The 64093-nt window shown below is 40.7% G+C and overlaps 1 protein-coding gene across 1 annotated transcript; it reads left to right on the top strand.

Moving 5' to 3' along the window:
• Positions 1-23443: 23443 nt before the first annotated feature.
• LOC308419431 (calcium-activated chloride channel regulator 1) lies at positions 23444-50736 on the top strand (the record flags this gene model as incomplete). The annotated part of the gene is made up of 14 exons (XM_080915157.1): positions 23444-23605; positions 27114-27254; positions 27480-27627; positions 29327-29432; positions 35914-36094; positions 38358-38576; positions 39335-39562; positions 41192-41366; positions 43515-43621; positions 45581-45796; positions 46294-46555; positions 47547-47717; positions 49350-49580; positions 50348-50736. The coding sequence occupies 14 exons, from the start codon at positions 23444-23446 to the stop codon at positions 50734-50736; spliced, it is 2736 nt and encodes a 911-aa protein (XP_080771283.1).
• Between the last annotated feature and the right edge of the window lie 13357 nt (positions 50737-64093).

Raw genomic sequence — 64093 nt, 5'->3', positions numbered from 1 at the left:
ACTATCCCTGACCTCAAGCTATATTACAAGGCAATTGTGCTGAAAACTGCATGGTACTGGTACAGAAATAGGCATGTGGATCAATGGAATAGAATAGAAGATCCAGAAATGAGCCCTCATGTATATGGTCACCTGATTTTTGACAAAGGAGCAGTAAACATTCAATGGAAAAAGGACAGCCTATTCAACAAATGGTGCTGGTCCAACTGGCACTCAGTATGCAAAAGAATGAAAATAGACCCTTTCTTATCTCCTTGTACAAAGCTCAAGTGTAAGTGGATCAAAGATCTCCACATTAAACCAGATACACTGAAACTATTAGATGAGAAAGTAGGGAAAACCTTAGAACACATAGGCACAGGAGAAAATTTCCTGAACAAAACACCAATGGCTCAAGCTCTAAGGTCAAAGATTAACAAATGGGACTTAATGAGATTGCAAAGTTTCTGTAAGGCTAAGGACATCGTCAAGAAAACAAAACGGCAACCAACAGAATGGGAAAAGATCTTTACCAACACCACATCAGATAGAGGCCTAATATCTAAGGTGTACAAGGAACTCAAAAAGCTAGACACCAGAGAATCAAATAACCCTATTAAAAAATGGGGTACAGAGCTAAACAAATCATTTTCAGTTGAGGAACACCAAATGGCCGAGAAACATCTGAGGAAGTGCTAGACATCCTTAGCCATCAGGGAAATGCAAATCAAAACAACCCTGAGATTCCACCTCACACCAGTCAGATTGGCCAAGATCCAAAACTCAGATGACAGCAGATGCTGGCGAGGCTTCGGAGAAAGAGGAACACTTCTCCACTGTTGGTGGGGTTGCAAGCTAATACAACCACTCTGGAAATCTGTCTGGCGATACCTCAGAAAATTGGATATAGTACTACCTGAAGACCCAGCTATTCCACTTCAGGGTATATACCCCAGAGACACTTTAATACACAACAAAGATATATGCACCACAATGTTCATAGCGGCTCTATTTATAATAGCCAGAAGCTGGAAGGAACCCAGATGTCCTTCAGAAGATGAATGGATACAAAAATTGTGGTACATATACACAATGGAATACTACTCAGCCACCAGAAACAATGACTTAACCAAATTCTTAAGAAAATGGCTGCATCTAGAGAATATCATCCTGAGTGAGATAACCCAGTCACAAAAGAACAGACATAATATGCAGTCACTGATAGTGGGATGCTAACCCCAGAGGCTTGCACTCCCCCAGAAACAACTCACAGACTGTATGAAGTCCAAGAAATAAAGAAAACAAAACAATAATACAAAATTAAACAATAAACAAAAAAAATTTACAAAACAAGAAAACTTTAACTATTTCCATGTTACATTTTGTTTTACATGTACTTTAGCTCATTGTAACTATTAAGTTTTCAAGGCATACAATCAAACCTTGAAAAAAATCAAGTACTGACTAAAAAATAAATTCATATAGTTTTATGTAAAAATTATGTTAAAATCTGAAAAAAATGTACTGACAAAAGATGTATAATTTTAAGCAAAAATGTTTAAAATCTGTACATTTATCTTTGTTTTGTAAAATAAAGTTGTTTAAAAAAAATTGGGACAGGGAGAATGAGGAAACAGGCGCTGTCACTCACCTGTCATGTACCACATGAATGATGATGTCATCACAGTGTTGACATGAGATGATAAGACGAGGGAGATATGAGCTAGACACTCAGTTATCTGGCAGAGGCAGGAAGGGCTGGGAAATGAAACTAACACAGGCAAACAGGCTAGCTTTAAATGCCAGAATTGATACTTGTACAGTAAGTGGGAGTGTGATCTAGACAGCAAAGCCCTCCCATGTCTTTCCCAGTTTTTAGTGCTAGCAAAGAAAGATAAAATTTCACTGAAAGACAGACAAAAGTAGTAGGTGATGTCCTTTTATATACCAGAGACAGAGCATATGCTGAACAGCCGAGAGGGCCAGTACTGAGCAGGCACTGTGGTACCTGCGTGTTAATACCAGAAAAACCCACCCCCACCGAGATTCATAGGCTTTTACTTGTCTGCTATGAAAATGTACCTATTCTAAGAGGTATGGAACCTGTATCATTTATTCAAAATTTAGATCCAGTAGTGAATAATAATAAGTGAAGCTGTTCCTCTTGAAATATATATATATATATATATATATATATATATATATATATATATATATATTTATTTATTTATTTGCTGGCAACAATTAAGCTGTAGACCAGCTATAAAAAGGATTCGTGAAGACACAGGACCCTAGAATAAGCAGATGGAAAGCTGAGAATCTGAGCCATGTCTATGGGGAGGTCACTGAAGCGAGACTGGACTTTCACCACCTCTGCTTCCCGGAAGACTGTCCCTGTGCATTTGGAACATCAGGTAGTGCTTAAGCAGAAAGCAACATGTCTATGGGGTGAGTGAGCAGCACTCAGAAGACAAACACAAAACTGAAAAGTCAAAGTTGTAAAAGCTGGTGTCACAGGGGCACATTCACAAAGCTACACTCTTTCTGCGTTTGGACAAGTCTTGTGTTACAAAGGAAGTTTTTTTCAGACAAAAATAGGTGAAGGTTTAAAAAGAGTTGGATAAATACTTAGCTACTGCCTCACTCCCAGGAAAAGTGAATCTACTTGAGAAAGGTGGTAAGCTCGTTGGGTTTTCTCTGGCCACAGTAGAGACCATGGGACCTAATTAAATTACACTTCAGAACTCACAGCCACTCTGATTTCCCCTAGAGTCAAGATGCCAAGTAATCAAACGACTACTAGAGCAGAACTCAGAGGAAATAATATACACAGTCCTGTATTCAAGATAAATAAGTAAATAAATAAATAAGAAGATCAAAGTATACCATTGAGGAGTAAATGTTGGTGGGAGTAAAACTATTTCCAGACCTGGAAACAACCATTCTATAACGACACACTACAGAAGAAAAGAATTCTGAGAAAAAAATTAAACTTTTATAAAGAAAACAGTTGTGACCCTAAAAAAGATCATCAGGGAGTTCCTACAGCTGATAAACACTTTTGGCAAAGTAGCTGGATAAAATTAACTTAGAAAAATCAGTAGCCCCCTTATATACAAATGACAAATGGACTAAGAAAGAACTCATGGAAATGATACTTTTCACTATAGCCTCAAATGATATAAAACATCATAGGGGTAAATCTAACCAAGCCCATGAAAGACTTTATGATATAAACTTTTAAGTCTTTGAAAAAAGAAATTGGCCAGGTAAGGTGGCACACGCCTTCAATCCCAGCACTCTGGGAGGTGGATCTCTGAATTCTAGGCTAGCCTGGTCTACATAGAGAGTTCCAGATAAAGCTGTACAGCCACTGTGGAAATCAGTGTGGTAGTTCCTCAGAAAGGACAGCTAGGGGCTACTCAGAGAAACCTTATCTCAAAACAAAACAAAAGAAAAAGGCAAAGGAATAAAAGAAAAAGGAAGAAAAAAGATATCAGAAAATATAAAGATCTCCCATGTTCATGGACCCACAAGATGAACACAGTAAAAATGGTCATCTACCAAAAGAAGTCTATACTGTGAGTGCAATGCCTATCAAAATCCCAACTCATTTCTTCACAGATCTTAAAAAGGAGAGTTTTCAGCTTTACATGGAAACACACACACACACACACACACACACACACACACTCACACACACACACACACACACACACACAAACACTAAAAACAACAACAAAAGACAAAAGTCAGGATAGCTAAAATAATCCGGAATAATAAAAGAACGGTAGGGGGTCTCACCATTTCAGATTTCAAGTTGTCCTACAGAGATATGGTAATAAAAACAGACACATGGACCAGTGGGAAAAAAACTAAAGATACAAATCCACATAACTATGGGCATTTGATTTTACTAAAGAAGCCAGAAATGCACACTGGGAAAACACCTAGCATCTTCAATGCAGGGTGCTGGTCAAATTGGAAGTCTGCATGTATAAGAATACAAATAAAGGGGCTGGAGAGATGACCCAGTGGTTAGGAACACTGACTGCCTTTCCAGAGGTCCTGAATTCAATTCCCAGCAACAATATGGTGGCTCACAACCATCTGTAATAGATGCTCTCTTCTGAAGTGTCTGAAGACAACTACAGTGTACTCACATATAAACAAAATAAACAAATCATTCTTTTTAAAAATATATGCAAATAATTCTATACCCATCACCCTATACAAAACTCGTCCTAATGGATCAAAGACCTCATCATAAAACCAGATAAACTGAACCTGATAAAAAAGGAAGTGGAGGATTGCTTTGAACTCACAGTGTCAATAAATAGTGTCTTACAGGAGACAACGTTCTGAGCAGAAAACTGAGAGAACAAGGAACTGTGACCGACAATTAATAAATGGGACCTCATAGAACGGAAAACCTTCTGCAAGGCAAAGAATATCATTTGGAGAAAGCTGAAGCCTACAGAATGGAAAGAGAATTTTTATCAACTCCACATCCAAGAGTGAACTAAGAATGAAGAACTCAAAAAACTACACATCAAAAAGAAATCCAATTTTAAAGCAGAGTGCAGGTCAAAACAGAGAATTTTCAGTAGAGGAAATTCAAATGGCAGGGAAACAGTTAAAGAAATGTTCAACGTTCTCAGCCATCAGGGAAATTCAAATGAAAACTACCTTAAAATTCCATCTTAAACCTACCTATCAGAATGGCCAAGGTAAGTGGCAGGTCATGCTGGCAAGGATGTGGAATAAGGGGAACACTCATCTACTGCTGGTGGGCATGCAAAACTGGAAATTAGATAGATAGATAGATAGATAGATAGATAGATAGATAGATAGATTAATTGATTGATTGACAGAGTATAGGCATGTGGAGGAATACAATCATGGGAACATGCCCTGAGTCAGAGATGAGCTTGAATGATTTTAAATGTCCACAGTATAAACATGTGTATCTGAGTCTATGTGTATATTGTATATTGATGCCTCTGTAAATTAATGTGGATATTGTTGAAACTAAGGATGGCTTAAAATAAGTAATTAAAATCTCAAAAAAAAAGGAAAGTAAAGAGAGAGGAAGAAACAAAGAAAAAACTGAGAATTTTGAAGAAAGTAGAACTTATGAAAAATTAAAATGAAATAATGAATGGTATTACAGTTGAAATATGAGATGATTTGAGGACATGATTATTTATAAAAAGAGTCATAGTTCTGAAGGGAGAAACAGACCATAAAATAGCAATGGAAGGAAACTTCAACATCTCAGCTCCAACAATATACACACTGTTTAGATTAAAAAATCAATAAACATCAGATTTGAAGTATGGATAAATTCTCTTCCAAAATCAAGTAGTGAGGAAATAGGAAACCTGAAGAGACCAAAGTAAACAATGAAATTGAGTCAATAATTTTAATAAGTCCCATCAAAGAAAGGCACAAGACTTGATGTTTTTTTTCTTTTTTAATTCTACTCCAAAATGTGAAGACTCCATATTCCCTTTACCTTCAACTATTCCAAAATCATATTCCTCAATTCTACACAAATACATAAAGAATTCATGCTAATTTTTCTGTAGCTTTCCAAAAATTGAACAGAAGATATGCTTCCAAACACATTTATGAGGTGGGTACTTCTGAGACATACAAACCAGAAATCAGAAAGCAGAAAAGAAAACTACAAACCAAGACCTTTAATGAATATAGATATAAAGTTTCTCAATAAAATAATCGCAGCTGTCTGTTCCCAGCCGGCAGCCCTTGAGTACAGAACAGGCGATCAGACCATCCTGCACCAAGAACACATGGAGATCCAGGGTGACAGGCTAGGTACAAGGGAAAGGCAAGAACATATCACTGACAATAAGATGGCAAGAGGAAAGCCAAAGAACTTACCTCAGGGAAAACAAGACAACCTGGCAACACCAGCACCCAGCTCTCCCATCACAGCAAACAGCAGAATGCCAAACACTCCAGAAAAAGAAGACTCAGACCTGAAATCATACCTCAAGATGATGATAGAGATCCTTAAACAAGAACGGGAGGAAAAGCATAAAGAAATAGAAACTTTTAAAGAATAAAAAAGAAAAACACTCAAAGAACTCAAAGAAGTAGAGGAAAACAGAACCATAGAGATGAAGAAATGGAAGAAGGAATTTAAAATGAAAATGGAAAAAAGAAAGAAAACACTAAAGAGACAACCTTAGAGGTAGAAAACCTAAAAAAAGAAATCAGGAGTCACAGATGCAAGCATTTCCAACAGACTACAAGAGATGGAAGAGAGAATCTTGGGGGCCGAAGACAACATTGAAAACATAGACAAAACAGTCAGAGAATATGCAAAAACCAAAAATCTCCTAACTCAAAATGTCCAGGAGATTCAGAACACAATGAGAAGGCCAAACCTATGGATAATAGGAATAGAAGAGGGCAAAGAATATCAACTAAGAGGCACAGTAAATATTTTCAACAAAATCATAGAAAAAAAAACTTCCCTTCCCTTAAGAATGAGATGACCACGAGCATAAAACAAGCCTATAGAACTCCAAATAGGTTGGACCAGAAAAGAAATTCCTCCCAACACATAATAGTCAAAACACCAAGTGCCCAAAGCAAAGAAATAATACTAAAAGCAGAAAGGGAAAAAGGTCATGTAACATATAAAGGCAGACCAATCATAATCACACCCGATTTTTAAACAGAGACTATGAAAGCTAGAAGAGCCTGGACAGACATTATGCAGACCCTAAGAGAGCACAAGTGTCAGCCCAAGCTGCTATACCCAGCAAAACTCTCAATCACCATAGATGGAGAGATTAAGATATTCCAAGACAAAACTAAATTTACACAATATCTGACCACAAACACAGCACTACAATGAATTATAGGTGGAAAGCCCAATGCAATGAGGGGAACTACATTCTAGTAAAAACAAGAAAACTCCTAAGCAAGAAAACCAAAAGAAGAAAGACACACAGGCACACTTCACCCTAGAAAAGCAAAAATAGCAGGAAACAGCAACCACTATTCCTTAATATCTGTTAACATAAATGGACTCAATTCCCCAATAAAAAAGATATAGGCTATCAGACTGGATACATAAACAAAACCCAGCATTTTGCTGCATACAGGAAACTCATCTCAGAGACAAAGACAGACACTATCTCAGAGTAAAAGGTTGGAAAAAAAAAAACTTCCAAGCAAATAGCCCCAAGAATCAAGCTGGAATGGCCATTCTAATACCGAATAAAGTAGATTTTCAACCAAAAGTTATCAAAAAAGATAAGGAAGGACACTTTTTTTCTCATTACAGGGGAAATTTGTCAGGAGGAACTCTCAATCCTTAACATTTATGCTCCAAATACAAAAGCACCCATATTTATAAAAGAAACCCTACTAAAGCTCAAAAATTACATTGCACCCCACACAATAATAGTGGGAGACCTCAACACTCCACTCTCACCAACAGACAGATCATGGAAACAGAAACTGAACAAGGACACATTAAAATCAGCAGAGATTATGAACCAACCGGAATTAATAGATATCTACAGAACATATCATCCTAAAACAAAAGAATACACCTTCTTCTCAGAACCTCATGGTACCTTCTCAAAAACTGACCATATAATTGGTTACAAAATGAGCTTCAATAGATATAAGAAGATTGAAATACTCCTATGCATCCTTTCAGATCACCATTGTCTAAGACTGGTCTTTAATAACAACAAAGACAACAAAAAGCCCATATACACATGGAAACTAAACAATGCTCTATTAAACAATAGCTGGGTCAAAAAAGAAATAAAAAAAGAAATTAAGCATTTTCTAGAATTCAATGAAAACAAAAACACAACATACCCAAATCTAGGGGATTCAATAAAAGTACTACTGAGAGAAAAACTCTTAGCCCTGAGTGCTTCCAAAAGAAACTGGAGAGAGCATACACTAGCAACTTGACAGGACAGTTGAAAGCTCTAGAACAAAAGCAAGCAGATACACACAAGAGGAGTAGACTGCAAGAAATAATCAAACTTACGGCAGAAACAGACTAAATAGAAACAAAAAGAACCATTCAAAGAATCAACAAAACCAAGAGCTGGTTCTTTGAGAAAATTAAAAAGATTGATAAACCCTTAGCCAAACTACCTAGAAAGCAAAGAGATTGTATCCAAATTAAGAAAATTAGAAATGAAAGTGGAGACATAACAACTGAAACAGAAAATTCAAGAAATCATCAGATCCTACTACAAAAGCCTATACTCAATAAAGATGGAAAATCTAGAGGAAATGGATGAATTCCTAGACAGACACCAGAAATTAAAGTTAAATCAGGACCAGGTAAACCATATAAATAATCCCATAACAGCTAAAGAAATAGAAGCAGTCATCAAAAGCATCCCAGCCAAAAAGAGCCCAGGTCCAGACAGGTTCAGTGCTGAATTTTATCAGACATTTATTGATGACCTAATACTAAACTCTCCAACTGATTCCACAAAATAGAATCAGATGGAACACTACCTAACTCATTTTTTGAAGCTACAATAACCCTCGTTCCTAAACCACACAAAGACCCTACAAGGAACGAGAAATTCAGACCAATCTCATTTATGAATATTGATGCAAAAATACTCAAAAAATCCTTGCAAACCTGATCCAAGAATACATTAAACCATCATTAACCATGATCAAGTTGGCTTCATCCCTGGGATGAATCATGGGTAATATACAGAAATCCATCAATGTAATCCACTATACAAACAAACTCAAATAAAAAAAAAAAAACCACATAGTCATCTCACTAGATGCTGAGAAAGCAGTTGGCAAAATTCAACACCCCTTTATATTAAAAGTCTTGGAATAAACAGGAATCCAAGGCCCATACCTAAACATTATAAAAGCTATATACAGCAAACCAACAGCCAACATCAAACTTAACAGTGGGAAATTGAAGCAATCCCACTAAAATCAGGGACTCGACAAGGCTGCCCACGCTCCCCCTAAGTATTCAGCATAGTACTGGAAGTCCTGGCCAGAGCAATTAGATAGCAAAAGGAAATCAAAGGTATACCAATTGGAAAGGAAGAAGTAACAATATCACTGTTTGCAGATGACATGATAATGTGCATTAATGACCCCAAAAATTCCACCAGAGAACTTCTACAACTGAGAAAAAAGTTCAGCAAAGTGGCTGGATATAAAATTAACTCAAGCAAATCAGTAGCCTTCCTATACTCAAAGGACAAACATGTGGAGAAAGAAATTAGGGAAAAGATACCCTTCACAATAGCCACAAAAACTATGAAATACCTTGGTGTGACTCTAATTAAACAAGTGAAGGAACTGTATGACAAAAACTTTAAACCTCTAAAGAAGGAAATCAAGGAAGATCTGAGAAAATGGAAAGATCTCCCATGCTCATGGATTGGAAGGATCAACATTTTAAAAATGGCCATCTTACAAAAAGCAATCTACAGATTCAATGAAATCCCCACCAAAATTCCAACCCAATTCTTCATTGAGTTGGAAAGATCAATGAGCAATTTCATCTGGAAGAACAAAAGACCTAGAATAGCAAAATCCATTCTCAACAACAAAAAAACATCTGCGGGAATCACTATCCCTGACCTCAAGCTACATTACAAGGCAATTATGCTGAATATTGCATGGTACTGGTACAGAAATAGGCACATGGATCAATGTAATAGAATAGAAGATCCAGAAATGAGCCCTCATGTGTATGGTCACCTGATTTTTGACAATGGAGCTGTAAACATTCAATGGAAAAAGGACAGCCTATTCAACAAATGGTGTTGGTCCAACTGGCACTCAGCATGCAGAAGGATGAAAATAGACCCTTTCTTATCTCCTTATACAAAGCTCAAGTGTAAGTGGATCAAAGATCTCCACATTAAACCAGGTACACTGAAAGTATTAGAGGAGAAAGTAGGGAAAACCTTAGAACTCATAGGCACAGGAGAAAATTTCCTGAACAGAACACCAATGGCTCGAGCTCTAAGGTCAAAGGTTGACAAATGGGACTTAATGAGATTGCAAAGTTTCTGTAAGGCTAAAGACAGTGTCAAGAAAACAAAATGTCAGCCAACTGAGTGGGAAAAGATCTTTACCAACACCACATCAGATAGAGACCTAATATTCAAGGTATACCAAGAACTCAAAAAGCTAGACACCAGAGAATTAAACAACCCTGATAAAAATGGGGTACAGACTTAAACAAAAAGTTCTCAATCGAGGATTATCGAATGGCTTAGAAATATCTTAGGAAGTGCTCAACATCCTTAGCCATCAGGGAAATGCAAATCAAAACAACCCTGAGATTCCACCTCACACCAGTCAGATTGGCCAAGATCCAAAACTCAGATGACAACGATGCTGGCGAGGATGTGGAGAAAGAGGAACACTTCTCCACTGTTAGGGTTTTAAACTGATTCAACCACTCTGGAGATCAATCTGGCAGTTCCTCAGAAAAATGAACATAGTACTACCTGAAAACCAAGTTATTCCACTTCTGGGCATTTACTCCAGAGATCCACCAACACACAACAAAGATACATGCACTACAATGTTCATTGCAACTCCATTTATAATAGCCTGAAGCTGGAAAGAACCCAGATGTACTTCAGTAGATGAATGGATACAAAAGTTGTGGTACATTTACACAATGGAGTACTACTCAGCTATCAGAAACAATGACTTAACCAAATTCTTAAGAAAATGGTTGCATCTAGAGAATATTATGCTGAGTGAGATAACCCAGTCACAAAAGAACAGATATAATATGCAGTCACTGATAATGGGATACTAACCCCAGAAAGCTCGACCTATCCCAGAAACAACTCACAGACTGTGTGAAGTTCAAGAAAAAAAAAGTTATACTCAATCCTTACACACCAAGAACACTTTGACTAATTCTGGGTTACATTCTGTTTTACATGTGCTTTTTGCTCATTGTAACTAGTAAGTAGTAAGACCTTAATGCAAAATATCAAACTTAAAAAAAAAAAGCCAAGCACTGACAAAAATGTATTCGTGTAAATTTATCCAAAAATGCTTAAAATTTGTTCTTTTATTTTATTTTTTTTAATAAAGTTAAAGAAATTCAGATGACAGCAGATGCTGGCAAAGATGAGGAGAAAGAGGAACACTTTTCCACTGTTGGTGGGGTTGTAAACTGGTACAACCACTCTGGAAATCAGTCTGGCGATTTCTCAGAAAATTGGACATAGTGCTACGTAAAGACCCAGCTATTCCACTTTTGGGAATATACCCCAGAGAAGCTCCAACATACAACAAAGACACATGCACCACAATGTTCATAGCAGCTCTATTTATAATAGCCAGAAGCTGGAAAGAACCCAGATGTCCTTCAGTAGATGAATGGATACAAATACTGTGGCATATTTACACAATGGAGTACTACTCAGCTATCAGAAACAGTGACTTTATGAAATTTTTAAGAAGATGGATGCATCCAGAGAATATCATCCTGAGTGAGATAACCCAGTCACAAAAGAAGAGACATAATATGCAGTCACTGATAATTGGATACTAACCCCAGAAAGCTCTGAACACCCCAGAAAAACTCGAAGACTATAGGAAGTTCAAGAAAAAACAAAGGCCAAAAAAATAAAGAAAGAAAATTAACAACCATTATCCTTAATTTTAAACAAGAAAACTTTGACTAATTCCAGTTTACATCTTGTTTTACATGTACTTTATGCTTATTGTATTTAGTAAGATCTTAATGTACACTATCAATTGTGGAGAGCAGGTGTAGTGGCAGTCCCAAGATAATGCTTGGGACTCTGGCCTGGTCTTGTGACTAGCACCTGACTTCCCCCTGCCTGGAAGATTAGCCACTCCTACCATGTGAGCTGTGCAGGTGCACCCTTAACTGGAGATCAGGACAATGGGACTGCGCTTGGGGGCAGGGAATAGGAAATAGAGAAACCGAAAGGGAAACAAAATGGAGAAACAGAAAGGAAAACTAGGAGACAGAAAGAGAGACAGACAAGAGACAGAAAGATTTTCATGAGCATGCTGTAAGGTTCCTGAATAAACCGCTTTGAGAAGAAAGCTGTGTTGTTGCTCCTTATCTGCAGGTTGGAGACGGCGGCAACAAATGGTGGCCTGTACGGGGAAATTCCCCCTCATCGAAACTCCCCCTCAGCAAAACTCCCCCTCGGCATTCAGAACTCATCGAGGTCAGGGTGACTAGTAGGTAAGTTTTCAGGTAAGTTGGATGATAAAGCTCCCTGGTACAGGGGATGAGGAAGGCTCTCAGTTTGAGACGATAAAGTTCCCGGTACAGGGACAAGTTGCACCCAGCACTATGGGAAACACAATATCAGTTCAAACAGTTTGCCAAGCTCTGAAGGATTTGCTAAAAGTGAAAGGAATTGGGCTAAAACAGGAGACTGTAGAGAATTTTTTTAAAGCAGTGAAAGAGCAAGGGGTACTAGCTAAAAGAGTGCTGCCAGTATTGAAATTGGTAAAAAAAACTGTATAGAAGATGAGGAACAGTGTAGTGCGGAGCTGGAGAAGGGAAATGAGGCTCTGAATCAGGTTAGGGAGGAGCTCTCCCAGAATTCAGAGGCGGGGGAATTGTTTAATGAGGAAATAATGTTGGAAGACGATCTAGAGAGCATAGCTGACAGTTTAGAGAAAATGAAAGTACGGATTGAAGGTTGACTCCTCGGCCACCAACTCCGCCGCCGAAAGGGTGTAGTTTTCATCCTGAAACTTGGAGAGAGCTATGAGCCCAGTGCTTTCCTGTATTCAGGATGCGCAGAGTAATCGTTACTATAAGCCGCTAGACTAGAAAATTGTTCAGAGGCTAGCCAAGGGAGTGCGCACCTATGGAGTTAGTGCTGCGTACCTTTCCCCTCCCTGAACAGCAGAGGTTTCCTGCTCTTTAGATACACTGCAGAAACCCCTTTTGACTTTCCCACTTCTAAAAAGAAAAGGTGACAAAGATTCCTCTGTGGAGAGTGCTTTTGAAGAGGCTGCCATTGTGGCAGCTGGGGGAGAGGCAACCGCCACCGCCTTCGCTCAGAGACTAGTTCAGAGACTAGTGCAGGAGGCTGCTGCAGCTGCTGCCTGGGAGAGGCAGCACCATCTGCCTGCACTCGCTCAGAGACTAAAGCAGCACTAGTCCTGCCAGTCTGCCCTGGCTGGCCCTCACTTATCACCTTGACAAAAACAAAGCAAAAATCCCGTTAACTGTTTCTGAGATCTTCAAATGGTAACTTGAAGGTCAGGAGATGTCCTGGTTTTCTAGTTGTCACTGGAGAAATGTCTAGTTCTGATTCTGGGTCCCTTAGAATATCAGGGTCCCTTTGACACATGTAGTTCTCTTCTCTTGTGTGTTTGTCTCTTGACGCACCAAGTTGTCTGTCTGTCCACGTGTGTCAATTTATGTCCATGTTTTCTTTGTTTAAATGTTACTCGTGTTTCATGTTCAAAAGAAAATGTTAGGTGTTTGTCTCTTGATTCAGCTTTAACTCAAGTTTAAAAAAATAAAATCAAAGATTAAAAAAAACAAAAAAACAAAAACACAGGCATCTAGGGCATCACACCTAAAGTTAGTAGTTTAGCTCAGTTGAAGACCTGCTTGAAGGTGATTTTTAGGCTGCTCCTAGAAAAGGGTGCAGGCAGCTTATTCACTTGGAGCTGTTCCATTGCTTCTCCTAAAAAAAATCTGTTTGTGGAGCTCAACGGGTGACAAAGTTCCCATATCTTAAAATTACAGCTAAAGAAAACAAAAAAAAAAAAATGTATCTAGTTTAAATATATAAGATGTGTAGTTACTTCATGTCTGCTTTCGACTGGTTTTAAAAGGTATAAATATTCTCTGCATGTCTTTGTGGTAAATTATTTGCTTATAAGTAATTGGGTATGATTCAAAAATTGCAATATTAGTAACAAAAAATTATTTAAAACTAGTAACTTGGTTAAAGTCACTCTAAACAACAACGTGTGGCATAAACCAACCCAGGAAAACAGGTTTCTAAAATACCTCTAAATTAGATTATATTATATGTAATAAAATAAGATTTAAGACAGTATTGCTGCACTGCAGTGTGTTTGTGTGCAGGAAACTAGCAGCCAAACTTCGTAGCATGAAACTGATGTGCTCTGATGCACACTATGTGTTGATTTTAGAGAGACTAGATTGTTTAGGGGTTAAGTTTTGCTTCCTAAACTTTTTCAAGAGTTCGTTGATAGGCTAATTAAAATGTCTGAAAAAGTGTTCAGAGCTGCGAATGTTAAAATGCTTTTGGTAAAAATGGGGATGCAGGCTCTTCCTAATGGAAGAAAATTTGGCCTTTCAGATGCTTATATTGGGTGCAAGCTATAAAAGCTAAAAGATCTGAGTTAGCCTTATGGGAGTCCTTTTATATAGACTGAGTAACTAAGTCACACAACAAATGTTTAACTGTGGTTACCTGCCTAATCAAGGTCTGGAAAAACAAAATCAAGACTAAATTAGAGCTTGCTGCAGTTGCCCCTAGAAAAAGAAAAACTGATCTAAAATATTTTTAATTGGCTAGCCTGCACACCATTCAGATGAAATTATTTTAAAATGTGATGTCCCTATATGGGTCAATCAGCTTCAGAAAAAATTTTGGCCACTCAATAGCTAGTGCAGGAGCAATTGCAAGCTGGCTACATTAAGTAAAAATCAAACAGGTAAAAATTGCTTCGGCTTTGTAAAGGATTGAGGCTGTGGAATTTACAGCCTGGTTTATTGCTTCAGTTGCCATTCCAAAGACTTATCATAGATTTTTAAAGATCCTTTCCATACATTCCTTTGCATCTGGCTTGTCTGTTTGTGGTTTTAAAGAACCCCTTGAGACAATGGGTGTCTTTGGAAACCTTTGCCTCATAGAATGGCTAATGGTCTTTTATTATTTTACTGCTGCCTCAATGGCAGGAGGCTAAAACTTAAAACCCTCAATATTTACTTGCCAAATAATTGGGTTATCAGTCTTCCTAGTCAGATTGTGGCACAAAAAGTTCATAAAGATAATTTACTTTTCAAAAATCATCAGATAACTATAAATTCGGTGACTCCCCAAAAAATCCAAACTCATACTGATAAGTTAAAAACGCTAAATGATTTTCAAAAATTATTACGAGATATTCAATGGGTTTGACCCTATTTATCTCTAACCAATAGACAGCTGCAACCACCCTATGATATTCTGCCAGGTGATTCTGCTCTTGATTCTCCCAGACAACTCAATGGTGCTGCCTGAGCTGCGTTACAACTGGTAGAGCAGGGCATCCAGACTGCAGCCTTAAAACGCCAGGACGAGTCACAACCTATTTTGCTGTGTATTCTGCCCACAGAGGCACAGCCTACAGGAGTTCTATGGCAAGGAGCTCCTTTGATTTAGATACATCCCAAGATTTCCCCAGTCAAGACCCTTGTGCATTATCCCACTTCAGCGGCACAATTGGCTTTGCTAGGCATTCAACAATGCATACAATATTTTGGCATCCCACCTAAGGATCTTACAACTAAAAGTATTGTCATCTACTATAGATGACTGGGCCATTCTGAGATGCAGTTTTCAAGGTAACTTTGATAATCATTTCCCTAAGGATCCTATCCTACAGCTAATTATCACTCATCCTGTAGTTTTCCCTCGCATCACTTCAAAGGATCCTTTGCCAGACACCCCACTTACCTTTACAGATGGTTCCAAGACAAGACAAAGAGCATATGTGGTGGCAGGTTCCTCTCCGGTTACCATACAATTTGCCCCTGCATCACCCCAAGTTATTGAATTGCAAATTGTAATTGAGGCATTTGAGTTGTTTCCAGGTCCTTTTAATTTGATTTCTGATAGTCAGTATGTTAACATGTTGCTCTGCTTAAAAATAGTGGGTAAAATCAATTCAAAATCTACTATTAGACATCTTGTTGTCACCTTGAGTGACTTGATTTAAAAAAAAAACTTCACTCTTTTTTGTACAGCATATCCATGCCCATACTAACTTACCTGGTCCACTAGTGGAGAGAAATGATATTACAGATAAAGCCACCAGGGCTTGCTTGATTTTTTTTGATACATCACCTATTTCATTGGCTAAAGAATTTCATTCACAGTTCCACGTTAATTCCAAGACCCTGTCCTCACACTTTAAGATCATGCGCAATGAGTCACGAGATATTGTAAAAGGGTGTCAAAAATGTGCCCCTATGCTACCTCAGATTGGGTTTGGGGTTAACCCATGTGGGTTGCGCCCTCTACACCTCTGGCAAATGGATGTCACTCATATCCTTAAATTTAAAAAATTAAAGTATCTCCATGTTTCTATTGATACAGCCTCTGAGATCATTTTTGCATCTCTATATACAGGAGAAAAGGCATGCCATGTAATTACGCATTGTTTTAAAACATAGAGTGCCTGGGGGCAGCCCAAAAAATTAAAAACAAATAATGGGCCTGCCTATACTTCTGCTTCTTTTTTGTCCTTCTGCAAAATTATGGGCATTCAAGTAACTCACAGATTGCCCTATAATCCTCAAGGACAAGGAATCATTGAGTGTGCTCACCGCACCCTCAAGGAGTGTCTAGTTAAACAAAAGGGGGGAATTGCCTCCGAAGGTTCTTCCCCTAGGGAGAGACTGGCTATTGCTCTCTTTACCTTAAATTTTTTAAATGAAGACAACCATGGGCGGGTTGCTGCTGAACGTCCTAATGTTTCTCCCAAAGGCCTGGTTATGTGGAAAGATATCCTGACTGGCAAATGGCAGGGTACCAGTCTGGTGTTGGTTTGGGCGAGAGGGTCTGTTTGTGTGTTTCCTCAGGAACATCGACAGCCACTGTGGGTCCCAGAGATGTTGACCAGAGTGGTCCCGGATGAGCAGAGCAACGACTCTGTGGATGAGCCTGATGCTGCTGATGCTCCCATTGGTGGTGAAGACTGAAGATCTGCGATGGGGGCTCCTATCAGTGTTTCCAAGATTGTTACATTTTCAGATGATTATCATTTTCAGGATATAATTGGACATACCAAAGTTCTGCTCAGGCAATTACCAGCAATCCCTTTAATGTATGTTTGCCGCGTGGTGTTAATGGTAGTTGCACAGATTTATCTGCTTTAAGTATGCTATTTGAGAGGGGGTTGGGGTTATGCAGGCTTTCATTAAAATGGGTCTGTGAAATTTGAGACTTCTGTTTCTCAGTTTGTTCCCTGGCCTATACAGGCCCCCTCAGCTATGACCTTATTCAGGCCTAATAGGGATTTTTGGATCATCACTGCTGCCTCAAGGCTGAAAGTATGGGCTAGACTAGCTAGATTAGCCCTTTGTTTGGTCCTCATAAGCGTCCTGGCATTCTGGTGCATGTGCCGTATACAATTTTAACAGCACAGAACTCAAGCCTTAATGATACAGGCTTTTGCAGAGGTGGAGACTGGGCAGTCTCCTCAAGTGTGGCTTGACATGCTAGAGAAGTAGTCAGTGACGGGTAGGACTCCCTGGGCGTGTCACCAACCTAAGCTAGGGATCGAACCAATGCAGTTTGTTCTCCCAATGATGGGTAAGGGACACTGCCACAGGGGCAACCTAAGGCAGACATTCTCTCGGCCAAAATTATAAAGAAGGGGGAGATGTGGAGAGCGGGTGTGGCAGTCCCAAGATAATGCTTGGGACTCTGGCCTGGTCTTGTGACTAGCACCTGACATCCCCCTGCTCCCAAGATTAGCCACTCCTACCATGTGAGCTGTGCAGGTGCACCCATGACTCGAGATCAGGACAATGGGACTGCGCTTGGGGGTGAGGAATAGGAAATAGAGAAACTGAAAGGGAAACAAAACAGAGAAACAGAAAGGAAAACTAGGAGAGAGACAGAAAGAGAGACAGACAAGAGACAGAAGATTTTCATGAGCACGCTGTAAGGTTCCTGAATAAACTGCTTTGAGAAGAAAGCTGTGTTGTCACTCCTTATCTGCAGGTTGGAGATGACAGCAACAATCAACCCTTTAAAAAAGCCAAGTACTGACAAAAATGTATTCCTATATGTTCATGCAAAAATGCTTTTAAAATCTGTACATTTATCCTTGTTTTTTAAAATAAAGTTGTTCAATTAAAAAAAAAAACAAAAAATGGTAAGGAGATGAGTATAATCTCTATTTTGTAACTTAAATATTTTGGTCTTTCCAACTTGATGTGTTTTCTCTCATCAGCCTGAATCATATATGGGGAATGCTAGTGGTATCAGAGCCACAGACAGACCTAGAGGCACTGTCTGCTTTTAAAGTCCTTGGCATTCCCAAGATGGTAAAACTGAGCAAACATGTTGTACCACGTCATTGAAGCCTCCCTGGGTCAGAGAGAAGCACAAGTACTATAGGAGTAAGTATCACAGATTGTAAGGCTCACACAAGCCCAGCAGGTTAATTACCATGGGGAAAACATGCATGGGTGCGGGAAATGCCAAGTAGTAAACCATTTCTTAATATCTATTCCTGATGTTTCCCGTGTTTCAATATCTAAAGTTCCTTAGTCTAGGAAATCAAGGGCTGGCTGACTGTGCAAGCTGGAGGAAACCAGTCAGCTGTGCTAGCCTAATTACCTTTTTCTCAAGTATATGTTTAATAACACCCGAGATAACCTTTGTGCTTACCTTGCTCCTGTTTGGTGGAGTCGGTGCTTAGCAGGAGGGAGCCTCCATCCAAAGCAGCAGGCAATACATGGGTCAGCCTTGCAAGTGAGTGTGGCCTCCACCCACTGTGGTGGGAGCTTCATGGGGTCAGCCTTCTCAGGTGACAGGGCCAAAGCTAACTCAAGTCCAAATACATTCCTTATCCTGTCTACAAAACAATAGGGGACATACCTCCTTAGGTTCCTGTAAGGGCACCAGATGTCAATGACTGTCACTGGTATCCATAAGGTGGGTAAACTGAGAAAGGCAGCCCTTGGGGATCAGTGCCTGACCCAGGGTGGGTCCAGATATTTACAGGGGCTGCTGCCCAAAGCAGATGGAGATTAGAGATTCTGAGGGAACAGAGCCTAATTTACTGGGGCTGGCACTCTCTGTGTGTGCCTATGAACTATGAACTCTTTTAACTACTTGGGGCCAGTGAGAAAGAAAAGAAAAGAAAATTCACACACACACACACACACACACACACATGCACAGAGAGAAAGAGAGAGAGAGAGAGAGAGAGAGAGAGAGAGAGAGAGAAGAAGGGAGAGAGGAAGGGAGGGAGAGAGAGTGAGAGAGAGAATGGATAAAACAAAAGGCAAAGTTCAATAACTTCATACACACAAATATACATACAGATATTTATATATATACATATACACATGTATGTATACACACATACACATCCATACATGCTTACATACCTACAGAAAGACATACACATATTCACACATAAACTAGTCAGAGAAAAGCCCCAGAAAGCAGGCTCCAAGTATTCCACACATACACACATAAATATACACAACTGGTAGATGGAAGGAACAATTTTCAAACCCCCACTTACAGAAACTTTACACATACACACATAGTTGATGGTGGGAGAGACAATGTTTCGGCCACACCATAGTCACTTAGATATTCCAGCAAAATCTCTTAAGCAGTGTACAATTGAAATGTGATGATGGTTTAGTTTTCTTCTAGTGAATGGTTATAAAAAACAGTGTGTGTTCCAATACCTGTACAAGACATAACATTATATACTACAGGTAAAGAAACACATTATTCTTACAAACCCAAGTACATCCATAACCAAACAACTTGCAGATTAACAAATGTAAGTAAGCAAGGGGGTTTTCTCAGCTAGTTTCTCTTACTGGTGGGCAGCAACTTGTGCTTACAAGGAATTATTTTACTACTTATCTTTGAAAGCAATCTTGTAAGAATCTTAAAAGAATCACAAATCTAAACTTTTATATCAAAATTAGTCGTATCTATATTAAATCCTCAGATGCACATCTACTCATCAGCAATTCTTAATAAATCAGACCAGGAAGCTGAGTATGAACTAGGAATAAGAAACCAATCATCACCCCAGTAAAGGTCATGTCGGCCAGTGCTGCCATTGTTCTTGTTCCCCGACCATGAAGGTCACTCGCTTAACTAACAAGCTGAACTACATATTGTTCCCTAGGCTTTTTTTTTTTTTTTTTTTTTTTTTACATCCAAGTCAGTAGTAAAAACATCTCACTATAGCTTCACTAACAATTTTATTTTTCCAAATGTTTTCTAAGGGCAGTGGTCATTGCTGACAATCTACATCTCTAGTTCTTCCCTAGGATGGTGATAGAAACATAATCTGCTGCAGCAGCAATACCTGGAAGAAATCAAGCATTATTATTGTGAATGCCAGTGATACTGCCCAGTGAGGGACTGGAAGCCCCCTTAAAGATTCCATATAACTCTTAGATTAAGAGGGATGTGGGGCCAGCAAACAACCCAGAACTCCATAAAAACATAAGGTCTTCAACACATGTAGTCCTCAGGGCCAAGCTACACCCATGTGGCTTTCTTGAGCTGTGGGCCACATCCCATGAGTTCTAAAGCCATTGTTGTTTTCCTGCATTGCAGATCCTAAGGGCCCTCATCTCAGAAGCCCCTACTGTTTGACAAGACTCAGTTTAATTGCTGTCTGTCTGTACATACAAACATACATACATACATACATACATACATACATACATACACTCACATATATACATATACACATACATCTATACACATAAATACATACATATACTATATACCCACTTACATACTTACATACATACATACACATTCACCTACCTACATACATATAGACACATACACACACACACACACACACACACACATATACATATATCTGTCCATCTATTTCCATATGTTTGTGCACATAAACCTGGTCCTGTGACTCACTTTGGTTGTCTTGTGATTCACTGCTTCAGTGTTTACAGTTCTTTACTGGGGTTTGTTAGCATCCTGTTTAAGGATCTTCAATGACCATAGCACCTCTCCAAGTCAGCCTTGAGTGATTGTTTTGTTCTCTGTGTGGCCTCTGTAAACCTTTGGTGGGCATTCTGAAATATATAGCTAGAGGTATATATAACTATTAGAAATTCGGCATGTGATCTCAGGACTAAAGTTAGTAATTACGGTTGACATTACAGAATTTGTGATTGTTAACAGCCATTGTCTCAAGAAAAATCAGGGCAACTTGATAAACTGCATCTGGTAGAACTGTATAGCCTGTCAATCTAATTCTAGTGAGTAACTTGACATTTCAGACTGACACAGATGTATCTGTCTATAGTTTTAATTTCCTACTTTACATGTTTTAGGCAATTGTGATTAGTCATCAGCTTGAGATTCTATGAAAGACTGAACTTGCCCTTGTTCTCAGCTAGTACACACACACACACACACACACACACACACACACACACACACAGAGAGAGAGAGAGAGAGAGAGAGAGAGAGAGAGAGAGAGAGAGAGAGAGAGAGAGAGAGGCAACCTCTTTAGTTATAGCATAGGAAGAAAATATGCTGAAAGTGAATCTGAGCAGTTTAAAAAAGGCTCCTCCTAGAGAACATAGCAGACCTCTTAGTGAATCTTCAGGTTTTCTGGGTTCCATCTGTCTACTGGACCCTTGCTCACGTGCTCACCTCAGTCATTATCCATTACATTATGGACCTGAATGTCCCCACCACTGCAGGGCAATCTGACACCCTTTGCAATCACTTCTTAAACACCAGGAAGGCTTTTGAAAGGCTTGGAGTTCTCTTCATACAACTGCTGGAGGCATTGCATGACACCAGCAGGCCCAGGGCAAGGCTGCATGTTAGAGATGAGCAGGAACCAAACACTTACCCTTCCTCCAATGAGTGGTTCATCGCAGGGATGTTTTCTTAGCCCCTTATAGGACGTATCCCTGAGGCAGGACAGGGACTGCTGCAGGCTGGCTTGGCTGGTCTCCCACTGGATGGCAGTGGCTAATTCAGTAGCTTCTTCCATTGCTTCCATTTCTCTATGACTGTTGCCCTTCACCCACTTATGTGTGATGAACTCTCAGAAAGACCCTAAACTTACCTATAGGCCTGATTTCTGGGGGAAACTGGCAAACTTATAGTTTGCAGACAAATTTTAGAATCTCTGTAGGGAGTTGTACATATAATTGACTATATGTGTATATGTATGTATGGTGGGGGGATGCACACATGCTTGCACACATGCTTACACACATTTATAATTCAGAAGACAACATCTAGGGGTCCATTTTGGTCTGTCACCATGAGCATTCCAAGGATCAAATGCAGATTACAGGCTTGACAGCAAGTGTCTTTATGCACACTGTCATCTCTCTGGCCCCAAATCTCAACTTTGCATTTGTATGTATGATAAATGTATTCATCTTTTCATATGAGCATGGACTTTGAATTGTGTGGACAAGGACTTTAAACCTCTTCTTTAATTCTTCATCTTCAATTGTTTCTTATGGAAAATACTAACTTAGTTGTTATGAGTCAAAGAGAAGGGACAGACAAGAAAAGGCAGAGGCCTTTGTCTATCTGAAGATGAAACGGACAAAAACTCATTCTAAGTAATTTAAAGTCAGGGGCAATGGAAGCCACTTTGTGCTTTCCTCTGAACTTTGGTAAGCTTCAAAGAATCTTTAGGGTAGCAGAGCCTCCATAATTTATGTGACATCATTTCACCAAAACAACTTCATGTTGTTGGTTTAAACTTTACTGACTGGATAGAGAAGCGAAAGGGGTCTAGGGGGATAGAAGGAAGTTTGTTTTGTAAAATCAAATAATTAAGTTTTACCTTTTATCTCCACTGTGAAATACTTAGTAACATTCAATTACTCCCTGATCCTTTCAGAGGCTTTGGGTGTGTATGGAATGGAAGGAGTTTAGCAGGGATGCTGAGGCTGCTTCAGTGTCCCTGAGGAGAAACATGGAGTTCACCAAGAGAGAGAACGGCAAGGTTCATTACAGGAAAAAAAAAAAAAAAAAAAAAAGCGTATGTAAAGGTATCAATGTCAAGCTGGAAAGGTGGGGTTCAGGGGTGGAGGTGGGTGTGTCAGTGTCTCTGACTAGACAAATATTTGTAAGTAAACAGATACTCCAATGGACAACCTGCTTTTCCTGGATGAGTCTTTCTGGGGAATCAGATTAGGATCTCCCACCCTTGCTCAAGCACCTGGCAGAACCAGAGGCAAGCCAAACATTCCTTTTAATTAGAAACACATAAAAGTGCACAGTTTGGTTAAAGAACACTTCCTCCTATATTGTAGGCAAATTGGTAAAGGACCATTTAGGGTCAAGAGGTTAAAGGCCTATAATAAATCACCTCCAGTAAGTTGAGAAACCACATCTACCTTGTGAGTATATAAGTACAGGAGTAAAGACACTTCTAGAACAAACCCTTTCCAGAGGGAAAGTGCAGGATGGGACCTTTGAAGAGTCCTGTCTTCCTCTTGATCCTCTACCTTCTGGAAGGGGTTCTGAGTAATTCCCTCATCCAGCTGAACAACAATGGCTATGAAGGCATCATCATCGCCATAGATCACGGCGTGCCAGAAGATGAAGCCCTCATTCAACACATAAAGGTACCTTCTAGGGGCAATTACTTGTGCTCTGCCAAGTCCTAATCAGCTAATACTAATCGAATCCTCATCAGGCATAATATTGCAATAAAGGGAACATGATTCGTCTTGCTCTAGTTGCTTCTCTGGCAAGGGATTTTTATGTCTGAATCTCAGATTCCTTATCTAGAAAAGGAAAACAATAACTCTTCACTCACTAGGATTTTTTATGAGAAACAAGGTGAGTACAGTGCACATAACTCTGAGTTGGATGTGCTGTTGGCACTTAACAAATGACAGGTGTATTTACTGACTGAAGGTTGTCGCTGAAATCTACTTTGCTCCATAGAAAGGCAAATTCAGCTGTTGTCGGCAGATATTGGTATCTGCGCAGGAGGTAATGTCTTTGTAGGGTGTTACCACCAGCACACATTGGACCCTGTTTTCTTCTACTTATAACTGACTTGTGATGTTAAATAGGAACTCGAGATTTCTAACTTAAGGCTCTAGCTTAAAGATGAGCCTTCCCAGGGGCAGGGACTCTGCATCTTTCCAACCTGGGAGCTCAGGGCTGCTGTAAGTTAGGTGGGAGGTGGGAACAGGGGTAGGTGACAGGTTTACCTCGTTTCTCTTCTTGTCTGTGGAGAGCTGGAAGAGTCATTCAAAAGGTGACCAGGTAGAGGGGTGAAAGGAGGTTTTCCAGAACAGTAAAGAGCTAAAGATAGGACAGGAAAACTTCCTAACACACAACCCGGAGTCCCCAGTCTACCCACACAAATCCAGGGTCAGCACTGTGGAATGTCCCCCTCTGTAAAATGGGTTGATAACAAGTAGCTCTTCTACAGAGCTTTGTGAGCAGCATAGGAAAAGGCGCAGCAGCACCCAGGACTCAGTCAGAGCCAACCGACTGTATCTACTGTCCCTGAGTCTGTTGCTTCTGTTTATGTTTCTCACCACAGTTAGTAAATTCGCTTCTTAGATGAGCAACGCCTGACCTGTATGAGCTAAGGTAGATTCCTACTTCCTTCTGAGCAACAATGATACTGTTTACGGTATCCTGAGGGCCCTGCTCCTCCTGTTTGATGCCCCAAGTCTGAGAGTTCAGAGACTCCCACCTTCACTACAGCTGCCATTCTCTTCAATCTCTGCCTCAGTAACCATCCCTGTGAGGGAGATTCTCTGCCTCCAGCCCTTGCCGGGACAGAGCTCCTAAGTCAGCAAGACAGTGTTCAAGGGTCTCCCACCTGTGTATGGGGGTAGGGTAGGCACTATAGTGGCTCCGTCAGCCACTCTTGGCCCTTGTCACACTGCCACTGATCCATGCTGAAGCTTGGGAGGACATCTCACAGATGAAGTTCAGGATGAAATTCTCTCTATCCCTCCCTCCCTCCCTCTCCCCCTCTCTCTCTGTCTCTTTATTTATGTCTCTTTATTTATCTCTGTGTCTCTGTCTCTCTCTCTCTCTGTGTGTGTCTATTTCTCTGTCTTTCTCTATTTCTCTGTCTCTGTCTGTCTCTGTGTCTCTCTGTCTTTATCTCCTTCTGTTTCTGTCTGTCCATGTCTTTATATATTTCTCTGTCTCTCTTATTTCTCCTTCTCTGTCCCTTTCTCTGTCTGTCTCTCCTCTGTCTCTATCTGCCTCCCTCCTTTCCTCCTGTGTGTCCAGAGCACAACCAACAGTGGGAGTCCTCAGTGTTGTCTGTACAGTGCACAGAGCCCAGGTTTAGCTGGCTTGGTGCTAGTTGACCACTTTTACACATCAATAACTTGCTCAGTCAATTTGCCTTTCATTGATTTATGCAACAAATATTTGCAAAGGAACTACATTGTGTCAGGTGCAGGGATCCAGGGGCCATCAATGTTCTGTCCTGGTCCTTAGAGTACACTGGACCCATCCAGTAACCAACAATGCCACATACACACCCCGATCTCAGCCAGAATCTACATGTCTGTGTAGGCAGGCTGCCATACTCTCAGCATGCAGAACAGACAGCACATGTCTCTATTAAACCATGGCGACAAGAGCATTCACTTCCTGCTACTTGTACTTTGTCTTGGGAAGCATCAGACAGTCCCTTTGTGGCTGGAATTGTAGTCAGGTGTTCAAACACAGACAGGTTTATACCCGACCGTCAGACATTAGCTGGTTTTAATTAAAAAGAATTTCAGCAGATGATAATGTGTTAAGTACTCCCAGTGACTGTTATGTTATCCTTTCCTTTAGTAGCAGCAACGTAATGGAATATTTCCTGTTCAAACACACACACCTCCTGCCTATGTCCCCATTCCACTCCAACTTAAATAAGCATCTCTTCTTTTCTTTTATTGGATAGTTTCCTTATTTTCAAATGTTATCCCCTTTCCTGGGTTCCCCTCCAGAAACTCCCTATCCCACCTCCTCCCCTGCTTCTATGAGGGTGCTCCCCACCCGCCCATTCCAACCGCCTCCCCGCCCTGGCATTCCCCTACACTGGGGCATCAAGCCCTAACAGGACCAAAGGCCTCTCCTTCCACTGATGCCCAACAAAGCTATCCTCTGCTACACGTGCGGCTGGAGCCATGGGTCGCCCTATGTGCACTCTTTGGTTACCTGCCATCTGTGGTCACTATCTCCGATTTCTGACCCCTCCCTATCCTTTCCAGCACTGCAGTCTCTCTTCTGCAGATATGTCACACCGCGGTATTGCTCATGGTGAGGGATACTTCCTGGTATTACTCTATCACTTCTGTTGCCTCTCTTCGTACAGAGGTTCATCCTTGGCCATCTCGAAGCACCAGGGTTCTCTTCTCTCCTGACTGATGTTCAGCCTCAGTTTAGCTGGCACAATGCCTTCTTTCTACAGCATCTTCTGTACTTCTGGTCACAGTGCACCCCAGGGAACCTGCAGGGGCACTTGCTGCCGCTGCTCCTTCATTTCTGAGAGACAAAGCTATGCACAATTTGCAAATACCAGGTGATGCTGCTTCCTTAAATCTACCTTTTAATACTATACTAAAATGAACATTACTTGAACTGCAACATTAGATTTAGCTTAACTGTTATGAGATTCAGGCATAAGTTCTCATGTTCTTTGCACCATTGAATGCTGAGACCTGGAGTATGATACCCCAGTTCTCAGTTTCTCTCTCTAAGTTTTATTCATGGTCAAGGGATCAAATGCAATGAAGGCACCAGATGACAGTAAGAATGAGTGCTAAAGAAAGCATTCTTCTTCTTAGTGTGACAAGTGTGATGTCCTTTTTGAGGAAGTTATGACATTTCCCAGGTTGTAAGTGGTGAAACCTGAACTTATAATTGGAAAGTATCTAATTCCTTCAAGAAGTGGTTAATCCAGAATTAGCATCTGCCTCCAGAATCTGTGTTATTCACCATTGCTCTGTGGTTTAGTCAACACTCAAGACTGTTTACTGTCATTAAGGAAGCCACGTCTTCTGCCCCCTTAAGCTTTTGAACAGAAAATACAGACACAGCTTGAAATAACTCATAACTCAATCTGCTCTCAAGGATGTTAAGTGTGCTCTCTTCTCCCAGGACATGGTGACTCGGGCCTCTCCATACCTGTTTGAAGCTACAGGAAAAAGATTTTACTTCAAAAACGTTGCCATTTTGATTCCTGAGAACTGGAAGGCAAAACCTGAATATAAGAGTCCCAAACTTGAAACCTTAAAAAATGTAAGAACAAGTTCTTTTTCTCATCTATTTTCCTCTGTGATTTACTATTGGTTTGTTTAGTTGGTTGTTTGATTGTTTTGTTGGTCAGTTGGTTGGTTGGTCATTTAGTTGGTTGGTAGTTTCATTGGAAATAGTGAAGATGAAATTGGGGAAAAAAATCTCTCAACTGTGGGTAAGGCCAATTTATTTGCTGAAATGGTATGATCATCTTCTATTGTATTTCAGGCTGATGTACTTGTGTCAACAGCTAGCCCTCTAGGTAACGATGAGCCCTTCACGGAGCATGTAGGAGCATGTGGAGAAAGGGGAATCAGGATTCATCTGACTCCTGACTTCTTAGCAGGAAAGAAGCTGACTGAGTACGGACCACAAGGTATGGGTTTCGCTAAATCATTCCAGCGAATGACTCATAACACACCAATTGTATGTTGAATACTGTATTCTTTCTAAGTAAGCCTGCAGATGACAAACTGGAAATAAAGCTAATAAGACATGGTTTTTCTCATAAAACAAGGAGTCAGATACATGTATTTCTGAACTATAAATTAACATTGGTTTAAGTGCCTGCATAGATGTGGCATTTTGGCTTTATTGTCAGGCGATTTTAGTAAAGTGGTTTGGCCCGAAGCATTACAGATCTATGGATCTATGGGCTTCACCTGGCTAAATTAAATCGCTTTTCTGCAGTTCCTAAGAGAGCCACAAGATGGTGACAGTGTACTGGGGCTCACCCGATTTGAGTTTGATTCAGCAGGGTTTGATTCATGCTTTCATAAAATTCAGTAGAGACTCACCTTCTTCATGTTTAACAAGTTTCCATGTAGTATTATCAGCAATTAGAATGGTCTGAACTTGTTGTAGTTCTAGAATACTGCATTTTGATTTCATAACTAGAACTGAAGATTCCTGACCTCAGTAAGTATAAGTTGAGTTAGTAGATCTTACAGTGCTATTCCAGTCCTGAGCTCACTCTAGCCACCACAGCTGGGTATCATACCATTCCCTAAAAGGATTCCTTTATATACCACAACCCTAGTCCTTTGACAGCCATTGCCTTTCCAGCACTTGAAGGAAAATTCAGTGCAAACACTAAGAGTAGAGCAGAAGATTGAAGTTGATCCTCAGCGTGGCCCTTTTACCTAGGTCTCCAAACTCAGCCCACCTTGAATTCTAATTCAGAATCACTAAGACACACATAAGTCACTAAAGGGAATCAAAATAAAATGTACTTAATAGGTGCCTAATAATCTCAAGATGTGATGTGCCTCAATATGATAGGAGAGAACCATCTTGCCTGTCTCCACGGCGATAAGCTTTGAAGGGAACATAATGTGACAAAATGGAACTGCAAAGGAGGAACACCTAGTCTGACCTGAGCATATCAGGATGTCACTTGGGTGGATTAAGGCTTGATTTTTTTTTTCTAATAGTATGGAGACAGGATCTCAAGAAGAATTACCAAGTCTAACCTTGAACTAATGATCCTTTTTCTTTAGCTTCTTGAATATCTGGAAATATAGACCCTGACCATCAGCCCTAGATGGAAGCTTGCTTTTTAAGAGAAGAACAGTAATTACCACTGTAGAGACAGTGAGAGAGGCCAGCTAGAGCAAGCCTGTGGAATGAGAGCCAGAGGTGAACAAAGTTTGACTGGCCGACAGAAAATTGTGAGAAATTTGTGCCGACAGAGCCCAAGGTGAAGATCAGGGAAAAGGCTGGAGTGCTCAGGCACCCCGTGTGGTCCTAAGGAGTTGGACTTAACCCTTGTGCTGAAAGGCAGTTCTCTGGTCCTGCATGTTCCACAAGACCAAGCAGTGTGTGGTGGGGCAGCTGCCTGACCAGTGTGTATTAGTAACTCCCTGACTCTAACCATGCCAGGGACTCAAATCAATATGTGTATTGTACAGAACTGCATACTGGTCATGTTAGGTCATGCTCAGGAAATCAAGCTTCCAAATTTATTATTTAGAAATCTATGATGGAGCAAGGTGATATCAGCATTTAGAGGAACGTTCTTTCCTGTGCAGGGCTATTTCCCATTTATCATATTCAGCTCTGACTTTTCTCCCCAGACAGGGCATTTGTCCATGAGTGGGCTCACTTCCGATGGGGGGTGTTTGACGAATACAACAACGATGAGAAGTTCTACTTATCCAAAGGAAAACCCCAAGCTGTGAGGTATGGGTCTGACTGTACATCACCAAGACAGTTTTAAAATGCAACCACCCTTTCCTTGAATTACTGTTAAAATAGCAGATTCCTGTCTTACTTTCAATCTCTAAGACACTAGTTTTTCCTACAAGTGATTCTCTTAACGGAGTTTCCTACTTTGTAAATCACTGCTAGGCACAGTCAGCCAGGTATCTCTGTGTGTGGTCTCTGGCCCACACAGACTACATCCCAGCGTCCCTTTGCTGACATGACTATATGTTGTTTTGACTTTTCAAATCTCAGCCAGTGGGTACCATTCCAAACCCCTGTTGTCTGTATTTCCCACTTGTCTTTTTCTGAGCTTCCCCACCATTAGATACCGGATCCTTGCTTAAGAGCAAGACCGTTTAGTATTTAGTGCTTTTTAAAATGATATATTTAATGTATTTGAATACACTGAAGCTGTCTTGAGACACCAGTACAGGTCATCAGATCTCATGACAGATGATTTTGAGTCACCATGTGGTTGCTGGGATTTGAACTCAGGACCTCTAGGAAGGGCAGTCAGTGCTCTTAACCACTGAGCCATCTCTCCAACCCACTCAGTTTCAAGATCTGGAAATATCAGCTTGTCCTCTCTTCCACAGCTGTGGAGCATGTTAGACAACATGACTGCCATGCCTCCTTAAAGGGAAAATTCATCAAAACATTTACAATATCCATAGTCCCTTGTCTTCTAACAATCTTTAAGTCTTTGTAAGCCCAGAGGATACTCTTGTCATCCCTTACATAAGGTCTATGCAACCCAACATTCCAAACCCATACTGAACAGAAATACTGCGACAGTCTAATAGGGATAGCGTCAACAAGAGTGTGATCACAGCCGTCTGTTTATTCGGGAAATTATATCCGATTCAGTCACACAGAATTGTGAGGAAGACAGGGCAAAACCGGACACCCGAAGGGAAGAAACAATGTGACACTTACACAGATGAAAATTCCACCCCCCCAAAAAAAAAACCTATCCTAAAGGGAAGACAACACTGTCAGGGGAATCAGAAAAGGGTACGAGGCAAGGAGATATTACAGGTGCTTTCCCACAGATTAGCAATAACTCATTCAAACCACTAGAGGGAAATTCTAAACAAGGGAGCAACTCCATGGAAAACATAGTAATGTAGAAGATGAATTATAAAAAAAACTACAACGTAATGTAGAAGATTATAAAAAAAAAAAAACTACAACATAATTCAAGAAGGTTTAAAAGGACAGGCTGGATTTCAATACTTACAATGGATAAATTCATGTAAAGCTGATTTACAAGTTTTATGAAATTCAGTAAAACTACACATTTGTGTCTCATTCAAAGATCTTCACATTCACTAAGTGAGGTTTCTGAGAAAGGAGCATAGGAAAATGGACTTCACTTGTCAATATTTAAATATATTTCAAGACCAAGTTAAATAAAATAATGTTGTTATATACACAATAATTTAATACCATCTGAATAATAAATCTATGAGGAGAGGTAAGGTTGAAGAAAAATTTTAACTATGGATAAAATTAACAATCTCTCTCAACGTGGATGAACTTGGTCAAAACTTTAAAAAGCACTGTATTAGTTTAGGTTCCCTAGAGTCACAGCCCTCATGGAATGTCTCTATATTGAGGGAATTTAGTGTGACAATTTACAGTCTAGTCAACAACTGTCAGCTGTGAACTCCAGCCTAGTGGTCTTGCTTGGTCCCACAAGGCAGGTTGTTTCAGCTGGTCTGCTGTGAAAGTAGCTTCCAACAGATGTGCTGGCAAGTAAGTGTAAGCAGGTGAAGAGTGAGTCTTCTTTCTTCCAGGGTCCTTATGTAGGACCCCGGCAGAAGGTGTGGCCCAGATTAAAGGTGTGCACCACCACACCTGGATCTGGAACTGCTTTGTCACAGGCCGGCCTTGCCCCAGATCTGCTGGCCTCTATCTACCGTGCACTATATGGTTTGAGCCTAAGTTTTTCATGGCCACTATGCCTCACTAGGTCCATGCCAAGATCCAGGTCAGAAACTTGTGTCTTCTAGAATGTAAAATCCACAGGAAGGCTCACCTGTGATCCCAGTACATCTGTTGAAATCCACTCCAACAGGAGACTATTTGAAACAAGAGCTTTGTACGACTGAGCACTGACTAGATCTTTGGATTTCCATTCACAGCTGACCATTGTTGGGGAGTTTTAGACTACAGACTGTAATTCATCACAACAAATCCCCATAACATAGAGAGACTACCCCTAAGTTCTGTGACTCTAGAGAACTGTAATACAGAAGGTGGTACCAGGATTGACTCTAGAGAACTGTAATACAGAAGGTGGTACCAGGATTGGCTCTACAGGAGCAGAAGTGTAAGAATGAATTCTTTAAGAATCTGAAACAAACTTAATAATTTGCCAGCACCTTCAACCACTGAAGCCTCACCAGATATTCTCACCGGGGGCTCAGAGAATATTGAAGGCCTGTAGTGAAAAGTATTCCAAACTTAGAGACACTAATGCCTTTATCTTGATCCATCAGTTGTAACTGTCAATGAATTAGGTGACCCAGTATACAGAATTTTCTACAATTTTGGGGGATAAATGGAAAATAGTTTTGCTGGCTTGTTACTTTTATTATCTCTGGACAAACTGATTAGAAAAAGACTGAGCTGTCTGTTTGCATCTGGAGCTATTCAGTTTTATCAAACAATGGAAAAGTTACTAAGTGTGCCCCTGAAGAGACTCTTCTCTCCAGTGGCCAGAGAGCTCAAGTGGCAGAAAAATCAAACTGAAACCCTCATTGTAAGGTTGGCTGAATTCTATGGAAAATGCAAGTCTCAGCCTCAGAGCATGTCAGCAGTTAAAGTAAGGGCATTAATTAGCAAAGAATGGGAGCCTCTAACTTGGAATGGGCATATATGGGAGAACCCTACTGAAGGTGAGAATTTGAATCAGATTCTCAAGGGTTTACCTCACTGGTTTACTCTCAGTCCCAGACCTTGAAATAATGCCTCTTTCACAAGAGGAAATTAATCCCGCAGAGTCTGATAAGCAACCAGTGACTTTCTCTAAAGAAAATACCTTATAGCTGGGTCTCATGGAAGCATTTCCTCAAGGGAAGCTTCTTTCCCTGTGATAAGTTGACACACAAAACCAGCCAGTACAACTGACCCCTTGTCAACTTGACACACAAACACATTACTATTAAGCCCCAACCCTATTCTTTATTCATCCAAGATCTAAGTAATGTAAAAATTCTGCATTCTTTACAAATTCTTACATATTAAAACTACATATTTAAATCCCTTTCAAAATACCCAATCTCTTTTATAATTCAAAGTCTTTTTACAATTCAGGGTCGCTTAACTGTGGGCTCCACTAAAATCTTTTCTTCCAGAGGGAAAATATCAGGGCACAGTCAAGATCAAAAGCAAAATCTAACTATCAACTCACAATCTGCTGGACTCTTTCAAGGGCTTGGATCCCTTCTCCAACTCTGCCTTGTACCTCACACTTTGTCTTCTAGGCTCAAGATGCCTGTACCCCCCTGCTGCTTCTGTTCTTGGTGGCCATCTCTGGGTACTGGAATCTCCAAAACTCTGCTTTCTTCTGCTTCCACCAGGCTTCATCAATAGCTTCTCTTCATGGTGCCAAGCCTCAACTTCTTTGCAGGACCCCTTCAGTCCTGAGCCTTCCTCTGCCACTGAAGCTGCACCTTCACCAATAGCCATTCCTGGCCTCTCATAGTGCCAAGCATCAGCTGCTCCCCCTTCATGTTTCAAAACCAGTACCACCTCGGTGACTCATACATTATCAAGTCTGGCTGCCAACAAAATGTACAATCGTGGCTGCCTCTGGAACACAGCTTCTCTGTGCTCTCAGGAAACACTTCCCAGAAGGTATCACCTTAGTGACACCAGGCTCTTCTTAATTACTGCTTAATGTTTGGCTCCAGCTAACCACCATCAATAGTCCCTGTAATACAATGGTTTCACTTTAGTAGTTCTGAGATCTTTGTTAACCACAGCTGATTCTCCAGCCCCAGCTAACCAAAACCACTAAATATTCACAATCAAAATAGCAACAGCCTTGATATGAGTCTTTAATCTTCCCTCTGAATTTTCCCAAGCCAGGCCCCTGTCTTCTGCACTGTTCACAACATAATCTTCTGAGATCCTATAGAACATCCCACAGAACTCTTAACATCCCACTGGCTCTGCAGCTCAAATCTCCCACGTCCTTCCACAGTCTTCACAAAAGCATGGTCAGACTGACACAGGAATACTACTCCCAGTACCACACTGTCTTAGTCAGGGTTTTTATTCTTGCACCAAATATCATGACCAAGAAATAAGATTGGGGAGGAAAGGTTTTATTCAGCTTACTCTGTCACATTGCTGTTCATTGTCAAATGAAGTGAGGAACTCAATGGAACTCACACAGTGCAGAAACTTGGAAGCAGGAGCTGATGCAGAGGCCGTGGAAGGAATCTGCTTACCAGGTTGCTCACCTGGCTTGCTGTCCTGGCTTGCTCAGCTTGCTTTTTTACAGAACACAGAACTACCAGCCCAGAGTTATTGCCACCCACCACAGGCTCTCCAACCAATCCTTGATCACTAATTGAGAAAATGTCTTACAGCTGGATCTCATAGAGACATTTCCTCAAGAGAGGCTCCTTTCTATGTGATACCAGCTTGTGTCAAGTTGACGTACAAAACCAGCCAGTACACACATACACATACACATATACACACACAAAAAACCCCACAAATTATACATATCTGTGTACTAAAGTCTATGCATTTGAATTATTGACATTAATATGTATCAAATTAAGAAATATTAAGCTCAACTCTACACATAGTGTAAAATCTTTCCATGTTTTCAGATCTCTGTGTAGTGATAGGTTTTTTTTATGTGTATTTAACATTTAGATTGCAGGGACACATGCCTCTAATTTCAACACTGAAAGGCTGAAGCAAGAGTATTTGAACTCAAGGCTAGCCTGTTGATAGAAATGTGAGTGTCCATAAATCAGGGTTCTGGTTTTACATCAACTCAGTAGGGTGAAAAGGAAACAGAAAAAAAAAAAAAAGCTTACAAAAACAAAACAATTAAACAAAGCAATTCATGCCCTTAGGATGATAGTGCTCACAGTGGTACCCTGAGAACATTGGAAGCCAGCTGTAGTGGCAGATGTTTGTAATCACAGCATGCTGGTGGTGGAAGCCAGGTGGTAAGGGTTCAAAGCCATTGTCAGCTACAGAGGCAATCCTAGGACGTAAGAAAAGGGGAAAAAAACAAAAAGCAAGGAGAAAAAAAGTTAAAAATATGTGAAATTCTAATAGAAAAGTATGGGGAGAGAAGACTATATAATTCCGTGAGGAAGAAATGAAAAATAAAGAGTAAACAGAGGAAATGGTAGTATTTACTAGAAATATAGAGTCAGACTAGACAAGGGTGAGGTTATCTCCCTTCGAAGGTTATGTCATGCTGCTGACAGGGCCCAGAGATGGAGTTTAGAGTTATCCATCAAAAAAGACTCTCTATACAGACAATCTGTCTATCCTTCCATTTTCTCCCGTTTCTTGAGCAACCGATTTTATGTTTAAAATTTCATTTTAAGCAAATGATACACAAGCCCTATCAGCAGATCTTTAAAATATGGTCAAATTTCATGTGGAATTTGATTTGCTGGGCATGTGTTTTCTATGTTAGGTAGCAAAAAAAAAAAAAAAAAAAAAAAAAGAAGAAGAAGAAGAAAGAAAAGAAAAGAAAGGTAAACGTAATAAGTTAGGATGGATTTATGTAACATCAAAGAATAAAAAATTATTAAAACCACATTGTACAATAGTGTGCGGCATGTCTATATGTTAATATTTCAAATATGCTACCTCAGTAATTTTTCTAATCAGAAATCAAAGCACTTTTCTGTCAAGACAGGAAATCTCTCAACAAGCCAGAAGTTGTTTATTTCTGACAGTGAAAAATGTTTTTTTCCTTCTATTTGTAGTTTTTATGAGTTTTTCACGTATTCTTTTATGTTTTTATTGTTTATGTACTCAATTCTGTAGATTAAAAGAGAAACACAGGTAAAGCATTCCACTTACAATAAAACCCATAAGCTCATAATATAAAAAACATGAATGTGAGTGAACATACAATCACTGTTCTAAAACTTTTTGGAATAAAACAGTGAGGACAAACACACATGATGTCAGCAAGTCTTGTGGGAAAACTAAGAGGAATCCTAGTTTCCTCCAATGAGGAGCTTGGATTAGAGCAGCCTGTGGACTTTGGTAGAGTCACGATCTTCTGGTACCATTGCTGAATCTCCTCAGGTGCTTTCCTGCAACAGAAATGACTTTGATATGAACATAGTGCTTTTGGTCTATGAGGTTTAATGAAAAAGAATCATAGAGAAAGCCAACAGTCAGAAATTTCAGGTGGGTGGTCACATTGCCTACACATTTAACCTTCATGTATTTTCAGATGTTCAGCAGCCATTACTGGTAAAAATCAAGTTCGCAAGTGCCAGGGAGGCAGTTGTATACCTGGCGGAAAATGCATAATCGACAAATTAACAGGACTGTATAAGGAAAATTGTGTATTTTTACCAGATACACAACAGACGGAGAAAGCATCCATCATGTATAAACAAAATATCAACTCTGTAAGTGTCCTCCTCTTTCTCCATGCTTGTACAAATTTAATGAGGTCGGTTTGGTTTGTGGTTTTGGTTTTGCCCTGGTGTTCCAAGGGGAAAATGAGTTTTAGACATACTATCAGCTTCAGGGGGGAAATCGGCTGTTGTTTCTTGTTGGGATAAGGTAGGTTGCAGGTGTTGTAAGACTCTGAGGAGTCTTAGCTCAGGAACGCATGACCCACAGAGCACAATTGGAGGTCAGACCACTGTAATAACAAGAGGTTTATTTGAAGCCTGCTTGGCGGGGTTCCGTGGCTCACATGCAAGAGAGTCGAAGGAAGAACCCCAGGTAGAAAGAGGAGCACCCTTTCATAGCCATAAACCTCGAATTAGGGTGGGGGGTGGGGTTGGTGGGTACTTTGGGCAGTTAGCTTTGTTTATATAACAGCTCATGTCCTGGTCACTGCCCCCCTTAAGATTGTTTGGACAAGCTCGGGATACCTTAACCACCAACTGTCAGTCATTTGGCTCCCGACTTCTAACCAGTAATCGCCAGCCTTTTGGACCAGCAGTATCCTGGAGGGGGAAGTGTGAGGGGGGCGTCAGTGCTGGACCAAGTCTGAGATTGGCTTTGCTTCTTTGTTCTTCAAAATGTGTTGGTAGGAATAACTAAAGCAAAAATGAGTTCCTCACAGGAAACAAACATGTAGACCTCTTGCTGGGTGTCCCATTGGGCCAAATCTTGGGAAAGCAAAATTTAACGTGTCTGTCAGGTTTATGGTTCAAATGTACAGTTGGATGGCAAAGGAGTCTGTTGACATTCGTACATTGCATTCTGAGACTGTGGAGGGCTGGAGGGACCTTCTCTCAGAGAGGGCTACACAATGAGGAAAATATTTGGGAAGTGGATGAAGGCAGGTTTACAAAGCAGGTGATAGGGAAGGAACTCCCTGGTAACAGTCCTGAGGAAAGCGGGGAGAGAGCTGGCAAGTCTGAGAGCTAATAGGATAGAGCAGGAGAAACTAAAGACTACACAGACAGAAGTAAGGCAGGGAGAGGAGGGAATCCTGCAGTCTGCCACTGCTGATTTCTATGGAAGCTGCAAGGCTTACAGGGTGTGAATAATTACAACCCACACAAAGGGCTAAGGAGATAAGGCTCACAGGGTAAAGTGCCTGCTGACTGAGATCAGAGGACCTGACCTCAGTCCCCTGAACCTGTGCAATAAGGGAGGGGTGTCAGCACTGAGATAGATAGATAGATAGATAGATAGATAGATAGATAGATAGAGAGAGAGAGAGAGAGAGATGATGATGATGATGATGATGAGGAGGAGGAGGAGGAGGAGGAGTCATGACAGTCATTGCCAGCCAGTTTCATCTAAGAGATGGATTTCAGATTCACTGGAAAGTCCTGTCACCCCGGGCTCCACAAGAGCATACTTCCATGAGCATCCACACACATGTCTGCTCACACAACACACAGAGAACTTTTCATAGGTAGAAATATACAAAAGTCTTGTGTACTAAAGCAAACGTGAAGGGTTCTCAAACAGCTTCAGGGCAAACAAATTGGAGAAACAGCAGGTCATGTAAGTCACGTGCATCACGAAGTAAAGAACAGAAGGACTCCGGTGATGGAGACTTCACTGAAACTGGGGGATGGAGGGGATTACAAACTGTAGGTAGGAAGAAATGTCTAGATCTTGGTTGTTTTGTAAAGGGAGTAGCACAGAAATGTCCTAGTTTCTTGACCTGGGTGACCAGGGGTGTAATGCTGACATCAAATAGGAAATATGCACGGAAGCATCCGGGGAAAGCGATGGTGTCCTTATGGAGACATGGCGTCTGAGAAAACAGATCTGGAGATGAATTCTAGAGAGAGCTGGAATGATGTGTGTTCAAGGTTGAACGAAACACGTGGGCTAATGGGGTTCAGAAGGTAAAGGAGGGGATCTTGTCAGTGTGAGGCTCCAGAGACAAGACTGTACTGAAGAGTGTGGGTAAAGAAAGGTGACGTCTCAGGTAGAAAACCTGAGGAATAAAGGAAGTCACCATACAGCAGGCAGGCTCTCACTGCAGAACAGCACACAGTAAGGCTGGAGACAAGACTTGAGACAAGCTGAAGACCATGTTTTCCCCAGGCGTGCGGTGTACCACTGTGGGACTGAGCCATGGTTAGAAGCCAGCAGAGGAGCCTGGGAGTGGGGAGACTGGGGGATTGTTTTGCTAGATATTTTAAAGAATATATTGATTGCTGTAACATATATTATCATATTGGGCAATTTCAGGTGGTTGAATTCTGTACAGAAAAGAATCACAATAAAGAAGCCCCAAATGCCCAAAACCAACGGTGCAATCTCAGGAGCACTTGGGAAGTCATTGAGGAATCTGAGGACTTCAAGCAAACCACTCCCATGACGGCCCAGCCGCCTGCACCCACCTTCTCACTGCTGCAAACTGGACAAAGAATTGTGTGCTTAGTTCTTGATAAGTCTGGGAGCATGTTGGTAGGTTCCCCGAGCCTTCCTCTTTGAAGCCTAGATCATAGGTGTGGGCCTGATACAATCTGGACCACAGTTTAGACTTGGTAAAGAACAAACACAACAGGAGGGTCAAACCCAGCAATAGCTTTGTCTTAAAAAATGCCCATCTTGGGCTGGAGAGATAGCTCAGCAGGTAAGGTGCTTGACTTGGCAAGCATGAAGACAGGAGTTCAAGGCCCCAAACTTACCTGCCATTCCAGCTCTGGGCAAGTAGAAAGAGACAAATCCCTGCAGCTCTTTGACCAGTGAGTGAGCTCCAGGTAATGAGAAGCACACACACACACACACACACACACACACACACACACACACACACGATGCTAACATTGCCAACATTCCACAGACTCAGTATCAACTGCCCCCTTTGTCAAATTAAAATTACATCTACTCATTAGCAAAGTTCTGCTTAATTATATAAGCTTAATGTTGTTCATGTTTTGCTAATATAACAAGGCCTCGATTTTCATAGAAGCCTTATTTAGGCCTCTTATAGGTACATTGGTATTCCAAGGATTATGAAAGATAGCTTTTAACATTTTGCTATTTAGGCAAAAACCCTTAAAATTTTACCCAGTTAAATGCCAGGCACACGTGGAAATTATCCAGCTTAAGGGCACACTGAACTTTAAGGCAGCCACTTCTAAATATGCCTTAACCCAATCTGTTGCCAGTCTGCTCATTTAAGGGCCATCTTGACCACGTTCATTTGCTTGCCCTTTCAGAACGATGACCGTCTTAACCGAATGAATCAGGCAAGCCGGCTTTTCCTGCTGCAGACCGTGGAGCAGGGGTCCTGGGTCGGGATGGTGACCTTTGACAGTGCCGCCTATGTGCAAAGCGAACTCAAACAGCTAAACAGTGGTGCTGACAGAGATCTGTTGATCAAGCAGTTACCAGCAGCGCCTTCAGGAGGGACATCTATATGTTCCGGGCTTCAGAAAGCATTTACAGTAAGGCATGCTTCATTGTTGTGGTTTGCAACTGTGTGAGATATTTTTTACCTCCCTGAAGTTTTCATTTCCAGAGTTTCCATTCACGGCCAGTGTCAACTGAATCACATGACCAAGGACAATGAGGTGGTGGAGGATGTAGAGATACAGAGAGTTGAGCCTTCAGAAGGATGAATTCCCTCCTTCATGCTTCTGCCCTCTTCTGTACCCAGGCACTCCCAGATTCCTGCATACATGCCAGCCCTCCCAATCTGTCTGATGTGCCCTCCATCCAGCTCTGCTAGGTTACAGAGATTCTGCCCTATGGTAGGATCTGTGAGTCTTACCTGGTGACTCAACTTTGTGTCCCTGTGGGAAACATGACACAGCATTTATGCGGAATTAAGCAAAGAGACCAAAATGGGTCACAGCTCCTAGTTCCTGGAGCACTTGGTCAGAACAGGGCCATGACCACAGTTCTCAGATTTCTGGGCACTGGCACTTTCCCACACTCACAGTCTCAGACCACTCCCTTCCAACATCACCAAGGCCAGCATGTGATCTCCTATCTGCACTCACGCAGAGAATGCCGTCTGGAGAAGTCTCCTATGCCTCCCTCTACCTTCCCCTCTGGCCTTCTGGCCACACATTCTGCATGCAGGGGGTGGGCAATGGGACTTAATCTGGACTTTAGAGTCCAGTTCTCTTCAATGGATCAATGTGCTGTTATTTAATTTTTTTTCCAACATAATCTTATTTATCATTGGCAGATGGACTGTCCTCTTATTAAGAGTGTATTCAGGCACACAACTATCTTTTTTTATAAAGTACTGTGGATATAGGGGTGCGATAATCAAAAGGCAATGGTCCTCCTTGTCTATGTAGGGAGCTTGATGCCTTTGTAGGCTACATGGACCCTGTTTCAAAAAACAAACATCAAAGGTTGTGTGTGCATGCTTCTGTGTTTGTTTGTGTGTGTGTGTGTGTGTGTGTGAGAGAGAGAGAGAGAGAGAGAGAGAGAGAGAGAGATAAAGAGAGAGAGAAAGAGAGAGAGATAAAGAGAGAGAGAGAAAGAGAAAGAGAGAGAAGGAGAGAGAAAAGGAGAGAGAGAGAGAGAGAGAGAGAGAGAGAGAGAGAGAGAGAGAGAGAAGAAATAAAGTGTTTGCTTTCATGAGAGGGGTATTAAAAGGTAACTAGCTATCTGTGATTTGGTTAACACTGTCCATTAGGAGCCTATACAGTTGATATTGTCAGATAGTAAAAGGCTGAAGTTAAACTCTCCTCTAGGTATGCTATACCTCACCTGCTTCCTGATGTTCATAATCGTATCTTGAAACCTCCAAAAGTTTCTTGGGGAAAGACAAGATGAAGAAAACTGGAACCCCCCCCCCCGTGTCCTCTCCCTGAACTGCCTAGCTGTCAGAGGACCCTGCATGGCATAGCCTCCTTTTGGGGAAGGCTAATGTCACAGAGAGATTCCCATTGAGTTCCATGATGCAGTGTCACTACTAGGCATATGTTCCTCCAACATCCCCAGACACCTGCTTGTTCCCTCTACAATTGTTCCTTCTTGTCCCCTGTAAAGGCAGTGTCCACAAACACCCTGGCCACCTGGAGACTGATCATCTCTGCTCTTAATCATGTTCTTAGGTGATAAACAAGAAGTATCCGACTGATGGATCTGAAATTGTGCTGCTGACCGACGGGGAAGACACCACCATTAGCACCTGTTTTGACCTGGTGAAGAAGAGTGGAGCCATCATTCATACTGTGGCCCTGGGACCTTCTGCTGCCAAAGAGCTTGAGGAGCTGTCCAAAATGACAGGTGAGGGAAGATCTGTGGGGACATACTGATGGGCCCCAAGCTCCAGCGACCTGAGGAGTCAGGAGAAGTGGGATATGGAGAGATGGAGTAATCTCAGCCAAGTAGCTGTGCTTCTCCCAAATGACCATTAGAACTGACTCTGCCCATTCTCTTTAAGGACTTGTTTCCAGGACTTGGTCAGGTTGTGGGAAGAAATAGTGCTATGCCGTATTGACAGCTCAGAGAACCCTTCTCATTACCTTATGAATATTTATCTTCACTTGGGAAAGGCAGGAAGGAGAAGAGGGAAACAAGGGAAGAGCCTGATGAACACCCAGAGGCTACTGCAGTCAAGCAGTGCATGTCAGTTTCTCCACACAAGGCCAATGTGCTGTGTATCTAAGTCTCACACAAACACAGATGGCGCAGACAGGTCCTCTGACCCCGCCTTCTTCTGCAGAATCGGAGATCATTTCCTTTTATTTTGGGAGAGTATTAGAAATATAAATTATTTCTACTGGAGCTAATATAGCTGCCCTTGTTCTCTAGAAGCAGAGCCTGAGATGAAGGATTTAGTACATGGGATTGTAGGTGAACTCTCAAAAGAAAAGAGATGGAGGACAGACAGAGCATTAAACAGAACAGAGAATGGAAGAGAATTTACACTGTACCCTTGTTCTAATTGAAGATCCTATAGACTAGAAACACAGTACAAAGTTGGCCCTCTCTTGAGGCATAAGGACTCCTCTTTTGTATTAATGCATCCAGTGTTTAATGGGCATTTATGGATGGAGCAGAGAAGAGATATGAATTGGTTTGTGTGTGTGTGTGTGTGTGTGTGTGTGTGTGTGTGTGTGTGTAATGGCCCTTTGAGGACACATGGGCCTCCATCAGCACTACAGAAACACTGACTCTAAGTTCAGATCCTATTTAACAGTGTAAAAAGATACTACCCAAGACAACTCAGTGGTCACAATGCTTGCAACTAAGTTCACAACCTGAGTTCTGAGCTCTGGAACTTATGATTCATAAAGAGAGGACAATTACTACCAGTAATCCTCTGCCCTTTAGATACAAACACCATGACACATACACACACAAATAAATGAATATGAGAAGTAGCTAGGAGTGGCTTCCTATGTACTTCTTTGGTTACACTTACTCTTAATCCCTGTCATAGTTAGTGTTATACTGCTGTGAATAGACACTATGACCAAGAACAACATTTCATTGGGGCTGACTTACAGGTTCAGAGGTTCAGTCCATTATCATCATTCAGGCAGGCATGGTACAGGAACAGTTGAGAGCTCTACATCTTGTTCCAAAGGCAAAGAGAAGAAGACTAACTTCCAGGAAGCTAAGGACAAGGGTCTCAAAGCCTGCCTCCACAGTGTCACACTTTCTCCAACAAGGCCACATCCACTCCAACAAGGCCACACCTCCTAATAGTGCCAATCCTTAGGGCAAACATGGTCAAAGCATCACAATACCCAAGCTTCCAGGCCTGGAATACTAATCTTTCTTTTTCTATACATCTCAGTTTTCTGTAACAGTCCCTTTGTCCACTGTTATTTCTTGATATTGTTACATGTGCATCTTTCTTGATTTGATGATCTGAGATAGAACTTAAAAACCCAATTTGTTAGAACTTCATTTAAATAAGAGTAAACCAATCAATGTGAACTGTGCTCTTATAGATACTCTCATATGAAAGCACATGACCTTTAAAATCTAGGTGTTGTCGGGGATTTGTGCAGTTTAAGTACCTTCATGATGGGTGTTTCTAAAGCTATACAAAACTAAGATTGAAGTCAGTATCAATGGGGCAGGTGGTGTGAACGTGTAATCCCAGTGGTTGGGAGGTAGATCCAGGAGGATCTGAAGTAAAGGTCATTCTTGGATAAATAGTGAACTTAAAGCTGGCTTGAGCTATAGGAGATTATGTATTCATATTGATACACACATACACACATCTATATATGTGATATATATATATATATATATATATATATATATATATATATATATATTAGTATCAACTTGTGAGTTAATGTGCACATATATTTGCTATTGATCTGAATTGTATATCCTGCCATCTTAGCTATTGTTAAAATGTTGCAAATGTTTGCTTCCTGGGAAATAACTTGTGATGATGTGTTTTCATTTTAGGAGGTTTGCAGACCTACTCTTCTGATCAGGTTCAGAACAATGGTCTTGTTGATGCTTTTGCAGCTCTCTCCTCAGGAAATGCAGCTATCTCTCAGCACTCCATCCAGGTAGAGTTCTTACTGTTGGATTTTTCGTGTCTGCTTATAATCACGGTCTAGATTGCTAGATGCTTCGATTTCTACATTCCTCTGTGTATTAATTAAAACTCAGAATCTGCAAGTTGACATCAAATATATTTCTCCAATTGTATTTAACTGGGGCTATTGGCATTTACTTAATTTGCAAATATGTCTAATAACTCCCTGTAAGCATTTGCTAACAAGCTCTCTCTGTAATATGATTGGCTCACACTGTCTTAAGATTATCTATCCATTTTTTAGGACAAGTATGTAGACAGGATGTGCCCTGTTTTTCCTTAGCCTGAGTTCCTAAGATTTGCCATGACTTTTCTGTAACAGAGACACAGTGCTTCACACTGTAGAAGCCCCATGTAGTCCATCCAGGCTTCCAAAAGTTGATCCCCAGTCTGCCATTAACTGACAGGGAGTGAAGAACCTTGCCTTTCCATGGAGCAGAATGCTGTGGGCTTGTCTGGTTCTAAAATGCCCAAAGGCTCAAATTACCTTTCAAATAAATCTTGAGCCTGTTTTTGAGAGAAGAACAAATAGATGTTAAAGGGCTATATTAGAGTAACTACAGAAACTGCACATGGAATTTTCTCTTTTATTCTTCTTTTATACTTTGCATCCTGGCTCTGCAGTTTCTCTTCCCTCCTCTCCCCCAGCCTCCCTTTTCTACCTATCTCCCAAGTTTCATATCCTTATCCTGCCTTCCCTTAGACCTCCCAGGGATATCCATCAAAGTGACGCACCAGGCTACAATAAGCCCAGGTACACACCATCACATCAAGGCTGGACGAGACAACCCTGTAGAAGGAAGGAAGAAACAAAGCACAGTGTGGCTCTCAGACTTCACAGTCAAGTTCTGAGTGGCCACATAGAAATAGTGGCATCAAACCTGGATGTCAGGGTTCAAAAGAGTAGGAGTTGGGGCCAGCTGATGCCCTGTATTTCCAATCTAGGGAGCCAGCAATGGCTCCTCTGTTGGTTGTCCTGCAGGATATTTTAAAACTCAAGGGTCTTAATTTGAAAAGAAACAAATGTGCTCCAGAAAAGTAATTCACTGCTGAAAAGCTCCCAGGCATGTCTATGATGTTTTGTTTTCATTTTAATTTAAGAAAACAAACAGGGAGAGAGATGGAAAAGTGAGCAGGACTCATTTCCTAACCTACCATAAGAAAAACAATCCTTTATGTCTAGACTAATCATTATCTATTGGTGGGACCAGAAAGCCTGGCTCTAAGTCCATTTCCTCTTCTGCTACATAACAACTTAGTGATACAGAATTACTATGAAAGAGAAAACTCCTAAAACCATGTTTTCTACCAAAGCTCTTTCCTGTTTCCATCCCTACTCAGCAGCAATCCCATTCTATCCCAACAACTAATGGTTTATTTCATTCACCATCCTATGGAGTCCCATGATGCTTGACTTAGTAACTTGTAATTCTTGATCATTTATATCATCTCTTTATGGGTTAGAAATAGTACAGTCAGTTCTTCTTGACATTTAGTGTAGTTAGAGCACAATGAAATAATCATAGCCAGAAAAAAATACATCAAAGATCAGAGGAAGGTAGTTCATACATCCTAAGAGATAGTATCAGTGAAAGCTTCATGAAGAAAGAGACATTTGCACTGAAATCTTGAGGATCTGTAAGACTCAGACCAGCAGGGAGAAAGTCAGGGAAGACGGAAGGAGCATGAAGCTGGAGAACCATAACCTCTGAGAGGGAGGTGGTCTGTGAGTGGAGAAAGCAATATTATGGAAATGTGAAGCTGTAATAGTGATTTAGAACTAAATTCTAAATGACCCTAAACACCAACAAAAAGTACCCAAGAATACCTTCCAGCCTATGAATTTGCTCCTGGTAGTCAGGACAGGGTTGTGAGGCCATGGGATGTTCACTGTATTGTCCTGAAAATAAAGTGTTGGTCTTCTCACCAGCTGGAGAGCAGGGGAGTTCATCTCCAGGATAACCAGTGGATGAATGGTTCAGTGATCGTGGACAGCACAGTGGGAAAGGACACCTTGTTTCTTATCACTTGGACAACAGATCCTCCCACTGTGTTTATCTGGGATCCCAGTGGAGTGGAACAAAGTGGTTTTATACTAGACAAAACCACCAAGGTGGCCTATCTCCAAGTCCAAGGCACGGCCAAGGTATGCAGTCAGCCTCCTTGCAGATTAACAAAATTGTTTTATGAATAATTGTAGATGTATTGACTTTGCTAGAAAACAATGAAAACTCTCCATACATTGAAGTCAGCCTGCCAGTTGAAGATTTGAGAGAGGGGGATGGGAAGGGAGGAGCAGAGGGAAGGAGAAGGGTAATTTTATGTTCCCTGACGAAGGGGTGACAACTGACACAGCAGTCAGGATGACGAAACTTCTGTCCCTCGAAAGCCTATGGCTTAGGAAGTCCAGGCAGTGATCAGTGAGATCACAGCCTCAAGTCTCATTATCCTAAGTAGGTTTGTCTTGACTGTGGGACTCATGGTCTAAACACTCTCTTATTTACTGTGCCTGGCAGAGAGTCAAGGACATGCAAATCTTAAACATGTTTGCCACACACTTTAGTAGCAGAGGCATTTGTTGTAAGTGGCAGTGAAGTTAGGTCTTTGAAACTCACTGGAAATATCTGCATCTCTTTTGGTCAGGTTGGCTTTTGGAAATACAGCATTAAAGCGAGCTCACAGACTCTCACTTTGACTGTCACCTCCCGTGCAGCAAATGCCACTCTGCCTCCAATTACAGTGACCCCAGTACTGAATAAAAACACAGGGAAGTTCCCCAGCCCTGTAACAGTGTACGCAAGCATTCGCCAAGGAGCCTTGCCTATTCTCAGGGCCAGTGTCACAGCCTTGATTGAATCTGTGAATGGGAAAACAGTGACCCTGGAATTACTGGATAACGGAGCAGGTAACCATCCAAGATTAGAAATTAGACCTTCTTCTAACACCACTACCATGGAATGGCTAAAGGGAACCCTCTAGTGCAGGCAGTCTGCAGCAGGGATCAAAGTGCTTCCTTTATTCCCATGTATGTCATACCTCAAAATGCTGAGATGTATGAGGAAGGGTCCAGCCTTAGCTTCCAAGCACCAAAGTGCATTTGTGCTTTGAATTCAATGGGATTAGAGACCACACAGAACTATATCTATTACAAACTAAGGGAAGAGATATAACAACAATTTTTTGACAAGTCTACAGCTTCCTTGAAGTGTATTCACATAGAGACAAGTATATCTTCATTTTTATGTTTACCACACACTTTTTAGGTATTGCTATCTCTTTGTTATTGGAAAGAAATATTGCCACACTTTAAAACAACAGAGATTAGTTCCAGCATAGTTCCAGATGATTACCATAACCACACAGACTTTGGTTAGCCTTGCTTCCCAAGTGAAAAATTGTGCTTATTTTTCTTGCACTTATGAAACCCATAAGAACACAATATATTTCTTTTGTAGCAGGTGCCTGATTACCATGGCAGAACTATCTTTATTGGAATGAAATTCATAACTGGATTTCCTACCTAAATGTCCCCTGGGGAGAAAGTTTGAGTTTTTCTTCCCAATCATCTACATAGAACAATCTGATTTGACTTGACAATAATCGAGTTGATAGCTCATGTTATCAGTGACAGAGATGTGGGAAATGACCTCTGATTTCAAAAGGAAAAAGGACAGTTCAGGATGAGAAGATTTACTTATAAGAATTTTATAAGATTTTACTTATAAGAATGTATATATGTGTACACAGAGTGTAAATAATTATCATTCTATATGTTATCAAGCCTCATGGTATCTTGTAGGTAATGTTCATTTTCTCTGTAAAATGTTAGCTCACATATAGATTGGAAATCCAGTTGCCTTTAGGATATTTATGAATTCCTTCATCTCTCTGTCAAGGTGCTGATGCTACCAAGAATGATGGTGTCTACTCAAGGTTTTTTACAGCTTTTAATGCAAATGGTAGATACAGCATAAAAATACGAGCTCTAGGAGGAGTGACTGCAGACAGACAGCAGGCTTCCTCTCAGAAGAACGGGGTCATGTACATAGATGGCTGGATTGAAAATGGTAAGCCATCTGAGGGCAAACTGAAAGATTGAACCTAGAAGAACCATTAAGCCTGTAAGGCAAAGAAGGCAAGACTTAGTTTCTGGGTCTCTCCTCTACCTTATTAGCATTCCTGACTGGGTGGTCCTTTGTACTGAGTCCACTCTTGCGTGTTGTAAGATTCTGTTGTATTAATGGAGTCTGACCACTAGATACCAGCATCAGCCCCACCCCCAAGTTACTACATTAATAAATGTGCCCGGTTATCCTCTGCTGTCTCATGAGACAGCAAAATACCCCATATGAAAACCAATTAGGCAGATCATGACATTTAACCACTTTGGTCCCAAATCACATCATCTACAAGGCAAAATATAATATCTCTATGTGATTCACGTTCTCCCACTGAGAAATAAACCGTATTATAGTTGAGTGAGGCCCCTCCCACTGAGCACAAGTCACCTCATGGGAAAAATATGTCTTTAAGAAATAAGGTATTCCACACTACTCTGGATTAAAAACATTTGCCCGGGATCAGTTCAGGATTGAGAGCAACAGAATCTAATGGATTCCAAGACTTGCCTTTGATATTAAAATCAAGAAAAACAGTTTTAATGAATTGGAATTCATGAGAAAGTAAGATCTGAGTAATGGAGTATTGTGACTGGGATGGCTTTGTCGAAGATGGGTTCTGGGAGCCTATTCGGTTGAGCAAGCCATAGTAGCTTTTGAAGCACAGAGTTATTTTTGAATGAATTCAAAGGAAAGTCTGTAATTGCTACCTGAACAAATTATCAGGTAGTGACTGAGAAAACTGAAAGGTGCATCTCTTCAATCTTAGTATCAAGAGAAAGAAGCAAGAAGATCAGGGGACCAACCTGAGCTACGTTCTGAGACACTGTCTCCAAGGGGAAGGGCTGGGGAGGAGTGAGGAGGGAGGGAGGAGGGAGAGAGGGAGAGAACATTAGGATTCTTTCAAGAGCATAAAGTTTTGGAATTCTTAATATAAACTACTTCTTGTAAAATTATTATCAAGTAAGAAAGAAAAACACAAATATGAAAAATGTAACAACTGTGTAAGTTAAACAATCAAGGAAATTCTCAAAAGCTAAAGATATCAAATAAATTGGAGAATACAGCACTCAAAATATTATCAAAGTCACAAGAGGCTTCTGTGGGTGATGCAATGTTTAAGCAGAATCTAAACTGACATTGTAGAAAACAGAGACAGAAAGAGCAGCTGAGAGGGCTCAGTCAGTAAGGTGCTTGCAACAACTGGAGTTCCATGCCTGGGTTCTACATGCCGGCAAGGCAGAACCAACTTCTGAAATTTGTCCTTTGACTTCCACGTGCCCCGCTTCTGGATAAACAATGAAGTAAATGCTTCTAAATTAAAGACCAAAACTGAGAGAAGAAATACATTCTAAGCTTGGATTTGTTTTGTTTTTATATTATAACAAGGAAATACCTGTTAGGTAAAGAGAGGTGCCCCCATCCCCTTTGCTCATTTTCTTCTTATGCAACCCACTGGAAGTCTTGTCACCAGACTTTAAAGTGGAAGGTGAGAAGAATGGTAAGGCAGATCCAGTAGAAAATGGGAAGGCCTCTCTTTCAGTGGTAGTGTTCTCATATTATGCATAAATTTTAACACAGGTGAAATAAAAATGAATCCACCACGCCCAGAAGCTAATGTTCAAGACAAGCAACCATGCTTCAGTCGGACATCTTCAGGGGGATCATTTGTGGCCACGAATGTCCCTGCAGCTCCCATTCCTGACCTCTTTCCACCCTGTCAAATCACCGACCTGAAGGCCAGCATCCAAGGGCAGAACCTGGTGAATCTGATGTGGACGGCTCCAGGGGATGATTATGATCACGGGAGAGGTAAGACTGGTGTACAGACCCTAGAAAGGATCTCACCAGCCAAGCAGAGGTTGCACAGGAGAGGAAAAGACAGAAAGCAGGGAATCTCAACTGGCTTCTGAAATTAAGGGCACGTAATTTTTAAAATCTAAGAAGCCAGCCTCTTAAGGAATAAGATGTTTTATCTAAGAAAACAAAACTTCGGGGTTTTGTATTTTGTTTCTGTCTGTTTGCTTGTTTGTTTCTGATAAAAAAGGCTTTGTAATGTTTCTAGAGAAGGAAAAATAGAGGGTGAATAGTCTTGAGGGAAATTCCCATCCTACTAGACTTTGACTCTCCAGTGTAAAAGATAGGTCTGGGGTAGAACCAAGCTCCTCTGTTTCTAGCACGTGTTTACGAAACAAATTGACAGTAACCAGGCCTGATGAACTAGAATCTGTGTTTTAAGACCCTCTGAGCATGTTGGTGTTCAAGAAACACAAGCACCAACCTCCCTTCCAAATAAGGAACAGTAAGCAACAAGCATCCTCCTTCCTCAGCCAAGCCCCGGGCTCAGAAACTCTGACCGAGGTTTAAATCATCACTAAACCAACTTTATATCCCCCACTTCCCTAAGAGTAACAAGTTTGTACCATAAATGACAGTCCTTGTAAATAGGGTCACCTCATTCCCGCCATCTGCTGTAAAGTCATGAGATGATGATGCAATTCCTCATGGATCTTTAAAGATTAAGATTTAGCCATTGCCTCCTCTCCCACTCCTTTCAATTGATTTATTTTTCATTTTAGCTTCCAACTACATTATCCGAACGAGCACGAGTATCGTTGATCTCAGGGACAACTTCAACACCTCACTTCAAGTAAACACTACCCATCTTATCCCCAAAGAGGCCAACTCTGAGGAAATCTTTGAGTTTGAACTGGATAACGACAGTTTAGGAAATGACAGGGATATCTTCATTGCTATCCAGTCTGTGGATAAGTCCAACCTGAAATCTGAAATCTCCAACATTGCACGGGTATCCCTGTTCATCCCGGACCAGGAGCCACCCATCCCAGAAGACTCAACTCCTCTGTATCCTGATGTTAGCATCAACAGTACAATTCCTGGCATCCACGTGCTAAAGATAGTGTGGAAGTGGCTGGGGGAAATGCAGGTGAACCTAGGCTTGCACTGAATTTTCGCAGGAAGTCAATCATTACTTCCATTGTAGAAGTTTCTAAAAATGTCTTTTAGACTTCCTGTAGGGGGCAGTAGAGCAACACTCGAAGCTGTAAAAATGGGTCCAGGTACATTAAAAACTATCTGTTTAAATCCAAAAGTTTAATCATTGCTCACTCTTTGAATGATAATTTGAAATGGTGTTGGTACAAGCCTGCAAATGTTGCTTGTACCAATAGATGGGAGTAGATTCGATTTGTCCTAAAGAATATAGGCAAGCTAAAAATAAGATTCAATCACACTTAGTTAATCTACTTACTACTAAAATGTCAGAAATGCCCACCAAACTATTTAAATGCAAAAGGTCTGATTTCTTGTTTAGAACCCTGGATTAGCATCAGCAGGAACATGTCTTCTTTTCTCTAGGTCTGAATGAGGATGATACAGTTATGAAAGGTGATGCACTTTAGAACAAAATCATACAATGGAGGTTCCATGGGTTAAAAATGCATACTCTGTGCATTACTGTACATAGTCAGTGATGTTTAAAGCCATAGTGGAAGGAAATGAGGAGGGGTAGGTAGATTCAAGGCATGTAATAAAGAAATAATAATCTATTTCGTTTACAAATATTCTATTAGCACAGAGGAAGAGAACTGGGCCTGGTGTGAACATTTGAATACTCAGATCCCACCCCCCAGTGAAATACCTATTCTAGAAGGCCATGCCTAATCCTTCTCAAAACAATTCTACCAATAAGGGACCAAGCACTCAAATATGTGAGCTCATTCTTGTTCAAGCCACAACAATAGCTTACAAGTATGAGCTTAATTGGTTGTACTCAGATCCATGGGTGATGTTCAGCCAGTAATAAAGTAGGCCATTTCTTTGCTTTCAGACCTTCCTTATTAGAAAACAGATTTTTAGGATAAACAAAGACAAAAGTAATAGTGAAAAACAGATAAAGAAGACTTATTCAATGTGGGCACATTGGGAAGCCAAAGAAGTCTAGGGATTGTTCCCCCAGTCCCACATGGAAAGTGCTGATGTGGATTTAGTTTAAACAGGAGGTAGAGGTTTGTGTAAGGGTCAAGGTGTGGCCCTGCCCATCAGTGACCCAGGATTGTCACTCATTCAAGTGCTCTGTCCGTTGTCAAAACAGGGTTCTAGGAGACAAGTTCTTCCTTTCACTGGAACCATGACCCCAGCCCTTTCCTTTTCTCAGTGAGAGACTCTGAAATTTCCAATATTGGGAGGATTGTCTGAATTAGGGTATGACTGCTGCTGTGATGAAATACTATGATCCAAAAGCAAGTTGAGGAGAAAAGAGTTTATGTGGCTTGACTCCCAGATCACTGTCACTGAAGGAAGTCTGGACAGGAACTCAAACAGGGCAGCAACCTGGAGGTAGGAGAGATTGCTGCTCATTGGCTTTCTTCCACACCTGCTTTGACTTGCTTTCTTATAGAACTCAGGACCACCAGCCCAATGATGGTACCACCCACAATCACTGATAAAATGTCCTACAAGCTTGCCTGAAGCTGGATTTTTGGAGGCAGGTTTTTTTTTTTTTTTTTTTTTTTTTTTTTTTAATTTTTCAATTAGGGCTCCATTATCTCCAGGGACCATAGCTTGTGTCAAATTAACATAAGGATCACCAACAGAGGCATCAGTTTTGTAGTCTGATGGCTAAAGAGAAGAAGGCAACAAAAGAGTGCTATGTCTCTATCTTCATTCATGCCGATTGGTTGCACAGAATAGCATCATCGTCTCTTAATGTAATTGCAGGTACTTTGGGAACCCAGTGAACAGAATATCAGGAAGCAATTCTCTTGAGCATAGTGCAAATCCACAGTTAAGACACATACCTGGTGAGAGGGCTGCCTTATGTCCCAGTGAACAAATGAGTCTGAGGTCCCCGTCCAGTGCTGTAGGACATGCTGTAGACCATGGCTGCAATAAGTTTTGTCTAAGAAAGGTCTAGGAGATCACTGCACTCATTGCAAAGACAAAAACAACAAAAGCTTTTTTCTCCATGCAATAATGCAAATCCGTATTGTGCCAAGCTGCCCAATGATTCACAGCTCTTATGAATGGCTTACTTTGCTGGGCTCTACATTCTATCTTATGTGTTTGCCAATTTTACCCGTCTCCCCAGAAGTCAGCTGTCTGAAGATTCCCACTCTTCTGTAGTACATTCACAGAGTTTACCCAAATGAAAAAGTAAACTCCCTCCGAGTGACATTTATAAGGAACACTGCACTTTTCCAAATACTATGATGTTCAAATAAAAGCCTTTGTCCCATCTGGTTTTTGTCCTCCAGATTCATGACCTCAGCTCTCGTCCCCCCTGCACCCACTCTCTGCCCTCTTCACTGGTCTCAACGTGCATCAAAAGAGGCTTTTCTTCCTCTCAGGGGCCACATCCCATGGGAAGAGACACAGGACATTCACCAAGCTCATGCTTTCTCGTGTGTGTATGTGTGTGTGTGTGTGTGTGTGTGTGTGTGTGTGTGTGTGTGTGTGTATGCCGGGGCACTGTGCCAGTCACTGCCCATACCCTCCACCAGAGACAGTTCTCTGGGAATCCACTTCTTCCCTGAAACTAGTGGACCTGGAAGAAACATCTGCCAACTCTGCCGCCCATAGGATCCAAATGCCCCTGGAGTCAGATGCTAATCCTACCAGACAGCTCCATGTTTATGTTTGTTCCATAAAGCAAACCTCTGGTGCAGACAGTCTGCGTCCTAACCTCAATGAGCCTAGAGGTTAAAGAGTAAGACGCAAGCTGCAGTACAGTGAGGCATGATGGGAAGTAAGGCAAATGCTGTCCTGCGGCTAAGCGCCTAAGCCCATGTTTAAGACACAGAGGATGCTGCTCAAGGGGGAACAGTGGGCTGTCTGCCGTCTCGGTATACGTAGTCATCTTTATTCCTATTCTAACTAAGAAATGTCTGCTTTACCTACGATGCTCTCCAAATCTCCCTGTCCATTTACTGTTAACAATATTGTCCCGAGCGGGGAGAAAATTCCTCAGGTGTCAGGAAATTCCCGTGAACGTGAAATCCAAGACAAACAAGTATAAAAGCATTCTGCCCGCTTGTACCTGTAGCCTGAATGGCGATTTGTAGCAATAAATATCTGAAGCTGATTTTACAAGCCAGCCTTCTCTCTGAAGCTAGCAATCTAAGAGCTGGACACTATTCTTTAAAGGGGTTCTTCAGAGAAGACCTTGTTTCACTGTGGTTAAAAAAAAAAAAAGCCTCAGCAATACACCCAGCAGGGGCTAGCATCTCATCATTGACGAGCTTAGTCTTGAGAGCCAGAGAGAGAACCCAAGCAGTAGGTTCTAACTCCAGCTGAGAAAGGACTGCAGAAGAGACAGGAATTCAACCCATAATTTCTCATTCTCCTGCACCAATGCTCAGAGGATGCCTGGATACTGAAGGTGATGATGGTGATGATGATGACGATAACAATGTGAGACAAGACCAGAAGTTTGCTTGTCTCCCCTACAGTGGGATTGTCCCCTGGACTCTATGCTGTGCCACAGTCTCAAAAATTACTCTAACAGATCTCAAGAATCTAGAAAAAAAGATGCTAATCTTTTACTAAACTGTCATCTAGACCTGGCGCAAGCTTTGTGATAGAGATACTGAGGGTCTAGCTCCTGCTAGATATACCCCGTAAGAATCAAGAGAAATGCTCTCCCAGTGTGTTATGCATAGGCTGTCCACCAAGACTGGAGGCAGAGCTATGCAAAAAAAACAACAGAAAGGCATCTCCTAGCTGAGATGATCCCATTTGTGGTCTAACCCTGCTTTTAAAGCAGAGACCAAAGGGCAGCAGGACTGAGGTGATGCTCCTCTGCCACCCCGAGAGCTCTGCCCATTTCTGTATACTCCCTGTCATCCCAGGTTACCAGGAGAAACCAGCCCAGCCCTAAGAGCCACAGATGGAGTGGAGCTCTCTACGCTCTCTTCTGCCAACACATTCCCCTTAAGGAAAATATCAAATGGGGAACAACTGGTAGACTGCCCACAAGTTGCTGGGCTCCCAGAAGAGAGTCAGGAGAGCTCACTCCGAAGCCCTGGGGCAAATCTACACAGCCTTTCCACAGACTATTCCGGACAGGCCACCCAGAATTCTCAGTGTCCAAGTAGTAGTACTGCCTGGGAACAGACACTTCCGGCCCAAGTTGTAGCAGGCCTGGGCACTGCCTTTGGAACTCACAGCCTACCCAGAGAGCTGAACACCCAGGAACAATCTCCCTCTGGATACCATGGGTCAAGAGACCCACAGAAGAGACAAGCTCCAGTCAGAGTCAACAAGGTCACCTAGCAGTACCTATAAGCCAGATATAAGAAGATCGAAATAATTCCATGAATCCTATCAGCTTATCATGGACTAAGGCTGGCCTTCAACAACAACAGCAACAAAACGTCCACATACACATGGAAACTGAACAATGCTCTACTCAGCAATAGCTTGGTCAAGGAAGAAATAAGGAAAGAAATCAAAGACTTTGTAGAATTTAATGAAAATGAAAGTACAACATGCCCAAACCAATGGGATGCAATGAAAGCAGAGCTAAGAGGAAAGCTCATAGCTCTGAGTGCCTCCAAAAAGAAGCTGGAGAGAGCATACACTAACAGCTTGACAGCACACCTGAAAGCTCTAGAACAAAAAGAAGCACATACACCCAAGAGGAGTAGACAGCAGGAAATAATCTCAGAGCTAAAATCAACCAAATAGAAAAAAAAAAGAACTATACAAAGAATCAACAAAACCAAGACCTGGTTCTTTGAGAAAATCAACAAGATCGATAAACCCCTAGCCAGACTACTTAGAGGCCACAGTGATAGTATCCAAATTAACAAAATCAGAAATGATAGGGGAGACATAACAGAAACTGAGAAATTCAAGAAATCATCAAATCCTACTACAAAAGCCTATAATCCACAAAATTGGAAAATCTAGAGGATATGGACAATTTTCTACACAGATACCAGGTATAAATGTAAAATCATGATCAGATAAACTATCTTAATAGCCCCATAACCTCTAAAATAATAGAAAAAATCATCAAAAGCCTCCCAAAAAAAAAAAAAAAAAAAAAAAAAAAAGCCCAGGACCTGATGGGTTTAATGCAGAATTCTATCACACCTTCATAGAAGACCTAATACCAATACTCTCAAAACTATTACACAAAATAGGAACAGATGGGATACTACCCAACTCAATTTTAGAAGTCACAATTATGCTCATTCCTGAACCACACAAAGACCCTGCAAAGAAATCCATCAATGCAATCCACTATATAAACAAACTCATAGGAAAAAAAACACATAATTATCTCTTTAGAGGCTGAAAACACATTTGACAAAATTCAACACCCTTTATGCTAAAAGTCTTGGAAAGATCAGGAATTCAAGGCTCATAATTAAACATAGCAAAAGAAATACACAGCAAACCAGGATCCAACATCAAACTAAATGGTGAGAAACTTGAAGCAATCCCATTAAAATTAGGGACTAGACAAGGCTGCCTACTCTCCCCCTACCTATTCAATATAGTACTGGAATTACTAGCCAGAGCAATCAGACAGCAAAAAGAGGTCAAAGGGATTCAGATTGGAAAGGAAAAGGTCAAAATATCACTGTTTGCAGATGATATAATAGCATACTCGAGTGACCCATAAGATTCCACCAGAGAAATTTACAGCTGATAAACAACTTCAGCAAAGTGTCTGGATATAAAATTAATTTGAACAAATTAGTAGCCTTCCTCTACTCAAAGGATAAACAGGCTGAGAAAGAAATGATAGAATTGACACCCTTCATAATAGTCACAAAGAATATAAAATACCTTGGGGTGACCCTAAAAGGTAAGTGAAAGATCTTCAAGTCTCTGAAGTCTATGACAAGAACTTCAAGTCTCTAGAGAAAAAAAAATTGAAGAAAACCTCAGAAGGTGGAAAGATATTTCATGCTCATGGATCAGAAGAATCAACATTGCAAAAATGGCCATCTTGCCTAAGGCAATCTACAGATTCAGTGCAATACCCATCAAAATTCCAACTCAGTTCTTCATAGAGCTAAAAAGAACAATTTGCAAATTCATTTGGAATAATAAAAAAAAAAACCCAGGATAACAAAAAACTATTCTCAACAACAAAAGAACTTTCAGGGGAATCACCATTCCTGACCTCAAGCTGTATTACAGATCAATTGTAATAAAAACTTCAAGGTATTCCTACAGAGACAGGCAGGTAGATCAATAGAAAAGAATTGAAGACCTAGAAATGAACCCACACACCTATGGTCACTTGATCTTTGACAAAGAAACTAAAATTATTTAATGAAAAAAAGACAGCATCTTCAACAAATGGTGTTTCAACTGACAGACAACATGCAGAAGAATGCAAATCAATCCTTTCTTTTCTCCTTTTACAAAGCTCAAGTCCAAGTGGATCAAAGATCTCCACATAAAACCAGGTACACTAAAACTAATAGAATAGAAAGTGGAGAAGAGCTTAGAACACATAGACACAGGGGAAAATTTCCTGAGCAGAACACCAATGGTTTATGCTCTAAGATGAAGAATCAAAAATGGGACCTGATGAAATTAAAAAGCTTCTATAAAGCTAAGGACACTGTCTAAAGGACGAACTGGCAACCAACAGATTGGGAAAAGATCTTTATCAATCCTACATCTGATAGAGGGCTAGTATACAATATATACAAAGAACTCAAGAAGTTAAACTCTAGAGAATCAAATAATCCTATAAAAATGGGGGTACAGAGCTAAACTAAGAATTCTAAACTGAGGAATATTGAATAACTGAAAAACACCTAAACAAATGTTCAATATTTCTAGTCATCAGGGAAATGCAAATCAAAACAACCCTAAGATTCCATATCACACCAGTCAGAATGGCCAAGATATAAACCTCAGGTGACAGCAGATGCTGGCAGGGATGTAGAGAAAGAGGAACAGTCCTCCACTGTTGGTGCGATTTGTTAACTGCTACAACCACTCTGGAAGTCAGTCCGGTATTTCCTTAGAAAATTGGACATTATCTATCTATCTATCTATCTATCTATCTATCTATCTATCTATCTATTTATTTTTAAATTATGATATATTTTATCATATCCACCTGTCATTTCTTTCCTTCTACGTTTTCTAGTGCCCTACACACCATTGGCTACCCACCTTCATGTCCTCTAGATATTTTTGTCATTTATAACCCCATATCCAAGTAGTACTGCCCATATGCACATGGGCATGGGGCCACAGCCATGTTCCAAGAGGTAAGTGTGTCATAATTTGTATGTGTAATTTGTATGTGTACGATGTGAATTACATGCATGTGTACTTTGGCCTATCAATGAAAATATTAAACATCACTGGCTTAAGTATTTTTTATTCCCCTTGGTTTGTAAGATTTTGGCCATTATGATAGTACATGAGGGTTCCAGTACATTATTTTAGGGGCATATGAGAAAGTAAGGTAGGTCACATCATGATGGCCAGGAAGCAGAACAGAGACAGGAAGGTCCAAGGCAAAATGTCTCCTTGAAAGATGCTACCAGTGATCGTCCTCTAACCAGGCCTGATCTCCCATGCAAAAATCCACTTACATTTTGAACCCACTGATTGGATTAGTGCCCTTATCATCTGGTCATATCTGGAAATAACTTCACAGTCACACCCAGGGTTGTGCTTAACTAAGCTCCCAGGCATCTTCAAACCCAATTATGCTGACACTCAAGGTTAATCATCCCCCTTTATATAAACACACTCTACCAACATTCTCTACCTTTTACCTACTGAAAACTATGGCCAAGGAAAAGAAGAATGGGTCTTTCTGTCTGCCTTTCTATGTGTTAATTTTTGGAAGTACTTACTGACACACAGTAAAAAGAAAGGGACAAGTCCTTAGTTGTTTGCTTTGTTTCTTAAAATCATGTTTCCTTCTTCCTGGGTTTGACGTTCTGGTTTGAACTGGACTTGTGGCTTCTCTGAAACTTGGGAAATCTGCTCACATGGTTCCTGGTTCTAGACACTTGTTTGTCTTTGAGTCTTTCAACTCCCACACATTTTTAGATCCATATGAAGTCTGCACAAATGAGCATCGTAAACCTATATGCAAATGACAAGGTGAGGTACAACATACACATATACACATAGACTAATGTACACATGCTTGTACATGCATACTCATATACATGCACACATGTTATAGACAGACAAAATGAGAGGAAGAGACAGACAGACAGACAGAGAGAAAGAGAGAGAGAAAGAGAGAGAGAGAGAGAGAGAGAGAGAGAGAGAGAGAGAATCCCCTCTTCTTAACATTATAGTCCTATCAGATACAAATTAAGAGGTAAAATTGTTAAGAATTTCAAGACAAGAGCAGAAGACCATTAAAACAGTGGACCTTTGTGAGGACAGGACTAGACAATATATTTGACTTCATCAGTCTGATGCACAAGAAGTCACCTCTAGAAAAGCACAACCGGGAATGGCAGGCACAGAACAGGAGACTAAAAACTGCTTCCAGGGGCAACTGAGATTTAGAATTAAACACACTGCTTGCATTCTCTTTGGGGAAGAGATTGAGCCACATCCACCTTGAAGTTAGCTTGACTCTGGAGACCAGACACTTACAATAGTTCATTCTTCTATGTCTCTGGAATCAGAAGGCCAAGCACAGAATTGTACCAATATTGGAGATGCCTCAAATTTTCAGGTGTCTTATTCCTTTCAGCCAAGTAGCATTTCCAGCTACTGCAGTCACAGTTACATGGTTGCCACTCATGAGATTTGAGCTTAATATAGTGAGGAACAGCATTTATTTTCTTTGGTACTCATGGTTATTTGAAAAAAAATAATCATATTTATTATTGCTTAGATATAACAATCAGAATAAATAGTCTTTTTAGACACTGCCCAAGGCTTCTGCTAAGGCACCCCATTTTCCTTCACAGAAATTCTATGAGTTCTCCAATATCATTGCCGAAATTTGATAAATCAGGAGATGGAGTCCAAGAAGTGATTCAGCAAATTAACTGAGGTCACACAGTTCATCAGTGTGTTGAAGCAGGCTGTTCTACTATATTAAACATCTCTGTCTGTATTTGGATCCATCTCTATGAATGTAAGTCCTGCTGCAGACAAGGTGGGACTTGTCAGACAAGGTCATTGAAAGCTATTTCTAGAACAATAATATGGGGAACTGTAATATTTTTAAAATTGATCTAACATCAATAAAATACAAGCTATGGCTGATTTTTCTTATAGTTTACTTTCTAGGAAGAAATTTTTAAATGTGTTTTTATAGATACCATTTTTATCAGATGGCCCAATTTCCAAAGGTTAGGATTTTATAGGTGCAGGAAACATTTTATCTTAATAGTTCCATGTACAGGAAACCTTTAATGGAATTCCACCCAAAGAAACATTTTACAATTACCAGAATATCCTGTATACTTTTTAAAAATAGATCTCCATTTATGAACAACCAGGTGCTGGAAAATAAGCCAAACCTCTCACTGACTCACGGAAAGAAACTGTTCTCTGAATAGCTGTTGAGTTCAGCATTATGCATCTATCAAATTACTAACAATGTTCAGAGTTCATTGTCCTGTTTGTTTTGATATCTGTTTTGAAGCTAGGTAACAGGCCTATGGAGTCTGCAAGCTAGCATCGTTGCTAGCTAACATAGTTGTCTCTGTAGTTTGTTTCTTGCTTTGCTTTACTCCAGGGTTGGGTCAGACCTACATGGAAACACTGTACTAAACACTGGTGCCCGGTAGAGGATCCGTAGCCAGGAATAATGAGCAATGAGTATTAAGGGTAACAAAGGGAAGATTCCAAGCACTGGGACTGGCTTGTCACTCTCCACATCTGAAAATGGGGAAAGCTTCTGGTCCTGAATGTCTGAGTGCTGTGAGCAATTGAAACCATTAGTAATAGCAATAGCATCAAAAGTCATCTGATCAAATTGAACAATGCTTCTTGTCACACCAACAAAGTGTCCTTAGAGGTTTGTGCTAGTAAAGGCAGGGACTATACTCTCATCTGCCATCTCATGGACTACAAATGAGCAGCCATCTTCCTAGGAAGCAGTTGATCATATTAAGGCCCATAAAAGTCTTTCACCTTGGACATATCAACTTATGTTCAGATATGTATCATAAAGAAGTAACTAAAATGATAATAATGTTCATAGAGACATTATTTGAAAGATCTAAAATGGATACAATCTTAGCATTTACTTATATGATAAAATTCTACCTTTAAAGTTGAATTTATTAACTATTTTACAGGTTTCATAAAATGACTTAAAATATATAGCGACTCACTGGTTGTGTAATTTAGGAAGATAATTTTTTCGTATTTAACTTGTGCGCTGGTCCCAGGGGAATCACTAAGCAGTTTCAACATTTCCTCAGTCTTCTCATCTCGGGTAAGTCTCTCAGTGGGTTGTTACCAAAATATTTCACACTTGGCTGACCGACTGACATAGGTCACTGGGATCCTGCAGGGATGTTGGTACCTTAGAGGACCACCCTGAGAGTTATCACAGTCAGCATCCAGCAGGTAAAGTGATCACGTGGGATACAGTGGAAGCATCCCCAGGAGGATGCTCACGATGTATACAATTTTTATGACTCAGTGCTGAGTCTCTGTGAAGTGAGGGAAGGAAGTTTTCTATAAATGTTAGAAAGGAAGGTAAAGTGGCTGTGTTCCTGCATATGTGACAAACTATCCCAAAGGAAAATGCCAATTTTTTTTTTTCTCCTTAAAATTTCCTATGATGGGCATTGTGCTGCACACCTTTAATCCCAGCATCCTAATGGTAGGTAGATCTCTATGAGCTCAAGGCCACCCTAGTCTTCATTGTGAGTTCCTGGACAGCGAGGAGTATATAGATAGACTCTGTTTCAATTAAACCAATAATAAACAAATAAATTAAATAAATAAATTTCACCAGAAGAAAATTCCAGAATTTGTCATATTTTGTTCCAAGTGTGCATGTCTTGAAATAACTCCTCCTCCTGTCATGTGAAATCGGTTTTAAACTCAGGAGAAATGAAGAATGACTGTTCCTGGTAAACGCATCCTGATCCTCTCAAACTCCAAAAAGAATGCAAATCGTCTGGAGTTTAAAAATACGGGTCTAGTTCACTGATGCCGAAGGCCTGGGACTCTGTTTTGAATGAAGCTCAAGGGATGCTGAGAGCCTCGTCTTTAGAATCAGGGACTTATCCCATCCCCCATAGCTCTAATTCCTGTCTTCTTCTTGACATCTCACCTGGGTGGACACCCTGAGTCAGGGAGACAAGTGTCTCCTTTGGTACAGGGTGGGTGACTCAGAGAATGCTGACCCATGACCTAAGCATAGGGAAGAAGATCTGCCTGTCACTGGCAGCAAAAATGTGATATGAGTTTCTGATATGGTCTCTGTTCACTTGTTGAGATAACAGTGAGGCCAGGAGATGGGGAGTAACTTGACTATATGCATATCTCTAGTTTCCACAGTTACTCCCAGTCTGACCCTCACTTTCGCAATGTCATGTGATAGGTTTCCAATACCCTTTATGCATATGAGTTAATTTGCTTTTCTATCACACGCAACCCAAAGAGTGATGTCTAAATGTTACTCAGATGTTATAATGAATAGTTCAGAAGGCAATTTACCTTCAATTATTAAAAGCTAACTAAGTCATTTCATTCATTGTAACTTTGTACAGAGAGCCTGCTTCCTAAATTTTGTTCCAGGTCTTAATTATTTCATGTAGCTGTAACCAAATGCCCTAAAGAACAGCTGAAAACAGGAATGAATGGTTTCTTTGTGTTCATGATTTCAGTGGTGGGTCTCTTGTTTCTTGATCCCATGCTTTTGGAATGCCATGACAGAGGGAGTACACACCAAAAGGGTCTTCTCCTGGTGGTAGGCAAGAAACAGAAACAGGAAGGAGATAGGGAATAGGTTTAATCTTCAAGGGGTTCACCAAGTTACCTACACCCTCCTCTTAAAGTTCTCAGAACCTCATAGAACAGTGTTTCTTTTCATTCATACTTGAGCAATACAGCAATTTTAGCACTGTGTGTTCTAGCATTTGGGATATGATATCTGTTTATGAATTTATTTATGCTAGAGTCTCCTTCTATATATGGTTTTGCCTACCAATGGCTGATAGTTTAGTTGGGGAGGCCAACAAATAGTCACTGTCAGTTAATACAGTATAATTAATTACAGGAACACATAGGAGAAAACAATCTTGATGAGACAGTGACTCACTGAAATCTCAAAGAAGGAGATTCCAGCTGACTGGTGAAAGGAAATAAGCAAGAATAATGTTTCGTTTAGTAAAGTATGATTCATGCCAAAATCATGAAGACAGACAAGTCAGAGGTAAGGAGGCCATGGACTAGGAGCTAAGCTGTAAACCCATAAAAGCTCTGAGTAGGCTACCAAAATCTTGAACTTTAATCTTTAGTAATGCGCACTGATTGTAAAGCATGCCAGTGAAACAGGACCATCTTTGCATTATAACAAGGGTGCTGCCCAGTACAACAGGGTTCAGGAGAGAGAGTCAGTCCTGTCATAGTAGCAAACTACAATCTTTGAGCTAGAGAGCTATTGTGCCAAGATCTATAATAAGGCACAATAAAAAATGTTATGGACAGTCGATTTTGTCATTCCCAATAACAATTGTCACATAGCATTTCTCTTCCAATTTGTTTGATATAAGGTTTACTCTTCTTTGTTTTTGTTAACTTCCTAGCTCATCCCATATTTCTTAGTCATTCAATAGTGATCAAATTCTAAGACCTATCAGCCGTCTAATCCACTCAGCTCCAACAGAAATACATTCAGTATCTTGTCTATCTTTAGAGTTTAAATTGCTCACTCAAAGAGGCGTGAATAACAGATCTTTATGTTGTTAGTCATTACTTGTTCAGACCAGAAAGTTTAATTACTTACAGACATTTATTTACTTCTTATATCTTGCTGATTCCAAAATTTCCTGATAGGTAACTTTCTCAGAGTTCATTCAGTGCACATTAGGTGGCCTGAAGTCTAATATTTCTGACACTATTTCTATTTCATACCAATATTTAAGTGATCATTGAAGACAGCTTTAAAAATGCTTCCTCCTTCTAGGCCCCACCTCTTAAAGGTTCCATGACCTCTCAACAGAACCATAATTGGTGATCAAGCCTATAGCATTTGGGCATTGTGATTGGGGGTGGGGGTGTACTTTAAGATATAAACCACAATGTGTTATGTATTTGTGTTTTCTGCATCATGCCGAAGCCGTTGGTCTCGGTGTCTGTTTAGCATCTCACTGAAG

This window comes from Micromys minutus (assembly GCF_963924665.1).
Source record: "Micromys minutus genome assembly, chromosome: 4".
NCBI lineage: Eukaryota > Metazoa > Chordata > Mammalia > Rodentia > Muridae > Micromys > Micromys minutus.
This window is presented reverse-complemented; position numbering and strand designations above follow the sequence as displayed.